The sequence below is a fragment of the Pungitius pungitius genome, chromosome 21, assembly GCF_949316345.1.
Source record: "Pungitius pungitius chromosome 21, fPunPun2.1, whole genome shotgun sequence".
Taxonomy (NCBI): domain Eukaryota; kingdom Metazoa; phylum Chordata; class Actinopteri; order Perciformes; family Gasterosteidae; genus Pungitius; species Pungitius pungitius.
Window position 1 is genome coordinate 11856743 of NC_084920.1, and position 72089 is coordinate 11928831.

At 43.6% G+C, this 72089-nt stretch overlaps 1 protein-coding gene and 2 long non-coding RNA genes across 5 annotated transcripts; 2 read left to right on the forward strand and 1 right to left on the reverse strand.

The window, feature by feature from the left end:
* The first annotated feature begins 20196 nt into the window (after nucleotides 1-20196).
* LOC134107898 (uncharacterized) lies at nucleotides 20197-20637 on the forward strand. Its single transcript, XR_009942879.1, has 2 exons — nucleotides 20197-20335; nucleotides 20534-20637. It is a non-coding gene; the product is annotated as an uncharacterized LOC134107898 (long non-coding RNA).
* A 5741-nt stretch (nucleotides 20638-26378) lies between these two features.
* Nucleotides 26379-26896, forward strand: LOC134107891 (uncharacterized). The gene is made up of 2 exons (XR_009942871.1): nucleotides 26379-26594; nucleotides 26793-26896. It is a non-coding gene; the product is annotated as an uncharacterized LOC134107891 (long non-coding RNA).
* A 674-nt stretch (nucleotides 26897-27570) lies between these two features.
* On the reverse strand, nucleotides 27571-38898 carry LOC119213362 (protein NLRC3-like). Of its 3 annotated transcripts, none has more exons than XM_062560156.1 (13): nucleotides 38775-38898; nucleotides 37913-38038; nucleotides 37711-37824; nucleotides 37294-37407; nucleotides 36877-36990; nucleotides 35842-35920; nucleotides 35529-35745; nucleotides 33601-35404; nucleotides 33330-33503; nucleotides 31420-31593; nucleotides 30925-31098; nucleotides 28515-28561; nucleotides 27571-28348 (listed from the first exon to the last, which is right to left on the reverse strand). In XM_062560156.1, the coding sequence occupies exons 2-13, from the start codon at nucleotides 37999-38001 to the stop codon at nucleotides 27750-27752; spliced, it is 3699 nt and encodes a 1232-aa protein (XP_062416140.1). In that variant the 5' UTR covers nucleotides 38002-38038; nucleotides 38775-38898; the 3' UTR covers nucleotides 27571-27749. The 3 variants fall into 3 exon arrangements, with proteins under 3 accessions (XP_062416140.1, XP_062416141.1, XP_062416142.1); XM_062560157.1 differs by having other exon boundaries at nucleotides 37913-38035; nucleotides 38775-38891; XM_062560158.1 differs by lacking the exons at nucleotides 36877-36990; nucleotides 37294-37407; nucleotides 37711-37824; nucleotides 37913-38038; nucleotides 38775-38898 and adding an exon at nucleotides 36460-36579.
* Between the last annotated feature and the right edge of the window lie 33191 nt (nucleotides 38899-72089).

Here is a 72089-nt window from a genome sequence, read left to right on the forward strand (position 1 = left end):
AAAAAAAAGAAGATTACTGGAAGCACTTTGTAAAAAATGGAAGCGAGAAGTGAGGGCTGGTCAGCAAGTACAGCAGTAAACTATGGCTCGTTGCAGCTTATGTTTGAATATGTTGAGGGAGGTGAGGGCTGTTAGTTTGAGTAAGTAAGTTTTGTAATGTGTTCCAGTCATTTTCAGCGGCAATATGAAAGGAGTTATGGCCAAACGCAGTACAGACTTAATCTCAAAATGGCGATTGCTGTTGGAAATCTGCAATGTAACCGTGCGTAATAAGATTACAGAGGTAGCGGGGAGATATCCCCAAAATGGATTTGTAGACCACGAATACCCAGTGGTGTAGCCACCTGGTGTGAAGGGAGGGGCAATCCACCAATCTGTAAAGATCACTTGTGGCAAATCGGATTGCTGAGTGGTGGAGTGTGTCCAGTTTTCTGAGGGTGGTTTTTGATGCCATTTTATAAATGATATCGCCATAGTCGAATAGAGGAAGGATGGTCATTTTCACAACGGTGAATTTGGCAGTGTGTGCGAAGGAGACCTTGTTTCGATACAGAATACCCAGCATTGTAGTAGGCTACATGTTCTGGTTTGACAGCATTCCCAGCTAGATCTAAATAACTAAGCTTCATGCCTTGAGCCTCTCCAACTTTCTCTTTTAACATCAATTTCAGGTCGGGGGTAAGTCTTACCGTAAACTCTCTTACTTGATATGTATTACTTAACTAAAGTTAATTCCCTTAGTTAAGATTTTTTTGTCAGGACAGTGTGTCAGCATGTAGAATACGCAGACCCTGTAAAAGTCAGCCGTCATCCATGTCATCTTTAAACATGACCTCTAAATAAAAAGCCTGTTCTTTTTCACATTCAACAATGATCCCGCCCACAGTAACGTCCACGCAATGATTAAAGCAGCCGGTCATTGCAGTGGACTTGATCCTAACGTATTAATGTCACCACATTTCGATTGAATTGATTCTGGTTTAAGGCAGAGCTCTCAGTTGAACTATAGATGGCAGCATTGACTAAGAAATAGTGTGCTGGATCACAAAAACACACTGCAGTCAACAACAGAATTAATTATGCCATGTGATTTTACAGCAATACTGACAATTTCTCCACATGAAGTTCTGTACTTTACTTTTATTTGAGTTGTTTTGATGAATTGGTGTCAGAACCCATGGTGTCTATATGATAGCATAGGGAAATTCTGAATGGAAAATTTACTCCTGATGGTAAAATATTTGTCTTCCAAATCCAAATGACCTGGTGTTCAGTCCCCAGCTGTTACACTGTGGAAAGTGTGTCATTTTATTATTTCCCTTATTAAATATTGGTAATTGTTGAACTTGCAGTTTTCCCCCGGAGAATTGTCACACTGCACGTTGTCGAGGCAGAGCCTTCGACTTCTTCATCAGCCACGGTGGATGTTGCGTTAGCATCAGACAAGTGTGTCTATGTGTTGATGACTTCACCTCGTGTTGAACACCTCTGCTGAGGCAATTAGAGACACATGGAAGGCATTTGCTTCAAGTGCTGGCCACTGCCGCGACCTGGCATGAATGAATAATGATGAGGAATACAATCACACCAAAAGTGGAAACATATGACCAGGGTGTCAATGTCCCCCACAATGCAACTTGATTTTTTTTAACGCATTTCTCTGACCACAAAAGTTTTTTTTTCAAATTAAATAAAAACATATATGATGTAATTTCTTTGTAATCATCCAAAATAATGTTAAGTGTATGACACCTGCTGCTGCCATCATCATTATTTTAAATATGGCAAACATGGCTCCAGTTGCATGCCCACATCTGACCTGTAGCAGACCCAGAATGGGAAGACACACATTACCTGGATGTGTTTCAATTCTTTTGGTTCCATTTTGAGCCGAATTAAACAATGTCAACACGACCCTAACTTCCCTGGTGACCTGGTGGTATATTATTCTGTGAAACTATTTTAACATGTCTTATTCAAAAGACCACTGCTCACAGCCCAAAACAGCTAAGAACAAAAGAAATCCTGTGAGTCTCGGGGTTGAGCAAAGTAGTATTCCTTCAGGTTGTAGCCTACTACATTACGTCCACTACATTGATTGCACAAACACCAACTTTCTTTGTCTGCCTTTCATCCAAAATAATAGAAGGAAAGGTGGAAGGAAATTAACTCCCATTAAAAGTCAATCTGGACATACCTTCTTGTAAATCTCTGCTTCATAAAAATGTCAAAATGCAGTCTAAGTACATTTTCCGCTAACGAGAGCTGAAATGAAAGTTTTTAGAGACCAGTGGGATGAATGACAGACATTGATTGGAGATGAAAGATAGAGAGAGCTGGAGGGAGAAAAAAGACAGAAAGGGACATAGAAAAGTAAAGGTTTTTTTAAGCCTTGATCGCCACACTTAAGACAAGAGCATTAGATTAATGCTCACGGAAGCCATTAGGAGGACTAAAGGATATCCTCCTCAGCTCAAATATAGCTGATGAGAGTAGGAATGTATGTGCCGGTTAGGTAGAAACGTCTTGCTTCATTTGTCCATAAGTTAAGAATTGGCTTGTCTTTAAACATCATTTTCAAGAAAGAAAGAAATTCCAAAAGTTTAACTGTGTGCAAATATGGATTTTTCTTATTTACGCCTGCCTCAACACTGAAAAGCCTGTGAAGGCATAACCCATATAGGCTTGAGATCATTTGATCAAGTAAGAAATTGACTATATATTTTTTGGTTTAAATGTTTACCAAAATAAATTTCCTTACCAAAGTCTGAACTATGCCTAGCGTAAATTATAGGTATAGTTACTGTTTATTAGCGAAAAGTACAGCCTGTTGTGCTGTCAATTCTAGGACTTATAAATGTGACTCGGAGAACGGATGAAGTGTAAAAGAATGGGTCGCTTTATTTCAAGCTTAACAAGAGTGAATATCCAACCTAGGGCATGAATATTCAGAAAAAGGCGCTTAGACAGAGTGCCCAGGGCCTTTTCATGGTTGGCTCGTATGGAGCCCCATTGGTTGAAGCAAAAGCTGCAGGCGGAGCGTTTTCTAGCTGTACGCGGCCTAGTTGGAGCACTGGGTATTCTCCACCCACACTGGCTCGTCCCTCCGATGGCGTTACTGTTGAGAAACTGGTTATTGAGAGTTTCTCTGTTCAGTTGGGAGTGTGTGTGTGTGACCTTGAGATTCCTCATCCCTGTGTGTACTGATATCAACATGTCACGCGTGAATGCACTTGCCTCCGTGAACCCTCTAACCCTCCCAGTAGTTTCTCACTTCTCTGGATCTCGGAGTGTATGTATATAAAAGTCAATGTTTATATCGTTAAGCATTAGCTGAGTACATAGTTATCTATTGCTAGGCTCGCAGAATGTTAATACATCAGATAAAAGCATAAAACACCCCACAAGCCTCAGATTTATTTTTTGTGATATAGGAATCGGGCATTGGCTTGAGGCTAATGTGGATATTATTAAAGTACATATTAAAGTACAACATTAATAACAAATAACAAAATAACTACTTTTTTTGGCTTCCTTAACCACAGAATTTAGTATGTTGTTCCAAACTACAGCTACAACTTGTGTTGTGTTTAGGTGTTTAAGATTATAATAGATTATTAAGGGAAAGCTGCATTTTATAGTTTTTATAGTGCTAAAAAAATTACATTAAAATATTTACCATAGCAACATATATGTTCATGGGCTTGTTGCCATCCTGATTCGGTCGCAGTTTTGTGTTTTTTTGTCTGCCTGGTTGCATGCCATTGCAATATTTTTATGATGAATATGATGAATAACTTCATTTTTAATGTGTTTCAGCTATTATCTACCTCCAATCTTTCTGTCATTTAATTTGGATATAAAAAGAGAACATTCTTTGGCTCCAGAAGCAGTGGTGTTGTACGCGGATGCAGACCGTGTTTTTTAGCTTTTTATTTCCAACCTTCCCACTCAGTATGGCGACCTCACCTCTCTGTCATTAAGTCAGCCAGACGCTACTTCATCTGGCAAATTGTTGCGGTTTACATGATATTCCCGATCGCTGAAACAATCTTGTTTCCCTCATTGCCCTGTGTTCCTTTGTCCAATATTTGCATTAGAAATGGCCTCATAGCAGTCACCTGTTCCCAATTATGCTGTTGTTATCATGCAAAGCCACCTGCATGGTCGGTGTGCGAGTGCGTGTAAGAGTTTGCTTGTCGGGATACATTCATATTTGATTGCATTTGATTGTTTACACTCCGTGGGTGTGCGTATGGCCATGTGTGCACGATTGTTCAGAAGGACAAAAACCGTGGTTGGTTTTCGTCTCCATCTTTTCCTCAGCTGTCATTGCGGGGAGTTGTTTTGCACTGCTGGTAGGTCTGTGTGAGCCACGTTATTCTGTTGGGTTTTGGTAGAAACAGCGAAATATCCAAAGAACAGTTCTGCCTCTCTGGTGCCAGTGATGGTAAAATGGAGGACATCAATGAGTGAAATGGAGGTTTAAACATGAGAAGAGGCCACAGCAGAATGGAGCAATCAAAGCCGTTCTTCTTATTAGGGCCTGAGCCGACTGAATGTCGGACGAAGCCCTATTGTGTTTCGAAGAATTCTTGTTCTTATTATTTTGCCACTTCAATCGCACTTTTGAGGACTTCATCATATTCAAAAACTCTTTGTTTTAGTTTATTTATCTCAATCAATCCACACATGCAGCCATTGACAATAAAACCACTGTTTAACTCGACTATACTATATCTAATCTGCTCCATATTTCTCATATAGCATGAACTTCTCACCCTTCAAACATCCATATGATCATTTCTAACCTGTTTTATGGTTTTAAGAAGATATTACGTTAATGAATTTTGCACGGGGTGTGGCTTAATCTGGCAAGATTTATAACTTCTAAATGGCCCTCACCAAAATTGCAGGATGTGTAAACATTGAACCCCTTAACACACCCTAATTTCTTCATAATTTTTGAAGATTAGGGGGCGCTGCATTTAATCATTAAAGATGTGCCTTTTTGGCATATTTTCATAATTTCTTACAGTTTTAAAAGACCGAACTCCTCCCAGGGATTAAACCCGATTCTTTCAAATCCACGCAGTGTGCTCTTGAGACGTTGGGCTCTTAAACTTGCATTTTGCCGGAAGAAATATTAAAACTGGGGGAAAACTTTTGAAGGAAGTTGCCATGTATGGTATTTTGCAGAGGTGTGGACTCGAGTCATGTGACTTGGACTCGAGTCAGACTCGAGTCATGAATTTGATGACTTGAGACTCGACTCGACAAAACTTACAAAGACTTGCAACTCGACTTGGACTTGAATACCGATGACTCGTGACTTGACTTGGACTCGAGCCCTTTGACTCGAGAAGACTTGCTACTTCCCATGAAAACTGGGGGAAAACATTTTCACACCACCGCGCCACTCTGTTTATCTGCATCAGTCAAAAAAATGTGCGCCACCTGTATGCAGAGAGCGCGCGCTGCCTGAACAACATCCAATCACTGCAGTCCATTTGACCGTATCAACGAGACAGCTCGTTCATGGTTACAAAAATCGGGATTTTTGCACCCGGATTCAGACTCCGATGGAAATCCTCGCCAACATTATGTCAACGTCCGTTTTAAAGTAGTGTAATGAGCTGAGTTAAAGTTATTAGTTAATCAGTTATGCAGATGTTGCATGTGTTCACGTTATGCTTTGTTACCAGCTGTAGTTACGCGAGACAACCCGAGTTTTGGGGGGCCGTGTATGCGGAAGTGTTCGTTCGGCGTGGTGACGGCCAACAGTGACCGAAGTTGAGTTGTTTTATTTAAATAAAGCCAGTCATCGCCTCCTTATTTACGCTGCAGCATTGGGGTGAGCGTTACAGTACTATAACACAGTCACAGTCGATCCACCATTACCCTTCCCTTCGTAGTCTAGGTCTGTGAGGCAGCGCACCATCACCCAGGGTTCCCCGTCCCCACTATAATAAAATGACTCAAAATGACTCGAAACTAAAATGGTACGACTTGTGACTCGACTTGAGACTTGTTGGCTGTGACTTGTGACTCGACTTGGGACTTGCTTCGTCTTTGACTCGACTTGACTCGGGACTCGAGGGCAATGACTTGAGACTTGCTTGTGACTTGCCTAACAGTGACTTGATCCCACCTCTGGTATTTTGAGAGGCTTTTAAGTGTCACTTATTGGATTATATGGCGCACCTTCAATGAATCGCCTATTTTAGAACTATTTTCCTATATACGGCGCACCGGATTATAAGGCGCATAGAATAGAAGATACTGCAGTAAAACGTGACTGGGGTTGCGCTGTCGGCCGTCAGATCGATGCCGACATCCAACTACGAGCTTTTTAACTACAGCAGCTTTAATATACGCTGTTGGAGCTGAAATTACTGCGGCTGCGGGCACCAGACTTTCCCTCCAATGGATCCTCGTTAACCAGTATGGGTCAACCAATTGATCCATATATATAGCGCTCCGGATTATAAGGCGCACTGTCGTTTTTTGAGAAAAAAAAAGGATTTTAAGTGCGCCTTATAGTCACGAAAATACGGTATATGGTATTTTGAGAGGCTTTTATTTTGGGATGGAACATCAGAATGTTGTGGTTATCACCTGAAGTGGAATGGTCTGGTGTTTGAGAAATTGAAGGAAAATTCGCTCTTATATAGTTATATAGAGAGGCTTTCATTTTTAATTGTACATCAGGAGCTCCTGGTTATATGTTGACATAAAAGGCCTAAGACCATGATAATGTCAAAGATAAAGTTTGCAAATCTGCATTCCTGGCATTGCTCCACACAGTTAACGACCACTGACTTGCGAACGCTTCGTCCGACGGCCGCAGGGTTCCTCGGCTGCATTTGTAACCGTCCGGCCAGTGCCCCGACATGCAAGGAGTAGCGAGGACCCGTCCAACGCTGCTCGTTCAGTATTGTAATCATAATGATTGTGCATCAACAATAGTGACCACTCCATGTCTGTTTCAGAGAGTCCTTGAGCTAGAGGTGCCTGCAGTGGAGCATTGACGAGGTTGGATTCAACTTCACAAAAAGACAAACGAGGGGAAGGAACATCATCGGCCAGCGTGCCATTGTTGAAGTCCCTGGCCAGCGCGGAGGGAACATCACAATGTGTGCAGTGATTATCCATCACCATGCTAACCTTGGCCCCTACAACACTGCCCATCTGATCAGATTCCTGGACACCCTACACAACACACTCATTCCACCAGATCAGATAGACGGCCCAGAGCAGCTCAGGTACGTTGTCATTTAGGACAACGGAAGTTTCCACCGGGCTGCTCTGGTTGGTAACTGGTTGACTGCCCACCCACGCTTTTTAGTTGTTTATCTCCCTCCATATTCTCCATTCCTAAATCCAATTGAGGAATTCTTTTCTGCCTGGAGATGGAAAGTGTATGACTGAAATCCACAAACAAACAAAATATCCCCCTTCTCCAAGCTATGGAATGTTAAGACGCATGTGGAGATATAGCAGTGGATGCTTTTCATGGCTGGATTTGACAGGCTGAATGTGCAACTTTTGTTTTTGTGGGGAAAATATATTTGTTACCATTTATTTGTGTGATAAGTAGTGTGTTGAGTATAAAAACAATATTCTAAAATATTAACACACACACGCACATATATATTTACACATACATATATGTATATGTACATACATAAAACATATTTACTTTGTAGAAGCGTTTCATGTGACTTACCTGGGCAAAGTTTTGTTTGGAAATTCTATCAGCTTGTGATCCGTCAATTTAGCTCACTGGTTGACAGACTGGATGTCTTTACCCTAGATAAGTTACTTGAATTACGTAAATATAGGAGAGGTACCACACTCGTCGACTGCCAAAAAAAAACAAGCCTGTGTGCAAACTAACAAAAGGGTGCACTTCTTTTTTTACAGATAAAAATGTAGGTTGTGAGTTTATAGTTTTGACGACAGTCATTCAAAGTATATCTCTGCAAAGAATGCCGTTAACTGATTTTTGATCAAATGAATCCTTGTATTTAGTTTTCATGTGACTTTACATAGTAAAGATTTTACATTCTGATCCTCAGATTGTGATCCGTTACTTTATTTTGAAAGTTTACCGACCCAATGTTCTCTGTGGCTGACTTTCAGGTATATAGGGTTCTCCTGATTCTACTTCAGTCAGAAACTGTCACGGTTTGGTCTCCCTTCCTGTTTTAGTTTGAAGTTTCATGTTTCTTGTGGTCCTGGGTTAACTTCACTTCCTGCCTTGTCTTGTGATTGCTTGAGTGTTTCCACCTGTGTCCAATCACCTGCACCTCCTTGTGTATTTAAGCCCTGTGTGCCAGTTGTCCTTTGTCGCGTCATTGTCAAATGTCTCCCGTGGTTGGAGCACGGCGGTTTTGGTTTTTGGTTTGTTTGGTGAATAAAGAGCACCTTCGGTAAACGTGAATCCTGCGTTTGAGTCCTGCTTCCTGCAATATTCCACTTGACTTTGTCCAAGAGATTTTTTTTTTGATTTTTAAAAAACCTTAATTTTTACGTAAAGCAATATACATTTTTGGACAATCTAACAGGTATATGAGAGACCGTGACTCTGACGAGAGGCAACACGGGAACGAGGGTGCCGCGCACCACCACGCCGCTCGCCACCACCTTGCGCGCCTTCTCCACGCTGTCCACGAAGATGACCACCTCGTGGTTTATCCGTGCAGCGGATTTAACGCTCCCGTGACCCACCAACCCCCCCACGGCCAGGCCACAGTCCTCCACGGAACACGCGAAGCACGGCGCGAGCTTCAAGCCGTGCTTCCGTGTTAGCCCCGTGAGGTCCATCTGTGCGTGCTGCCAGCCGATCGGTTACAAACACGCACAAATTAGGACAGACAGAAACCAAAATCACACACACACACATTCACACTAAAATATCCGAAATTAAACGAAATTACAATCAAACAATTCACCTCACGCCACGCTCCGTTCACTCCGCACTCCTTCCACTCAGAGAGATGGCTTTGGATGTGCGAAGAGCAGGAGGGTGAATTTCATAGTTTTTCGTGCAGGTCATGATGTATCTGGTGCTTCATTTGTAAATCACAAGGTGCCGGATCGCTAAGTACATGTGACAGCGCAGGTTCGACAAGCACAGGTCCCGGAACGCACACACATGCCACTTACAATGCAGTGGGACTTATTTAGGCTATACTGCAGTGACGGTATCAGTCTTGTGTCAGTGATTAATAAAGTGGCATCTTGAGCAAAGGCGACTTCTGTGTCCAGCAGAGAAGACCGGAAATACGTCGATCTTCACAGTAAGAATCAACGCAACCGTCTGTTTCGAGAGAAAAGAGAAAAACACAACCGGCCACGAAGAGAAGTTCATTAATGGATAGAAATAATTAATCCTGGTCCTACGGGATCTGTTAGCAACAGTAGTTGACTGCACGCACATTCGATGCTCTTGGATCTTATATTTATTATGCACGTATTGTTTTGCTTCGAGACAGTTTAATGAGTCGAGTAAACAGGTTAACATCTCCACCACCAGGTGGCAGAAAATTTGTTTTTAAACCATAGATTGAATAATATTAAACTGTTCATGTTATTTATCTAGGTTATTACAGATGTACTTAATGCTGTTAATTTCATGAAAACCATGGATGTATTCATCTTGTTATATTTATATAATGCAAGAGGAAACATGTGTTGTTTATTAAGCAATACATACTGTTACAGTTAGGGTCAGGGTTAGAATGGAGAAGTATGGTTTATTAATTGCTTACAGTTTTTTTTCCATTGGTTTGGCTCATTTTTTTTAAACAGAAATTACATTCTAAAAACAACATGGACAAACCTCCAAACCACTTGGCATTTTCTCAATACAGAATTGAATTTCTCAATAATTTGATTAAATTGCAAATGTCTAAGTACATGTCTCAGTACATCTTTGCAAATGATTAAGTACATGTAGCCTACGTTTATCACACTTTCCAAGTGAATAGATCTTGTTGATCTAAACTGATTCTCAGTCTAATTGTTTAATTGTAAAAACGTCTCAGCATAATTTCATTGTATAAGTCATCACATGCACAATAGTCTGTTGAATTGTGAAAATTACTCAAGAACATAATACCATGAATACCATTAGTGAATCCCTTGGAATATTTGATAAATTCACAGTATTACAACAATTGACAGTCAGGTGAAACTAGAACTTGACCTACAAAGGAGGAGTGTCACAAATCTCAGATGACTAATCAAACAGTGTTCAGTTACATGACAGGTGCTGTCCATGACTGTAAATGCTGCCCAACATATGTAAAGACCTTGACCATGCAAGAAGAAGAAGAAGAAGAGTGAGTGAGTATGCGTGGTGGTGGAATAGGGAAAAGAGGCCAGGGAGCACAAAGACACCATGCTGTCCCGGATGAAATTTGGGCCACAATTATAGACCATGTCATGTTGGGATTTAGAAGAGAAATAGATACATCGAGCAATTCCTCGCAAGTGCACCTGGAGACCCTACACAGTATCAAGCGATCCATCCAAGAGTCTGCCTGTTGTCTGACTCTGACCCTTTTTATAATCTCCTCACGTCCTTGAAGACTAGTTTGAGCTGGTTCTGGTCTCAGACAGCTATTGTCCAAAATGCCCAGGTGTCCACCCTCTCTCTCTACCATTCTGTGCTAGGAGCACTGTGTCAGATAGTTTTTTTATCTTCACGCTTCCTGTACTCCTTCATCCCTCAGTTCCCTTGTGTGCCTTATATGGTCGTAGCGTTATTTACTGCATTGTCACAACATTTTCTCTATTGAAAAAAACATGTAAAAAGCACACGAACAGGAACATACATCTCACAGTCACCAACCATGGCCTCACAATGGCGGAGGCTGGGTCGCCGAGTACAGACTAATGTGGCTCGCTCTACAGTCTCCTCCATCATCCAAACCTTTCGCAGGGAAAACAGGTATGTTGTCAGATAATGATGGAAATATATGTTGTATAGGACAGGACACTGCATAGAGCAAGAAATTACATGAAAAAACAGTAATGATTATACAGTATAGAGTAGTATTCCAGTCTGTGCAGTGATGCATTAGAACTGTGGTAAACGTATTGCAAGAAAAACAACAATACAACTACATAGGTAACTCATTCTGTAAGGAATACATATATATTACAAATGGAGTGTTGTCCGTTGAATTCTTTGTCTAGTATTGGACGACAACCTTGCACGGGTGGCAAAAGAAAACTTCTCAATGAACAATTAGAACAAGAGATCTGTAACATGGTGATGGCAAATAATGACATTACATTGAGAAAGATCCGCACTGCAATTCTACAAGGCATTGTCATATTCCATAATGTCAACTCTATAAGCATCTCCACAATAGACAAGATATTGAAGAAGCATGATATGACAAATTTACTCTCGATAGAGTGAAAGGAGTACCTCTGCAGGGGTACATCCACCCCACGTTTGGAACCACTAGAGTAAGTGGCCAGTAGTATAATGAAAGTCTCCGGTTACAAATGTAACTTTAGTTCCCTGAAGGGAACAAGATGCTTCGTGAAAATGCCTTTGCGTGACCCCGTCATTAAGCAGACAGAAGGCCTGCAGCACAATAGGCCCGACCGTAGTGGACGGGCCCTTAGGAACATAGCCGGGGGAAGGAACACCTTCACCATGCCGGGTGCAAATTCCAAGCAAGGAGCTACAGAGAGGGCTTGCATATCTCCAATTCTTTTGATGGAAGAAATAGCAAGCAGGAAGAGGGTCTTAAGAGCCACATACTTCACTGCGACCTCTGCGATGGGCTTGAAAGAAGCACCGGAGAGACCTTCTAGTACAGGGGTCGGGAATCTATGGCTCGCAAGCCAGATGTGGCTCTTTTGATGATTGCATATGGCTCGCAGATGAAACTAAATATTCTCACTTGTTTTAGTCCATCCATCGATTTTTCACTGCGCATGTCCTGTTCAAGGCTGCAGGAGCAATTGTCCATTATTTTAATTGGATGATACTGCCCTACGTTTGCCGTTGCTGGGTAAAAACAGGTAAACGCCCCCTTTTGAATCAGTCTGAGACTGCGTCTGCTCGGTCATTAGCTCAAAGCTAACCCTTCAACGAAGAAGATGGCGAAACGAAAAAAAGACGACGAGTATCGTACATTTCAGGACGAATGGACCGAAGAATTCACCTTTGTGGAGAGAGCGGGTTCTGCGGTCACATACCACACACTGCAGCATGTGAGTATTGCTGTATTGACCATGTTTGGATCTACCTATGCATGTAAGCATTCATTCTCACATCTTAAAAACATCAAGTCCAACCTACGATCACGTTTAACGGATGAAAGCCTCAACGCTTGCATGAAGCTTAACCTCACCAAGTACCAACCCGACTACAAAGACATCAGCAAACCCATGCAGCACCAGAAGTCGCATTAATGGTGAGTGTTGTAACAACATTATTTAAAAGAATAAATTCAGAGGCTTATTATATTGACATTTAGTTGAATTCACTTTTAAAATATATTATATGGCTCTCACTGAAATAAATTTCCAAATTTTTTGCTTTCATGGCTCTCTTAATCAAAAAGGTTCCCGACCCCTGTTCTAGTATGATGGCCAGGTCCCAGGACAGAACTCTAGTGCTGGCTGCTGGCCTCAGCCTCAGGGTGCCACGAAGGAGGCGGAATACCAGTGGTTGTCTCCCCAGAGAACGCCCATCTAGTGGGGCATGAGTTGTGGAGAAACGTTCCTGCAGGAACTCCTCTACTGAACCAACTGGGCAGTTAACTGGGTCTAGATGTCGTTCCCCACACCAAGTGGAAAAAAACCTCCACCTACCGGCATACGACTTCCTTGTAGCGGGGGCTCTGGAGTGGAGGACGGTCTCCACAACCTCGCTCAGGAGACCGGATTCTAAGAGACGGGCCCCCCCAAGGGCCACGCCCATAGTTTCCATAGCTCGGGCGGGGGTGAACGATGGACTCCGACGCCTGACATAAGGTCCGCAAACCATACTCGGGCCAGCCAGAACGGGGCTACCAACAGTAGGCTGACGGCGTCCTGACAGACCCTCCCCAGAACCCCTGGGAGCAGAGCAACCGGGGGAAAAGCGTACAGGTGCGCCCTTGGCCACGCCTGCACAATCGCATTCACCCCAAGTGGGGCGGGATGCATGAGGGAGAACCACAGAGGACAATGAGACGTCTCTCTGAAGGAAAATAGGTCCACCTCGGCGCGGCCGAAGTGTCTCCAAAGGAGCTCCACCACCTCGGGATGGAGTCTCCAGTCCCCGGACCTCGGCCGCTGTCTTGACAGGGCGTCTGCCCCCTGGTTGAAGTACCCAGGGATTTAAACCTCTCTCAGTGAGCGGAGTTTCACGAGGGACCACTGGAGGATCTGGCGGGCTAGCTTGTAAAGCGGCCGTGAGTGCAGGCCCCCCTGATGGTTGATGTACGGGACCACCGATGTGTTGTCTGATCGGACAAGAACATGCTAGTTCGTCAAGGCTGGGCGGAAGTGTTTCAGCGCCTGAAACACTGCCAACATCTCCAGCTGGTTTATGTGTCAGAACTGGATATGATGTTGCCACAGCCCCGAGGCTGAGTGACCACTTGTGATTGCACCCCAGCCCGTGAGGGAAGCGTCTGTCTTGAGAGTGACTCTGCGACAGATCGCTCCTAACGCAGGCCCTAGGAAAAAAAAACAAGGGTCCCTCCATATGGCCAGGGCCGGCAGGCAACGCCGAGTGACCTTGATCAGACGGCGCTGGTTTTCCCTTGGGGGGAACCCCTTGGCCCTGAGCCTCCACTGCAACGGTCTCAAGTGTAACAAGCCGCAAGGGATCACGTTGGATGCCGCTGCCAGGACACCTAACAGTCTCTGAAACTGCTTCACAGTGAGTGGCTGGCCTAGCTTGGTCTGCTTGACTACAGTGAGGATCGAAGCTACTTGAGTGGGAGACAGATGTGCCCGCATCGTCGTCGAGTCCCAAATCACGCCCAGGAAGGTGGTCCTCTGCACTGGGGGCAGCACAATTTTCCTGGCGTTGAGTCTCAGCCCCAGACGGTTGATGTGGGCGAGCACAACATCTCGATGTTGGGCCGCCAGCTGCTCGGATGGCGCTAAAATCAACCAGTCGTCTATGAAGTTCAAAATGCGGATGCCCTGGAGACGCAATGGTGCCAGAGCTGCATCCACGCACTTGGTAAACGTACGGGGTGAGAGGGCTAGGCCAAACGGAAGAACCCGCTATTGGTAAGCTTTGTCCCCAAAAGCAAAAGGCGTGGTAGTTGAAGCGTCAGGGCCGTTTGGACGAAGCCTTCTTCGCGGCGGCCGTCCTCAGTCCAGCCCTGCCGCGAGAAGGCCTCGCCTGAGCGTGCCATGCTACGGCCCAGCCTCGGCGAGGGCGTGCGCGCAGTGCGATGCTCTCCTGCTGCGCCAGGTGGTGCGCGCTTGACGACGGCCGGGGCCGCCCTCGAGTAGCCCCGCGGACGTGGCGTCGTCGGGGAAGGAAGGAGTCAGGCGCCTCAGCCTGCCGCCTCTCTGCGTGGAGCTTCTCCGCAACAGCCCGAATGGCGACGTCCTCAGCCTCCGCTGCCTCCACGCTCACCACGTCCAGCTCCTCGGAGCTGGAGGATCGTGAGGGTGGAGGAAGCCGCCTCCGACGCCAGGTACGAGAGCCTGGGTCCCGCGGTAAAGGGACGGGAAAGTGCCTCGGCTGTCCCGGAATCCTCTGCGAGATCCACCTGCGATCCCCACGAAGAAATCCGTATATGGCTGGTCCTCATCCTGAGGCTCTGAGACTATTCCAGCAGCAGAGTCATGTGAAGCAGGGAAGGTAGGTGGCTCATCCTGACCAGTAGCAGAGGATGCTCCAAAATATTTTAAAAGTGACCCTGAAATTGTAGTTGATTTTCAGTTGAAATTTAAATCAAAAGACTGTAGGATTACGTTTTATACAGCTAAAACAGCCTGGGGTCAAATTGACCCCAAACATAATATAGCAGGTGTCAGGATGGGTGCTGGTGCAGGCAGAAGGAGGAGGCAGGACCCAATCGCAGGCTTCTCAAAGTTTCCAAATGTGCTCTTTATTCACAAACCAAAGGACGTGCAACAACAACGACGACGACTGACTTAGACAATGACGCGACAAGGGACAACAGACACACAGGGCTTAAATACACTAGGGAGGTGCAGGTGATTGGACACAGGTGGAAACAATCAGGCAATCACAGGACAAGGCAGGAAGTGAAGTTACCCAGGGACACAATAGACATGAAAACTACAAAATAAGACATGAAGCAGAACCAAACCGTGACAGTAGGGTTAAATAAGCATGCCCTTACGCTTGGTAAGCTCGGTTACAGCCTTAAATTCTATGCATGGCACACTTTGTGTTTTTGTTTTTGACTGTTAAACTATACTTTGTCACAAAATATAGTTGTAGCAAATAGCAAATGTCCGTCTTTGACACTACCTACAGATTTGAAAATTCTGTTGGTCAATGACAGGACGTTAATGACAGAACGTTAAACCAAATGATGGAAATAAATAATAACTGAACTTGTAACAGTTTTGTTGCAAAGAACATATTATGGTGAAATTACAAACCATGCGTTGAGTTAAAACCGAATTATTGTTGTATAAGCATTAACCAACATAGCAGATGTGATAACCAACACAACAGACGAAAGAGTTACCCCACCAATTCATTTTAGCCCTTCATTCATGACACATATATCGTATAATCACACAGAGAGAGAACATACCTGCATACCTTCATCTTTTGCTCGTTTATCCTCCTTTTCTTTTCTTAGTGGGAACCTGATGGCTTTAACCTTTGTCCATCTGTTTTTATTTGCCACTAACTCGACAAGCAACAGATTTCCCATCCCCCCAACACTGTCAGTCACGACCAGAAGTCAAGACTAAACCAATTAACCTTGGTGACAGGTGACACATAATTGTTTTGTATTACCAATTTTTATTGGCCATTTCACACAATTTATAAAAAACAAAAATGTGCAGGAACTATTGGCCCGCATTTATCATTATTGCAATGTGCGTTATTTCGAAGAAAGTCGGGGTGTGACTGACTTTAGCCCACTAATTACATTGGCGTATTTAACAGTGAATCCCCCGACCCCTGCTCCCCCCCCTTATCCGACCGTTCCATTTGGGTGAACCAGAGGTGAACTTTCCCCCGCGCGCCCCTCCCTTTTCCCCTTCTCAAACACACAGCTTCTGTGCACAGCACCTCCAGCAAGCAGGGGTCGCCTGCAGCCGCAGGGGGCGACAATCTGAGAATTCCCCACGCAGTGAAACGATAGAGGATAGAAAACTGCCTCGCGAAGAAGAGGATGTGGTGTGGTGTGGGAGTATTTCGGAAGGTTGAAGACCAGTCGAGCTGCTGCATTCTGGATGAGCTGCGGTGGTCGTATGGCGGTACCTGGGAGACCTGCCAGCAGAGAGTTACAGTAGTCAAGGCGGGAGATGACAAGCGCCTGAATCAGTACCTGTGCCGCCTTCTGAGTGAGGAGGGGTTGTATTCTCCTGATGTTGTAGAGCGTGTATCAACAGGATCGTATTTAAGCCATGTGTATCTTTTGTCTCATTGTTGGTTCGTCTGCTACCTTGCGTGTGCAACGATTGTGCTAACATTTCTTGCATATGCCCTGTGACCCTTACTAGATGTTTTTCCTGGCCATGGTTCCTAATTGCTTCCGGGAAACTTGTTTTCCTTTGATTAAAGATAATTTGTGTTTTGAAGAGATGGTTTTGCCTGTGAGTCCTACTTCCACCTATCAAACCTCTCAAGATTGCCAATGATCAGAAACAAATAATCATCTTGAATAACCATATAAAGTCCACGCATTAATGTAATACATAAAAGCTTGGATAAAGACATTCTGGATGCTGATTTGTGGTCAGTTTTCTTGCTTTCTCACTGATGGTCTGGTAATGGGATTTGGGATGGGGAACTTGATCCAGGCCTGTTGCTCCTGTCTGAGAGCAGAGCGGCTCATGGAATGCATCCACCACATGCATCCATTTTTCATCATCACCCTCCTCTCCTTTCTTCGTGCTGTGCCGAGTTGGGACTCTGGTCTATTGCTGGGCCATTTATACGTCAAATACTCTGCTCTCTTTCATCCTCATGGCTCCTGGAATGGCTTTGGTCCTCTATAATGCCTATAAATGACACAAGGGCCTAATCATTAAGAGGTAACACGTCTCAATGCCCAAGAATTTTGTTTGAGTATGTCAGTTCTTAAAGTACTTTAGTTAACCATGAGTTTCAAAACAAACACACCTGTCGTTTTGATTTACTAACCATAAAAATCACAAATACATTGTTAAGCGTTTGTGTTCAAGTTTTTACTTTGAATCATCCTTCTAATTCCTTCGGATGACAAATCTCTGCTGGAAGAGTGTTGGCCAAAAGAAAATCCCAATAGCACAACTTCCCTATGAATGTTCAGAAACTATTTACAGTAATCGGGCCTTTCACAAAGAATTGTACTCCGGTGGTTGGGTTATATCATTGAGAGATGGCCCTGATTAAATATTTAGAAGAATCGATTTTGAGATTTGAGTATTATGTTTTTACAATTTTCCGTTGCTTGTTGAACAGCTTTGCGGTTGTGGGAGGTAACAATAGCAACATAAACAACTGGGTATGGAACAACAACAACAACAACTAAAATGTGAAAGCTCAAAGGGAGGGGGGGATTTGTACAAATCAATCGTTAATATAAAATCTTACTATATACAACTCATTTGCCCTTAGTATCACATTTATTTTACAGAGATACACTTTCATAGGTAATATAAGGATTGTCTGTAGTTTTTGAAGCTCATTGGCGAAATTTCGAAGACCAGACCTCCAACACCCCTCTTCCGGTATTCCCGTGAATACCTCCCTAACCCTATTCCCGTCCCATTGGCGCATTCCAAAATAGAGCAGAGGTCAGGTGACACATGATTGAACGTAAGCACATTATTGACGACCAGCTTACTTACGATACGTTAACGCCAATCTCTCCAGAAGAGCCGGGCTGAACTCTTGATTTACTTATGTGTTACGTGTCTTGTTTTGTTTTGCTGTGTTGTCTACTTGTGTGTGTGTGTGTGTAATTCTCTTCAGGTGTGCTGGTCATGTCACTCCTGCAGCTGATCAACTCATCAGGAAGGGGCTGTGCCAAGCTAGAGTGAGGTGGTTGCTTCAGTATAAGCCAGAGAATGAACAGAGATATGTTGGGTGCTGCTGTGAGGAGTTCTGAGACCAGAATTGAGCTAGTGATAAAAGAGCCATAATTGTCTTCCTTTTTAAAGATTTTTGTCATTTTTACAACCCGGACTCCATTAAGCATATCCAACTTCAAAACCGTAAAGAATCGGCATTAGAAGTTGGATACCTAAAGTATTTTTTTTTAAACTGCTGTATCTTCATCTAGGAGATGAAATAAATACATCATTCAGTATCCGTGTTAAATATCACAATGAAAGACTAACGCGTGAAACTAAATACTCCTTTTTTTTAGCTACGCTTTTGCTTCTTCAGAAAAGGAAGATCCTGGCTTGGCTTTACCTCTTTAGTTTTTGTGGTTTTGTTGCACATGAACAATCTGAGACTGGCCTCATTTATAACTAAGTATCTTGATTGCTTGGAACCAGGAGATACTTTGTATATGTGCAAACTTGTATTTAGAAGGATTCAGCCCCTGCTGTTCCACTCGCACGTTGCAAAGGGCCAAAACGTGTGTTTGAGAAGAAGCCAATAACAGTCCGGTTTGACTGCAATTACATCTAATTAATGACCAGTATTTTTCAATTGCGATGTTCCATGTATTTATTGTCAACAATAAGTAATATTTTCTTTTGCAGTTGCATCACAGCGAAGTTTGAAGTTAACCAGAGATAAGATGAGAAAGCTAAAAGGCAGACAAAGATTGTTTGATTGTTTTTATTATTAATGAATGATGTGTTGACATTGAGTCTTCCAAATTTTTTGACTTAGACTCTAGCGGGAGATTTGTAATCGACTGACATCGGCCTGGTGCATCATCAAAATAAATTGGGATTTGGCTGATGAGGCTCAAAGCCGACGTCCTCAATAATGAGTCGATGACGACGATTAAATCTGATGAAGACTGGGCGGAGACGGAAAGGTGGAGGCATGGGTAACAGCGGTGTGAACATACTGAAGGTGGCGAAACCAACAGCAATAGGTGTAAATGTTGTGCTTTTTGGATCAAAGAGTCCAGCTTGATAGCTCCAAAAAATGACCTTGAGGAAGTAAGCATGTAACGCATAATGATTGGCAGATGTATGAGGAAAAAGCTCCGGACCTAGGCATGCAACTTAAGCATAATTTCTTTCATCATGTCCTTGCTACTCAATACTTCGATCACGACTGCTTTTTATGACAATGAATCCTGGGGCTAGAATAGGTATTATATTGCATTTTTGGATCAATTCTAAGACGTTAGAGCACACACCCACACCACATCGTTAACTGTATAGGTCACTGGGTCACCTACGTGTTGCTGTAGCCGGTCCAAGACAAACAGTGTAGTCTGGGGCCCTGTGGCGTGGATGTCACGTAGCCCGACGGCAGGATTGTTATTTTAACATCTACTTCACTCGTGTTTATGGCTGTCCTTCTGTATTTATGACATGGAGCTCTGCTTGTGTTGGCTCCTCAGAGAACGACTCACAACGGTTGCAGCTTCTGCAATTTGTTCCTAAAGCTCCGCATGAAGCTGTTTTTTGTCAAGGATCCTGGGTGTTCTTGCAAAATATTCTGTGCTAGCACGGCCCGGTCAACTTAGCGGAGCTCTGGGGGCTGGAGTCCAAGGTTCTGCATCAGCCGCACCAGTAACTTATGCTCGGCAGCCTTAATCAGACACATGGTTTAAAACACATGAACGGGAACATTTGCACAGGATCCCATATCTTAAATCTTCCATGGTGCCATGTCTGATTTTAAATTGCTGTTGAGGTTTCTTCATTCTCTGTGATAGAGAGATGGATTTGTCGGTTCACTTCTACAATATAGCTCATACTAATTCCACCCTGATTCCAGTTCTTTTATTGTGTGGTCTTTCTTTGCTGGTAATCATTCCTTAAAGTTCTGTCGTTATACGTACAGTAGAAGCATCTGATACTAGCCCAGAGGGAAGTGTTGTGAATTCTTCACGGGAGAATGTCGATGCTTTTATTTTGAAGTTTTATTTTGACAGCGCATGTTGTTTCCGCTTCCGGTACCGCGAATACACGCTACGCGACACGGACAGTAGATCCGTTAGATCGAGTCATTGATGATGTAAGTTATGTTGCCTCAATTTGTACTCATCTGCTCACACTGTTAAGCCTGTTAGCTTATGTGTGTTTACTGTGTTCACTGTCAGTGTTATTTCTGTAATGTAGTCGTTCCATAATCGCTCAATGTTGAGCTAAGTGGCTAATCTGGCTAGCGAGCCTGCATTATTCAGTTTGTAATTTGTTTCTGTGTTTATTTCAGAAACTCCATCCATCTTTACGGTCATCTTACTGTCCACTATGTAACTCCTTCTGTCAACTAATCTGTAAGCCTACAACGGGTAAATACAGAAGGGTATAAAACAACCAGATGTCCGCGTGTTCTCTGACCGGAACCCTGTAGTGGTCAATGTCCTACAACAAACAGCATCTCCGGGGGGCGAATCCCCAACAAATGGTCCTTCGAGCCGGATTTATTGACTACTACAGAAGATGGCATCTGGGGAAAGTTTTACTCATCAGCCTCATTACGAAGAGCAACAGAGTCATGTGAGACATCATCGCGTCCCTAAACATCTTGAGGACTACGTCCTTGCCTATAATCCACAGCGACCTGCCCTTTCCTCCCACACGACAGAGGAGCAGAGAGGAGCAGAGAGGAGCAGCGGCCGCAGCGGACGGTAGCCGAGCGGATGCAGCCTCTTTTTCGGACAAATGCGCAGTCTCACACTATACCAACTCTGATGACATGCTGAACACCACTTCACTAAAACGACTCGTCAAATCCATCTCTAGGAATGAGAAGGAGGAAGATGCTGAAGTGGTTAAGCTAACACATAAACTCCAGCAGTATGAACTCCGCCGTCGCCGTCGTCAGGAGCTGCTGGAGCACATCGCTTCCTTCATGAGAGAAGAAGAGATCGAGGAGGATAATGACAGCAGGAAAAGCGCCTCACCACCATCAACACCCTCGTCTCCCGTGCTTCAACCTCATCGACTCCTCATCTCCCCCAGCTACTTGGTTTCACCGCCAGAAGAGCGGACCAGGGACGTTGAACCTCAGGCTGGCAGCACCATACCAGGACATATGTTTGGGAGACCAGAGGCAGAGACTGAGGTTAGAACCTACACCCCTATAGCAGGTGAACTGAGACAAAATTCTGTGTTTACCCCAGTGCTTCCAGCCCAATCAGATCGTTGGGGTTCCTCGTATTCTGTAATTTCATCAGGTATGATGACACCTACTCGGGTCCAGCAGAGCTCTACCAGGCCAGAACCACTGCAGTCTCACGCTTCAGAGCTACCTCCCCCCTGTGGTGATGCAAGACGAGTATGTGGACAGTTGAGTGCTACGGCTCCGATACATGAGCCTGCAGCAGTCTCCTACAGCCATCCAGAAGCACAACGTCACCACTCACCACAAGTGATACCTCACGCCCTTTACAGCCATGGCCCACCTCAGTATGCTACATTGCCTTCATTAATTCCACCACCTCAGCAGACTCTATCTGTCCCGAGGGATAACTCATATTCAGCTCATCAGATGCATCTGCCATCAGGTCAGACAGGGATCCCATACAGCCCGGGGTTGCCACACCGCTCCGCATATGGTGTACCAACACCCAAAATCCCAGACTTCTCCATTGACAGCGAAAAGGAGTTTGCTAACCTGAAGCTGGCTATAGATAACCTGCTTGAGCCCCATTCAGAACTGTCTGAAAAGTACAAATACCATGTACTACTTGAACATCTTAAACTGCCCGAAGCGCAGATGATTGGTCAGTCCTGTCGTCACCATCCAAATCCATACTCAGCAACTATGCAAGCCCTGCAGTTACAGTATGGTCAGCCACACCAGCTGGCACAAAGCGAGATAGCAGCCATTCTGACCACCCCAGATGTGAAGCCTGGTGATGCCCACACTTTCCAGAGTTTCGCCCTACGAGTTCACCTTCTGGTGAGTATGCTGCTCTCCCTAGAAGGACCCAAAGGCATGGAGCTAAACTGCTGCTCTCATGTTGACCGCTTACTCAGTAAGCTACCCAAGTACCACAGGGACGGGTTTATTGAGTATCTACAGATGCAGGGAAAGCTGAATAGCACGAGTATCAACCCCTACAACCTGCAAGATCTAAATGGATGGCTTCAAGGCAAAGCTCAACAGCAGCGCTTGTCCAACAGATTAGTGCAGCGCTACCAAACCGGACAACCCCAAGTTACAGGAAGGGAGAAGATCATCCCAAAGAACAGAGGTCAAGGTGCCGCTGTATATCACAGTACAGGGCCCCCTCCGCAGAGACCTTCTAATAACTTCACACAATCCAAGAAACCATTCAAGATACAATGTCTCTTCTGTGACAGCAAAGAGCATTATATCAGTCGCTGTCGCAGTATCACTGAGCAGTCTACAGTTGATCTGGACAAGTGGATAGCAGACGGCGGGCGCTGCTGGAAATGTGCACGATCTCATGCGCCTGAGTCGTGCAACCTCAAGAAACCCTGTAGTGACTGCAATGGTATTCATCTCCAAGTTCTCCACGGTGTAGCACAGCATCGATCCAACATCCCACAGTCAGGAGCCACAGAAAGCAGAATCTACCTGACACCCAGCATCACATCGAGCAGAGTATTGCTGAAAGTTGTTCCCGTCCTGCTGCACAACAAGCACAAGTCTATGGAGACCTTTGCTATCCTAGATGATGGTGCACAGAGGACTATCATCCTACCAGAAGCAGTCCAGCAGCTCCAGCTGACCGGTGAGTCTGAGACGCTTACCTTACGCACAGTGCGGACAGACATTACACAGCTACAAGGGTCAACGGTCAACTTCGAAATTTCCCCCAAAGATAACCCACAAAGGTGCTACAAAGTACAGGGAGCATTTACAGCTGCAGGCCTAGACCTAGTAGAGCAGACTTACCCCACACAAACACTCCAAAGACGACATGCTCACCTGCGAGGAATCCCACTGAAGCCTTTCTTTAATGCCAGTCCAATGGTGCTGCTTGGATCAGATCATGTACATCTGATTACTGCCACAAAGCCGGTACGTAGAGGAGCTAACAGCGGACCTGTTGCCATCCATACCGCCCTTGGATGGGCTTTGCAAGGCGCCGAACGGTGTGGATCTCAGGAAACTAAAGTGGAGCAATGTCTTTTCACCACAGTTGTTCCTCCCAATGACCTCCTGTGCCGAAATGTGGAGAAGTTATGGCAACTCGACGTCCTGCCGTTTCGCAACGAGAAATTGGTAGTTCGTTCCCGTGAGGACCAAGAAGCCATGAATCTCTTAGAAACAAAGACGCAGAGAGTCAACATTGAAGGAGTTCAGCGCTATGCAACCCCTCTCCTGAGAAGAAGAGGAGCCCCTAAACTGAACAGTACAACTCATTCTGTCATAGCTCAATTGCGAGCCACAGAGAAACGACTCAAGAAGGATCAGGAGAAGGCAGATACCTATTCAGAGGAGATTGGCAAGCTCATCCGGGCCGGTTACGTCAAAAGGCTTCTGCCTAACGAAGTGAACCAATCTGAGGAGGCATGGTACCTCCCCCATCACCTTGTGTGTCATAACCAAAAGTCAAGGCTGGTCTTCAACTGCTCTTACAGTCATCAGGGTTCCTCAATGAATGACCAGCTGCTGCCTGGACCCACTCTGGGACCTTCGCTACTAGGTGTCCTTCTACGATTCAGACAGCATTCGGTTGCTGTGAGTGGAGACATCCGGGCAATGTTTCATCAGGTTCGTCTTCTGCCTGAGGACCGATCACTCCTCCGGTTCATCTGGAGAGACATGCACAGCGAGAACCCACCAGATGTGTACGAATGGCAGGTGCTGCCATTTGGCACAACGAGCAGCCCGTGCTGTGCCATTTTCGCTTTACAGCAACACGTCCGGAATCAACAAGCGAGTTATCCTGATGCTCTGCAGTCAGTGCAACAGAGTTTTTATGTGGACAACTGCCTTGAAAGCCTCCCTAACGTGCCTGCCACCACACACAGAATCAACCAATTGCGTTCTTTACTCGCAGACGGAGGGTTCGACCTCAGACAGTGGGCCAGTAATCAACCTTCAGTGGTAGCTCATCTTCCGACTGAGGCTAGGTCCTCTGCTACAGAGCAATGGCTGAGCCAAAACAGGACAGACCCGCTAGAGCCGGCCTTGGGTCTTAAGTGGAACTGTGCTGCTGACACCCTTGGCTATCAATATCGTCCCATTCAACATGCAGCGTTGACCATGAGGACAGCATATCAGGTACTGGCCAGCCAATATGATCCTTTGGGGTTCATTGTGCCTTTCACTACACGTGCCAAGGTACTCATTCAGCAGCTGTGGTCCAAACAGAGAGGCTGGGATGACCCGGACCTGCCCACAGGCCTCCAACAAGCCTGGGAAACATGGGAAAAAGAGCTACAGCACCTCAGCACGGTATCCATTCCCCGATGTTACTCGCCAGTCTCTGTGGAAGAGGCGGACGCAGAGTACGAACTCCATGTCTTCTGCGACGCGTCCGAGAGAGCATATGGAGCGGTGGCCTACCTCACAGTACAGGTAGCAGGCGACATTCACACATCCTTTGTGATGGCTAGGTCACGAGTAGCCCCCAAGAGGCAACAGACCATACCACGCTTGGAGCTCTGCGCTGCGCTAGCAGGAGCTCAATTGGCCAAGCTGGTAGAGACCGAGATCACGCTCACTATCCGTCAGACAATCCTCTGGACTGACTCCACCACGGTACTGGAATGGCTCCAATCAGACTCTTGTAGATATAAGGTGTTCGTCGGAACCCGCATATCTGAGATTCAGGAACTTACTGATCGACAAGCCTGGAGGTACGTGGACACCCGGAGCAACCCAGCCGACGATATAAGCCGGGGTAAGACTCTCTTGGAGCTGATGGAGCCAGGTCGTTGGAGTCAAGGGCCGCCGTTCCTAAAGCAGAGCACTGAACACTGGCCAAAGAAGCCTGAGCAGACTACAGCAGTGACTTCAACCGAACTAAAGGGCATCACATTCTGCGGCCTCACAACAGTGGAACCTAATGACAATCTTCCTGATGCTGCTCAGTTCAGTATGTGGACCGACCTGGTGGAAGCCACTCGCCAAGCAAGCCAGAAGGCTCAAGGGGCGGCCCAGGGTTTGAGAAATCACCAAGCTGCAAACCCTCAGGAAGCGGAGACCCTTCTGCTGAGGAGGTCTCAAGCCCATAGCTTCCCAGAGGAGGTCACCGCTCTCAAAGCACAGAAACCTGTGCCAAACCACAGTCGCCTGGTGAGCCTGGCCCCAGAATGGGACCCTTTAACCTGTTTGGTTCGAGTAGGAGGGAGGCTGCGAAGGTTGCAGAACACAAGCCTGGGAGAGATCCATCCGATTGTTCTCGATCCAAAGCACCCAGCAACAAAACTCCTTATCAAACACATGGATGAACGTCTGCTACATCCAGGTACGGAGCGGGTGTATGCAGAATTACGAAGGCAGTATTGGATCTTGCGAGGACGACAAGCTGTTAGACAACATCAACTCAAGTGTCCATCCTGTCAACGCTGGCGAGCTCAACCTAAGGTCCCGCAGATGGCGGACCTGCCACCACAGCGCCTGCGGCTTCTCTGCCCACCTTTCTATTCAACAGGCGTCGACTGTTTTGGCCCTTACCTGGTCAAAATAGGCAGGAGGACGGAGAAGCGCTGGGGCGCCATCTTTAAGTGTCTCACAACCCGCGGCATCCACATAGAACTTCTCAACTCTCTGGATGTAGACGCCTTCCTTCTTGCTCTTCGGCGGTTCATCGCGAGGCGAGGCAGACCGAAAGAGTTACTCTCCGACTGCGGTACTAATTTCCGTGGTGCTGAACGGGAACTTCGTGAGGCTTTCGCAGCCATGGAACCACGGCTGAAGGAACACCTGACGGAGTACCAGATCGACTTCAAGTTCAACCCACCTAGTGCCCCCCACTTTGGTGGAGTATGGGAAAGAGAGGTCCGTTCCATAAAGGCCGGCCTTCAAGTGGCAGTTGGGAGCCAGTCAGTCTCTGAAGATGTCCTCCACACAACCTTAGTAGAGGTCGAAGGGATCGGTAGCCGGTAGCTCGTCTAATCCAGCTCCCTGAGTTCAAGGATGATGCTAATGCTGCATGAAGAATTCCCGTTATTACACATTTGCTGTTCAAATGTGGGGGCGGCTGTTGTGAATTCTTCACGGGAGAATGTCGATGCTTTTATTTTGAAGTTTTATTTTGACAGCGCATGTTGTTTCCGCTTCCGGTACCGCGAATACACGCTACGCGACACGGACAGTAGATCCGTTAGATCGAGTCATTGATGATGTAAGTTATGTTGCCTCAATTTGTACTCATCTGCTCACACTGTTAAGCCTGTTAGCTTATGTGTGTTTACTGTGTTCACTGTCAGTGTTATTTCTGTAATGTAGTCGTTCCATAATCGCTCAATGTTGAGCTAAGTGGCTAATCTGGCTAGCGAGCCTGCATTATTCAGTTTGTAATTTGTTTCTGTGTTTATTTCAGAAACTCCATCCATCTTTACGGTCATCTTACTGTCCACTATGTAACTCCTTCTGTCAACTAATCTGTAAGCCTACAACGGGTAAATACAGAAGGGTATAAAACAACCAGATGTCCGCGTGTTCTCTGACCGGAACCCTGTAGTGGTCAATGTCCTACAACAAACAGCATCTCCGGGGGGCGAATCCCCAACAGGAAGCATATTAATTTAGCATACTTTACCTTGGAGTGTTACAATAACCAGTATCATTTTATTCCATGTGTCCATCCAAAGACATTAGTGACCAAAAGTTGAATTATTTGAGAATTATTATTGCAAGAAGGAGCCGAGTTGAATCACAACGAGCCTTTACAGCTTCAGACACAAACTAAAAATATATTTGTACCCACTTAACATGGCACATTTAAGTTTAGCCTTCTTAAAGAAATTGTACTACTTGATTTCTCTGTTCTGGGTCTGTTCCAACTTTTTTCACTTATTGTAAGACAATGAAAAAAATGTAAACTACAGTTTTTGAATCCAGGTTCTGCTGAGAACTCTGCGTCTGAGTATTTATTCACTGTGCTAAACTAGCTTCATAAAAAGGAAACAATAAACTTTTGAACATAGATTATTATGGTCATATAAAGTGTGCTTATTTGGGAAAAGTCTTAATCCATTATCAGTCTTGTAAAAAAAAAAAAAAACATTTCAGATTTGTTCCGTACAATGAAATACAGCAGAGATGTTCAGATTAGGTCATTTATTTCTTCATCCGTGCTAATTTTTTTTTAGATTTGTTTTTGTCTATACACAATTTGAAATACATTTTTTTAAATTGAGCATTAAAAACACCTCGCTGAGCTCTTTAAAACTTCCTTCTGCAACAACAACAACATCAAGTCCAAGAGAGCTCTGTACCCCTCACCTGCTCCAGCTGCATCTACATTTACATGAACTGGCATCCTGTACAGACTTAATTATCTGGTGAGCAGAGAGGAAGGTTCTCTACCAGGAGGAGACTCTCCCTCCTGCATCAAGCACAGAGACACTGAGGAGCCCGAACTGGGCAGGAACCAGAAACCAAACCCGGGATAAAGAGGTTTAGTGAATGTGGTGTTGAAGGTGTGGAGGTGGGTCAGTGTTCCAGAAGAGACTCTGTAGAAAGACAGAGATCCAGCAGTATAGTCCACATACACTGCTACTCTCCCAAAGGGGGAGGAGGGGGTGGTGGTGGTGATGGGTGTTTCTTTCGTATTGTGACGGACATAGTAGCCATCTTCCGAGCATATCAGACTCCAGGACTGATTATTCCATCCAAACAAACAGTCGGAGCTGTTTCCTTTCCTCCTAATTCCTCTGTAACTCACTGATATATTAACCCTTCCTCTCCACTCAACCTCCCAGTAACTGTGATCAGTCAAACCAGTTCTACACAGCAGCTGAGGCCTGAGGTCAAATCTCTCTGGATGATCAGGATATGACTGATCCTCCTTGACATGTGTCACCTTCTTGTTGTTGTCAGACAGTTTGAGTTCGCTGTATACTGTGTTTGTGTCGATCGTGAGTTCACAGGAATCTGATGAAGAGAACAAGACACCATACAGCTGCAGTGATTGATCATGTGTTAGTCTATTGACACTTTTATTACATTGAATGAGTGATATCACTCTGTCAAGATGGTTGCATGTGTGCTGCTTTTTTTTCATGGATAAAATTAAAATAATAAATAAAGCCACACTTACACTTCCTCAGACCTGGTCTGAACCATTGCACTCCAGCAGGCTCCACCCTGAAAGGAAAAAGGGGGTTAGAGCATCATGGAGACATGGACATGATTCATCACATTCATTCACACGGACCACTTTTTAATCGGCTTGTATTCTTTTTTTACTTCCGTGGAGCTTCTTCTGATAGGCCGATCACCAGAGCTCATTATATTGACTTATTTATGATCTAATGTTATCAGTGTTATAATAACATGATCAACCAGCTGCTTCCACATCCAGCAGTGATATATTTCAACATGATGGTTCTTCAAGAGTCTTTGTCACCCGACACATGGAAGTCCACTATTCTATCTCTTTTAGCTCTGTTTTTGGTCTCCACTACCTCCTGAGGGGAACATTTGTGTCTTTAGCTGCAAAATGCTGCTCTGTCAATACAGAAGTATTGCATTGTTGTGTGTTAGGTCGTGAAAAGCAACCTATTTTTTTGTGAGACTGCTGTCTCTCAAAAGTAAAGGAGGCTAAAATCAGAACCACAAACCCTCTGATGAAGGAAGTGTGCGTGTGTGTGTGTGTTTGGGGGGGGGGGGTTGTAGGTACAAAGGGTTTAACTGCAACACTGCCTTTTTTCACCCCAAAGAACTGAGGACATGAAATATTTAAACTTTCGCTTCTCTTTCGTTTTTTCGCGTCAAACATGCAGCATCTTTTGGATCTTTCGCGCCACCCTTTTAAACTTCTCCTCATTCACGACCAGATGTGGCTGTGCATGGAATCTACACGCGGATCTAATTTTGGTCCAGTGCTAAACAAACCTCTTTAGGCTCTGACAGACAAGGTTAGCTGTTAGTTCTTCTCTGTGCGTCTGTGACCTAGAACTGCCACTTGTAGTTTCAACAAGTCCACTCTTAGCTTCTAGGAAACTGGTTCACAAGCAACTAAAACCAGATAAAGCTGAACATTCCTACTGTGATGATCCATCAAGACGTTTTGAACAGAGGTTACTTTGACTGTTTTTAATAATAATGTCTGGACATAAATACAAACAGGAGGCAGATGACAAGCATCTAAACATCCAACTTGTTAAGAGGACACAAACCTGCAGTGTTATGGGTGGGTTGTTATGAGACGTTGACTCATAACAACCCACCAGGATGTCTGTTAATGTGTCAGGATGCATCATTGTCCTCTTATATTGCCCAAACAAGGCTCCAGAGAAACTAGCATTTTATTACCTATCCCTCATTCTGGCCACTATTGTCTAACTACTAGAAATGATCGAGTACAGCATTATCTGTATCTGTTGAACCATGTGAATTATCTGTATCCGTATCAGTACTCGGATTGGGCGGGGCCTAACCCGAAAGTATGAAGGATTTAACCCGTAAGTTGTCGGGATGTCTTGAAATGAGCTGGGCTTTAACCGTTATGCTTTTTTTTTTTAAGCATGCAATTGACCCTTCGTAGGGAGCTTGATTAACAGGTTATATGACCAATCATACATGATCTTGAAAAACAGTGTACTGTACTGACGCATTTCTGCGGTTAAAACAGTATTCTTTCATTTATGTTCATCACTCATTATTCTGTATCACTAATGATAATGAGAGAGAGAGGGGAAGTGTGTGTGTGGCTTAAATAACTAAATATTAATATTACAAATTAACACAACTAGTCAACGTCAGACACTGAGTGCGTGAAGAGATCCAGCAGACGGTAAAAAAAACTCTGATGAGAGGTAGAGGGAGGGAGCGAGAGAGAGGTCAGTGCGTGAAATAAAAAAATAAAAAACTGGTTAGAGCCGACTGAAAAAAAAAATCTCCGACAGGCGGAGACGCAACGGAAGTCGCATTCTTAAGCACCACGTCTTAACAAGCCCCACGTTTACCTCTACTCTACTAGTTAAGAACAACAAACCGAAGTAAAAAAAAATAAACCTGAAGCCGAAGAAATCCTACCTAAATTTATCGGGAAAGACCCGCGAACCTGATGACTGAGGGAGGGAGAGAGGAGTTCTGTGTATGAGTGAGCCGAGCGGGACACAGCAACACAATAAACAGTTTGTGTAGGGGAGGGGCACTGTGACTAGCCTATCACAGAACGCAGACACAGACAGCTACCCAATGAGGACTTTTATTCAATCCGAGCACAGATATTAACTCAAATTACTCGTATAATACTCGTACTCGGCAAAAGTGCTTTATCCGTACCGGATACTCGTTTCAGCCGAGTATCCGGCTCAACTCTACTAACTACCTCTGTCTGTATTGATGGTCTGATGTGGGACACTGTTTGATGAGTATCTGGTAGTTAAAGGTCTGCTTGGTGTGTAAGGGTCATATTAACTAGGCTGACAGTGGGACAGATAAAAGGTTTGTAGCTCTACCTCCTTCATCTGACTCATTGACTGCAGCAGGCCTCTTCATACCTGAGATTTTTCAGTTTAGTGTGTGGATTCGCCAGTCCATCAGACAGCAGCCCTATTCTTGAGTCTCCTGGATGATTGTAGCTCAGGTCCAGATCCCTCAAATGGGAGGGGTTGGAGCTCAGAGCTGAGGCAAGATAATCAAAGCCCTTTTCTGTGATCAGACAGCCTGAGAGCCTGTAAACAAACAAAACAACACACATGTCACATGATCCGAGGGAGCTGTTAGGGCTGGAAGGTCACTGAAGTACTGACATAAAGTTGGCTAATGAGGGGTCACATTACCATTATTACCAACCTGTCAAAACCCGCTAATGTACATCAACAATCTGACAACATGCAAATCTCCAATATATATATTTGTAACATAATAAAAATAAACTCTACAGCACATGTTTATGAACATATTTACAAAATTTGAGAAATATTCTCATAAGGTTGAGAAATGTACCATTGATGTAAATAGAGACACCAAGTGGCCATTGATTAAATCCTGACCTGAGAGTCTCCAGTCCACAGTGTGGACTCCCCAGTCCAATAGACAGCAGCTTCACTCCTGAATCCTGCACACTGTTGGTACTCAGATCCAACTCTTTCAGACTAGAAGACTGGGAGCTGAGAACTGAGGACAGAGCTTCACAGCTTCTCTCTGAGAGGTTACAGTCCGTCAGTCTGAAGAAACAACAATCAACAAGAAAGTCAGTTTAGATTGGCGCTGAATCTGCATCTGTTTATGTTCTGAATCGGAAATAAACTTTCAGCAAATTGTCACTTCAGTCTCTTTCCCACCTCTTCTTTTCATTCATTGATTATATATACATAACATCACAAAGTCTAAATAAGCGGAACAACAGGATGGTTTTTGAAGTGAAGCACGAAGTGATTTTTTTTTTTTCTTCCCATTGAAGAGCAACCAGAGGCTTAAAAAAACTGGTGTGACCTTCCGGGATTTGTTAAAAACCAGGAGCTCGAGTTGAAGTTGTTGAGGTAACAAAAAACTGCAACTCCCAGAATGCACCACCAGCAGGCCAGTGCAGGATGCTCATTTTTTTTTAAATCTGCACACCTGTGAATAGTGGGTCTAAGCAAACATCTTAGCAGAGAGAGGGCCAACCAGACAATGACTTAGGAAAAGTAGACTTCAAATCTAAGTTGGAAAGAGTTTTTTGATTCGTTCTTTGGGCTTCCAGGTCAATCCAAGTTGGGCTGGAGTTAAAATAAATCCAAGAACTGGACAGTTGAAAACCCCGCAATGCAGCCTTGACTTCAGATATCCAGAGAAAGGCAGTGTATGTAGAGCAATTTAAGATGGCAGAAGACGCACTGGGCAAGCAGCTCAAAAGAGAGGACCACTGCAGAAAGCAGCACCCCAGAAGGCCAACTTCATTTCTAGAGGGATAAGCGGTACGTGTAAGAGCTAAAGGAGAAGTTCACTTTTTTAAACTTCTTTAGACAACTGCTTGATTCCAATGGTGACTACAGTATTGGACCGTTGGCTGACATTAAATCCCTAGACGAAGAAGACGATGTGTGGCTTGAAAAGCAACAAATGGGTGACATTAAGATCAGAAAAATGAAGATGAAGCTAAATTTATAGAATTAAAATTCTCTAAATTTAAGATTTTGCACACAAACCTGTAGTCAAGGTACCGATGCAATTTTAGAAGTAGAACATTTCTGTGATCAGGCAAATTATGTTGTTGTAGAGGGTAATTGGAGTGATTCAGTGCACATTAACCTCTTAGAAAAGCAAAAAAAGAGGTCACTCCAGTGCTTGAAAGGAATGGATTCCTGCGCTTGAGCATAGAGAAGATGAATTTGTAACTGCACAGAGAATTGCAGAACAAACGCTGGCCACAGGAAGTGGGAGGCTGGGAACACTGCTCACACCAGCAACACCAATTGTGAAGATCAAGCCAACCATCTTCAATGGCTGCAAAAGAGAATATCACAGATGGAAGATAGTTTTGGGAGCGCCTACTAAGGCAATGAGAGCCAACTGGATGATTTGAACAGGCCTCAACCTACAAGAATTGTGAAGGTATATTAATACGTTTTGGAGAAAGGGTATGGCAACAAGTCAACCATCGCCATAGAAATTCTTAAGCTGGAAGAGATTCCTCATGTGAGGGATACCAGCCAAGTCATTTACCTCATCGTCTCTGGAGAGGGTCATAGAAGACTGTAATAAAATGTCAATGTGTCATAGAAACAAACATTAATTCCCAAAAAGGGCTTTTAGTCCCAAGTTTTGTGCCTTAATTTCCATAATTCTGGTTTATTTCCTGGTGAAATAGATTTTTCTGAATCTGATCTTGAAATCTTGATGAGCAGGGTTTTTTTCTTTTTACAATTTATGGAGCTGATAGTTTAGAGACACATTTAAAAAGTATGACTTTTTTTCTGACCTGAGAGTTTCCAGTAAACATTGTGGAGTCTCTAGTCCAGCAGAAAGATGCTTCACTCCTGAGTCCTGCAGGTTGTTGTTACTCAGATCCAGCTCTCTCAGACTTGAGGACTGTGAGCTGAGAACTGAGGACAGAGCTTCACAGCTTCTCTCTGAGAGGTTGCAATCCCTCAGTCTGCAGAAACAATAAAGAAAAATCTGAACAATAAGTATAAAAGGGAAACATATTTACATATGTTCTGATGTATTAATCTAACACTCATTGTACTTACACAGCTTTGTTGGAGGCTTTGACCACTGGCAGCAGCCTCAAAAGAGCCTCCTCTGAAGCAGAGTACTTCTTCAGGTCAAACACCTCCAGATCTTCTTCTGATGACAGTAAGATGAAGACCAGAGCTGACCACTGAGCAGGAGACAGTTTATCTGTGGAGAGATATCCTGAAGTAAGGGCCTGTTGGATCTCCTCCACTAGAGAACCATCATCCAGTTCATTCAGACAGTGGAACAGATTGATGCTTTTCTCTGAAGATTCACTCTCACTGATCTTCTGCTTGATGTACTGGACTGTTCTCTGATTGGTCTCTGCGCTACTCTCTGTCGGTGTCAGCAGACCTTGTAGGAGAGTCTGATTGGTCTCTATTGAAAGACCCAAGAGGAAACGGAGGAACAGGTCCAGGTGTCCATTAGGACTCTGTGTGGCCTTGTCCACAGCACTCTGGTAGAAATGTTTTGGTTTAGCTTTGTCTTTAGAGACTGTAGACACCAAGCAGGTTGTTTGTTTTTCTGACAGTAGATTGACACCGGAATTGATGAAGGTCAGATGGGTATGAAGCGCAGCCAGAAACTCCTGAACAGTCAGATGGACAAAGCAGAACACCTTGTCTTGGTAGAGGCCTTTTTCCTCTCTAAAAATCTGAGTGAACACTCCTGAGTACATTGAGGCTACTCTGATATCGATGCCACACTTTGTCAGGTCGGATTCATAGAAGATCAGGTTGCCTTCCTGCAGCTGATCAAATGCCAGTTTTCCCAGAGACTTGATCATCTTCCTGCTCTCTGGACTCCAGTGTGGATCCGTCTCAGCTCCTCCATCATACTTGACCTTCTTCACTTTGGACTGAACCACCAGAAAGTGGACATACATCTCAGTCAGGGTTTTGGGCAGGTCTCCTCCCTCTCTGGTCTTTAACTCCTCCTCCAGAACTGTAGCAGTGATCCAGCAGAAGACAGGGATGTGGCACATGATGTGGAGGCTTCGTGAGGTCTTTATGTGAGAGATGATCCTGCTGGCCTGCTCCTCATCTCTGAATCTCTTCCTGAAGTACTCCTCCTTCTGGAGGTCCGTGAACCCTCTGACCTCTGTCACCCTGCCAACCCACTCAGGAGGGATCTGATTGGCTGCTGCAGGTCGTGTGGTTATCCAGAGGCGAGCAGATGGAAGCAGTTTGCCCCTAATGAGGTTTGTGAGGAGCACATCCACTGAGGCGGACTCTGTGAGATCAGTCAGGATCTCATTGTTGTGGAAGTCCAGAGGAAGTCGACACTCATCCAGACCGTCAAAGATGAACACAACCTGGAACTCTTCAAACCTGCAGATTCCTGCAGCTTTTGTTTCTCTGAAGAAGTGATGAACAAGTTCCACCAAGCTGTACTTCTTCTCTCTCAGCACATTCAGCTCTCTGAAGGTGAATGGAAATGTGAACTGTATATCCTTGTTGTCTTTGTCTTCAGCCCAGTCCAGAGTGAACTTCTGTGTTAAAACGGTTTTCCCAATGCCTGCGACTCCCTTAGTCATCACTGTTCTGATTCGTTTGTCTCTTCCAGCTGAGGTTTTAAGGAGGTCTTCTTGTCTGATGGTTGTTTCTGGTCTGGCTGGTTTTCTGTATGCGGTTTCAATCTGTCTGACCTCATGTTCTTTATTGACCTCTGCAGTCCCCCCCTCTGTGATGTAAAGGCCTGTGTAGATCTGATTCAGAAGGGTTGGATTTCCTGCTTTAGCGATTCCCTCAAACACACACTGGAACCTCTTCCTTAGGTTAGATTTGAGTTCCCGCTGACAAACTGCAGCAAGAAGGCCTGAATGGAGACAACAAAGAAGATCAATGAGTAAAAGAATAGGTTTCAACTTCGTTGTCCTTTCGTCAAAGTCTAGACTCTATGAATATTTTCTAGTCCATCTCTTGAGACATTAGTCTCTTACTGCTCTGCAGACGGTCAGCCAGCTCCTGCTGCTTCATTCTCTGCAGGAAGTGCACTGAGATCTTCCAAAAGGCCTCTCTGCTGCTCCTCTTCTGCTCTTCATCCTCACCATCCAGCACCTCCTCACCTACCCTCCATTCTGGGTAATCTGAAGTTACAACCTTCTGGATCTTCTTCAGCTCATTCTTCACAAAAGTGAGGATGTTCTCCTCCAGCAGCTGGAACATAATATTCTATGAATGACACAAACTTAAACCATGGAGCATTGAAATGATTGTAAACTAAGATGTAATTGTAGTTGTAGATGTACACACCTTAAAGATGGAGTCCAGGTGTGTTTGATGCTGTTGGGCGGACAGACCTGTTGGAACCTCTGAGCTCTCCTGGTCCTCTCTGTGGAGGAATCATGAACCTTCAGCTCACATGGTGATTGTACCATCAACACCAATAAAACAATTGGTTAAAATAAATGTGCTTCTGTCATGATTGATCATTGTAAAAACGCAAGATGCTGTTTAGCCAGTCTCAGGCATCTGTCTCCAGAAATGGGCATCGAGCTCAAGATGTTACTCCTCCTGATCAACTCAGTGGAGGAAATAGCTCACATTGTGTTTATGTCTGAAAATGTTAGCAGTTAATCATACTCAAACACATACAGACTAGTTAGACATTGATGATTTCTGTTATGATTGTCATGAAACAGCACTTTACAAAATGCATCACAAAGGATCGATCCGATGTGTCCTCCATTCGGCTCCTGGGGGGCTGCGTGCCTCGACGGCATATGCAGGAGCCAACAAAATGGGACAGGCAAGTCGCAGCAGGAGTGGCGTATGCGGTCGACGAATGCGTCCTTAATCATGCAGCCTAGCGACTTTGAGACACAACTACAGTCTGAAAGAAACCCCTCATCATTAGCAGGAGACCCTCACCTTCCATCAACATCAGGACAACCATCTTTGTAGTTTATAGGCCGGTCCATAGACCAGTTACTCTTCACGGAAACACAGCTGGGTTCAGAGGACTTTCTTCTCTGCTGATATGAACTGAAAGAGTGAGATTACATCATGATTAACCATCAGCTCACATGGTGTTCGTCCTCACAGAGACCAAAACAAGGTAAAGGTCCATGAAGTGATGTCTGGATATGGACCACATGACTGGACCTTTAGTGGTTTAGGTCTTCTAGTCCTGCTGATTCCATTGCGAATCAATCAACAGCTCTCACCAAGCCCTCCATGGAGCTCTCCCTGTTTCCCTGTACACTGCAGAAGGGCCCTGGTGCCAGCCACCCAGAACCCCCAACACCGTCTAAGAGAAACACCTCATCATTAGCGTGAGATCCTCACCTTCCATCAACATCAGGACAACCATCTTTGTAGTTTATAGGCCGGTCCATAGACCAGTTACTCTTCATGGAAACACAGCTGGGTTCAGAAGACTTTCTTCTCTGCTGATATGAACTGAAAGAGTGAGATTACATCATGATTAACCATCAGCTCACATGGTGTTTGTCCTCACAGAGACCAAAACAAGGTAAAGGTCCATGAAGTGATGTCTGGATATGGACCACATGACTGGACCTTTAGTGGTTTAGGTCTTCTGGTCCTGCTGATTCCATTGCGAATCAATCAACAGCTCTCACCAAGCCCTCAATGTAGCTCTCCCTGTTTCCCTGTACACTGCAGAAGGGCCCTGGTGCCAGCCACCCAGAACCCCCAACACCGTCTAAGAGAAACACCTCATCATTAGCGTGAGATCCTCACCTTCCATCAACATCAGGACAACCATCTTTGTAGTTTATAGGCCGGTCCATAGACCAGTTACTCTTCATGGAAACACAGCTGGGTTCAGAAGACTTTCTTCTCTGCTGATATGAACTGAAAGAGTGAGATTACATCATGATTAACCATCAGCTCACATGGTGTTTGTCCTCACAGAGACCAAAACAAGGTAAAGGTCCATGAAGTGATGTCTGGATATGGACCACATGACTGGACCTTTAGTGGTTTAGGTCTTCTGGTCCTGCTGATTCCATTGCGAATCAATCAACAGCTCTCACCAAGCCCTCAATGTAGCTCTCCCTGTTTCCCTGTACACTGCAGAAGGGCCCTGGTGCCAGCCACCCAGAACCCCCAACACCGTCTAAGAGAAACACCTCATCATTAGCGTGAGATCCTCACCTTCCATCAACATCAGGACAACCATCTTTGTAGTTTATAGGCCGGTCCATAGACCAGTTACTCTTCATGGAAACACAGCTGGGTTCAGCTCCAGCTTGTGGTCTCGGATGGATCCTGGTCACACATGTAGAATCAGAGTCAGTGAATCAAAGACGTTGGGACATGGAGAAGTGTGGAGGACAGTTGGAGATGGTTTTCTCACCTTTGAGCTTTGGTCTGGCTGTCATGTTCCCCACACAGAGTTTCTTGAGAGGGAGGGCCTCCCTCGTCTTGGTCCTCACCCTGATTCATACCAGAGTCCACACCGTCACACAAACACCACAACCTGCTGGGAGAGCTTACACATTATTTTTCTGCATACGACAAACACCCAAAGCTCATTCACCTACATTATTTCTCATTAATACTAAAACTGTTACCATCGTGTTACCATTTCAAAAGACGTAATTTTGAATGCTCTTAAATGCCTATAAATAAATAGTTTTAGATAGTTATTAATCAACTTTCACCACATGGAGATGTGATGTTTCCCATCTTGGTCTCCCTTCAAAGTGCAGTATAACACAGCCCTTGTTACTAAGATATGAAAACACGGGATCAGTTCATAAAAGGTGGACTCCAACCTGGTGATCGATGAGCGAAAAAAAACAACACTAAAGAAAACAAACACAATCAAACACTATAAAAATGTACTAAATGTGTTTAAAGCAGATACAGAAATGATCATGAAGCCTTGTGGTCTTAAGAGTTTAAATCAGCAGGTGAAATCAAATGGCGTGTGTCTCAGTACAGATACAAAGGGCCAGGTGAGCTCTCTGGTGCCTGCTGGATCCTACTGCTCCTTCGTCTGCCACCTTCCCTTCCTCATCAGTAACAGTCCTCACAGACCACATCTCAGGCTGAGCTCATCTTCTTCATCACATTCAAACTAACAGCAGCTTCTCTCTGCCTGCTCACACAGGTGGCCATCTCGTTGCCCAGATACGATTTTTGAAAGCAGCTTTGAATAATCACACGTTCACAGCCTTCAATGATGTCATTCAACCAATCACAGAACTACTTACTGAGCTTGTAGCCATGAACAGAGTGCAGCTCTTTCCTGTTCTCAGCAGGTCTGTATAGAAAAATAGCTTCGTGCTTCACTTCAACTTCCAGACGACGTGAAGTGAGGCAGCTTATTATCCTTTAACCCAGTCCTGTACCATAAAAAGTCCAAAGTCTGACTGATTGGGATGAGTTTCTTGTAGAGGCCGGACAACTTTGCCACGTATCAGTGTTAAGGTGCATGACAAATCATTTTACCTCAATGATAAACTACATGTTGTTACATGCAGTATTCAACTGGGGCCTACTACTTTATAACATGGCACATTGAACCCTCTGGCTCATATCTACTGTGAAAAGGATTGTGGGTATGAATAGTGAACTAATAAAGCATGCCTAGTTGCATACTGTAAAATGTGACAATGTAGTACACAAACTAATTCCTCCAGCAACCCCCGACACCCCCAAAGTGGATTAAACACTCTGGTCAAAAACAAGCAGCAGGAAAGTCTAGGAAAATAGGACTTCCTTTTTCTTGTTCTTAAGATTATGATTCTTTGTATGTATTACTGACTTACATTGTCTTTTATTATTTTATTGTGACAACATATTTTCCCACTGGTTTGCTTCCCGTGGATTATTGCAGGAATTAAGAACCACGTTTTTGCGGTTCCACCTTCTTATTTTATTACAATTTTCATTTTTTTGGAATTATGATTTAATTTGGATTTTCTTCTGAATATTTTTAGAATATATTTACTTTTTGTTACCAAATAATATCCCCCAGGTTCCCTCCACAATTCACATTGCCACAACGTTTTAAATAATAATAAAAACATTAACTAATGATGCAGAGTACACAATTTTGTGAGAATGATATTAACACAGAGGAGCTCAATATAAATATATAATATATATCCAAATATGTCACATACACTTTGTAAGACTTGACAGAGGTAGAGAAATATTGGTTTATAGTTTATAATTATTTCCAAAGCAGCAGCAGTTGTCATGTTGGGATACCAAGTTAAAATAAGTGACAAACTATCTACTGACCATTTTAAATGTAAAGTCTCAATACTAGTAGTCATGAAAAAAGACATACATCATAGTCTCATAAGGTCTCGACATGCAAAATATTACTGTAGAATCTATCCGCAGATATGTTTGAATCCTCCTGACGAAGGTCCTCCAAGACCAAGGTACACAGTGAAGATCCTGACACATGTGACAGTTGAGCTGTGCTGGTCTGGCTCTGATATAGAAGTAGTAATGATTTCCAAATGTGTCAGGATCTCACAAAGGATTGCTATAAAATACACAAACCAATATTTTTTAGATAAAACAGAGCCTATATTTTATTTTAACTTACATTTTCCTCCTTTCTTAAATGTACGATTTTTACCTTTTTAGTTGCCCTTATTCAAATGGCTAAGCTTTCTCATGAAACACCAGGGGGGGGGGGGGGGGTTTGCTTTCACCACAGCCTTGTCCCAGCTCTGTCTCTCTTTAAACGAATGCCAAACCACTCTCCCATTTTCTACCTGCTGAAAACTCCAAATCCCAAAAAACGTTCATTTAAAGTGGTGCATTCCCATGAGTCTCCATATTCTATTTCTGCCAATCACAGTCAGTTTTGCCTTTGGAAGGTCTCTATTCATTGTTTATATATACTGTGTGTATATATATATATATCTCCCTGGAATTTTTTTTTTTTTAATTTAATGGAAGGGATGTAGCTCAGTGGTAGAGCACATGCTCTGCATGTATGATTACCTGAACCAGAAAAGTTCTGACAGCAAGGAAATAATTAAATTAAATAACAATTAAACCAGACAGCTGAATCTCACAAAGCAATCTGAATAAAAGTACCATTTTATAGTCTTCATGTAGCCGTTGAGTGTTTAGCGCGCCGTACTATGGTGCTGCGTTATCATGTTTGGTTTATTGGATCAAATCCAATGACACAGCAATAAGAAAGTTATGTATTTTCATCTCGTTCAAGACCACTTTCCGGGGAAGAGAAGGAGGGCAGCTCCAGGTTTCAGACCCAGTTGTTGTTGTTGTTGTTGTTGACGCGTTGGACCCAGCTCCAGCCCGCCATGTAGCTAGTTGCTACGGCTTTCCTCCTGGCAACACCTTACACTGTGCACAATCTACAGTGAAGGTTGTAACTATAGTTGATGCTATTGAAAATGTCTACCTCAGCGTGGCATGTTTCTAATGTCTTACATGACAGTCCAGGATCAAAAAACTAAAATTAAAAACGTTCTCTGTTAGACATGACACATGTTTCTAGTTTATTTTGGAAAAGAGATGAAGAAATGAACATAAACTGTTGAGCTTTTAACAGAAGAGATTATCCTTTTACATCATTAAAGGATATTTTGAGTGTGTTACAAACTACTTAACCCGGGGCGCATCACGACAATATGAATTGCATCATGACTGAGCTGAAATTCAATTTGATCATAACAGGCCCTTGTAGCGACGCGGTTGCCAAATTCCTTTGCCACTACAGGGAGACGCGGAGCCTCAGACTGTGCTCAATCAGGAGCCGTGATTGCCACAAGCTTGGCTAAAACTCGCCCATCAGCCCAGCCACGAACACTGATACTCCCCCTGCAACGATTTATCCTAATGAGTCGTGACTGGTGGTGTGTGTGTGTATGTCTGCAGACAGCACGGTATCTGATGTCAGTGCTTCGTACTGAGATTTCACAAAGTGTGTGTGTGTGTATCTCCCACATGTATATCTATGGAGACCATTCGTCAGAGCATAATGATTTCAGTTGCAGACTTTTTCAACTTTTAATAGGTAATCCATCACAGTTGAGATGCATTTTACATTTCTAAGGGTTCTCTTGATGTCTCGTAGCTACTGTAGGCAAACATTCATTTGCAAAGCATGACCGCGGACTGTGGGGTGGTGCGTTCAAGAGCCGACGAAAAGCAAAGGCAGCTGAGTTGTGTGTGAGCCAGGCAGCTATCGCTTAAAGGGCTACAAGGAGCGACCTAAGTCACACGATCCTTTTCATGAAGTCTGCTGGGTTATTATGTACGTTTTATTGAATCCTCGCTATCTGCCGCTCTGCTCTGAGGTGGATGAGCCTAGAAGAGAGGGGGCCTGTGATGGTTGCTAACAAGTACGGAGTGTTATGTGCCTTTAGGCATCTGGAATCTGTTAAACTGTCCAGCTGCCGCTTACAGAGAGATTGCATTTTCCTTCAGTTCCTTCTGTGATTTAAATTGGCTCTTTTTTAAGATATATTTTGGCGGGGAATTTTTTGATAGTGATAGTGCAGAGCGACAGTATTTGTGGGGAAAGAGCATGAGAATTGCATGCAGCAAAGTAGCTCAGGATACACAGTATGTGCATATGTGGCCGAACTGCTTGTCTATCTGGGTCTGATGGCAGTTATCCATGTGGTTCATTTGTATATTGGTAGCTGATGCTGCGCAAAATGCTGTCCAACATACAGGAGACATTTTGTTTAAGAAACATACAAACATGCACATTGTGTAAATAATGAATGTTTTTCATCTGTTTCATTTTTATATACAGTACAATTTGTTTTGCTGTTGTAACGCCTGACTGGCGCCTGGTGACTACTCCTGAGTACTACTGCCTCTAGCAGCTACTGCACACTGACTCCTACATACAAGCAGAGGAAGAGTTTTTCCAGACGTGTATTCTTGGATTGGATTTATTACGGATTTTTATTTTTCATTAAATATGCTTTTAAGTAAGTTGATAAAATGGATGATTTATTTTTAGTATTTCCTCCAATTGTTGTAAATGATTAGACATCTTATCTTATAATTACTTTATAAACTAAAAGTAATAAACTGATCTATAGCAGCTGACCTGTTGCGATGCTTCTTGTCGGGTGCTGAATGAATGTCTCTGTTGTAACTCCTGACAGAAGACTGCCACAAAGTCCTGACAACTGATTGGCGACTGTCACAGACTTTCCATTGCGTGCCAGTGCCACAAAGAAGATCTCTTGACCGTGCTCCCTTTTTAGTCCACCAGAACCCAGCAAATTACAGCACACCGTGTTTACTGTTCAGGGTTGAGAGCGAGTGATGTTTCTGGTCAGGTGAGGCTTTTGACCCTTTAAATTGATACTGTGTGATGATTACCGGCTGTAATTGTTGAGGGCTTTGGGGATGACACCTTATTCATCTGTCTTAGTTTTATTAATTACTGGAAACAGAACTTCCAAATGTTTTTTTTCTTTTCTTTTTAGCTGCAGTTCCTAACCTGGCCTGATGGGGGTAGTAAAGGACCACGTAAAAGCCAGGTTCACTTCCCTGCAGTAGCAGATGTGTGCCCCGGCACGTCTGTTACAGGAAAGAGATAATTGAGGCAATGAATGAAAAAATATGAAGCATTGACACCATATGCTCTCTATTTATCTCCTCTTTTTCTCACCTACACATTTGGGAAGTTGCCAGAAGGATCCAACAGCGAGAGGTGTTCACTTTTACAGGAATACACAAGGTGCGAGGGCACTGACCGATAGCACTTCTAAAAAGGGCTACTCTTTCCCGGCTTTCTCTCACAACCTTCCCATCCATGGCTGGATTGGTTGCTGTTGTTTTTACCGGCACATTGTGTAGCCCCGAGGAAGTGATGAGCACGGGAAGGTTAGCCAACAGCTTCCAGTACAACTATGATATCGCACTCGCCGCACACACACACACACACAACATGTGCCATTTGAGTTGGAAGCATGCTTTGAAACCAACGCCAAGGCCCGCAGTGTTCTGAGGAGGAACTCAGGCTGCGCTGCCATATGTTCAGACACTATAGACTTAGTGGAATCAGAAGTTGTGAATTGTTCACTATGTAGAGAACAGATGTGAGTAACTTCATCAGATTTTTTTTTTTTTGCCATGATGCCCAAATGGTGGAAAAAAGGGAATTAACTTCAGAAAGTTTTTTTATTTTTTAATGATTATTTTTATTTAATCTGTATTGAGTGAAGGGTATTTGCAACCATTGAACGTATTGCAATAACATTCGGCATAGCATCTAATCATGTTAAGGTTCCTTAAGGTTCCCAAAAAAATAATTGTCTATCTATTAATTTGACAAAACTCTTTAAAAGCTGATGACATTGCCCTGGGATCCAGTGAAATTGAATTAAAAAAACAGGGGTAGAAAATAATTGGCACACAACAGAGCAAGAGTTTTTTGGAAATGTTGAAGTGCCCGATTTCACCCTGCTACCTGTTTGATTGTTTTTACCTTCCACTGCATCTGACTGCCTAGAATTTTATAACTTTATTGGTCTGATAGGGTTCATGACTTCAACTTCGATATGAATGATTATTTAAGGGTTGCATACCTTTTGCATGGTGCTGTCACATGTTATTGCAATGTTCCCCTGATTTCTGAAAAAAATAGATTCATCTGTGGCTTGTGCAACATTCATGTTGACATGTTACATTGATTAACAAGAACATCTAAAAAAGGTTCTTCGTATAATTGACTCTAAACTCAGGTGGTTAACGTGGACACATATTGTACCAGCATGTGAGGATTAAGGCTAACATTCATTTAGCTAAAGTAGACAAAGAGAGCTAGATGATGTAGACGTTTTTTTCTTGTTAGATCAAGGTCGGTAAGTGGATAACTGTTTTATTGAATGCATTTGTCAGTTTCCTGGCATGAAGAAATGATCAGATCAGTTTGATTTAGAAAAGCAGCAATCAGTTGTTTGGGCTTGACAGTTGGTGTATTGACTTTCTTTATCGGGAATATGTGCAATAGAAAGTATTTAGTGACAAAAACCAGCGATGCAAACAATATTCCTGGAAACCTCAAACACATATATCTTGGATGCATATGAACCTATTTGCATGTCAGGATGCCAACAGATGGATTGTGTTGCTTTTCTGTAGCAAAGGTGAACAAAACCTTTTCAAGCCTCTCACTTTTGGTAGCCGTCTCCTCCATCTGTTTAGTTTCCTCCATCTCATTCCTTCTCTCACCCTTTCGGATTTGGCGCTAGTCACTTAGTACATGAGCTCAGGGATTATCAGCCAGTATGCTTGGTGCTTGTTACTGTAATGATGTCAACATAAGGTCCCGGCAGGGCTGTTGAGGTCTGCTGGGGAATGATAAAAGGCCTTATAGTTAAACACCAGAATGGTGTTGTTAAGCCATAAACTGGCAGCACAAACAAGATGACTGTGTTTTTTGGAGGAAGTTAGTCTTTGGAGACTTGGCTGTGGTGGCGCGTACACTGCTCCAAGAGTCTCGGTTTCTGTGGGTGGGAACACAAAGATGTGCACATTGTGGGAGGCTGACGCAAACACTTGTCTGAGGAGAAGTGAGACTGTGGGATCTTCTTTCTGTCTTTTTTTCTGTGGGCCTCTCTCTTGGCAGTTTATTCCACACTTTATTCCACCTTTTTTGGTTGCAACTTTGTGGCATTCCAGTTCAGCTCTTTCTCTGTAAAACATCTGAGTTAAACCACTTCAGCTGCCTTGATCTGTTGTCCTTTTCAATTGAAGTTATCCCTTACAGGAAGATGATGAAGTTAAAGAAGTAGTGCAACATTTTGTCTAAGATTATCTTGTATAGATTTGGACGACACGATTGATACCACACCCATGAATGTGTGCTGTGGGAAAACAGCAAGGCTAACTGGCTCTAACGAAAATGCGTATGTGCCTTTGTGGAGAATTTTTGAGAAAAATGGTACCAGATCAAAACATATAAAGTCATAGTAAAGGTAAGTGTTAGCTTCTTTCCTAGCCTGCCTCTAAACACAGTGTACAGGTGCATTGCTGTCCTCGTATCTAAGCAGCCAGCTGATGGGAAGCCCCGGTTTGAGCTAATGACTGCTGTCGATCAGCTGTTTGCCTGAGTCAGCGCGTAATCTCCCTCCACTACAGTCGATGACTGACGCTTCACTGCCCTCCCTCGACCCCCGCACACCTCACACCCTTCCCCAGGTGTGTAACTTAGGTGGGTTAATACTGTATGTGTGTGTGTGTGTGGAGACGAAGTAGATGAGCCTCGCAGCTGCAGTGTTTCTGACATCAGCGCTTCAGCCTTTGGAAGACCTCTTTAATTAGAACGGGTTGCCCTGTCATCAGCTGCTGCAGCTGTCTCACACCCCCACCCAGGTGCCCGAGGCTGAGCCAAATATCATAGCAACCTTTCGGGAAGGCTGGACGACACATAACACACGACAACCATTTGTAACAGGAGGAAAGAGGCAGTATTTGCAGATGGAGTATCACATGCACCCTCCTTTGACACCTCTGTTATCAGGGCATCCCAGTGCGTTTCATTGGACAGTCTCCATCGAGACACTTGACTCACACAATGGGTGCATTAGCAGGTAGAGACCAGACTAGAGCTGAAATGAGAGTGAATGTTGAGAGAAATGGTTCTGTTTCTCTGTGTCTTATGGGCATAGTGTACAAATACACCATGGATATGCACCATCCACATTAAGACTCAACTGGCTTCCTCCCCTTTATTCTGTTTTCTTGATCCATACTTGATGCCATTATCGCCACTGTTTGCAATTATATTGTTTTTATTTATTTGTCCAATATGTGATTCTTAATATCATGATTTTCCTATAATTTTGGCATCTTTTCCAAACAAGCCCCTGTGCAGAGGCAGCCTGGATCACAGCCAGCTGCTTGCACATCAGTCGGTGACTAACCTGGCAGGAAGCTGACCGTGGCAGCTGGTAGTGATTCAGCAACAAGGAGCATTTCAAAAATGGTTTGAGCTTTGGAAACCACAAGGACCAAAAGTGTTTTGTGCAATGGGACTCTCATGGGCCAAATGGCTTCAAGATAACAAGCGTCACAGCACAAGTTCTTTATCTGCATTTAGATTTGGATTTCTTGGTTTTGTGCTAAAAATGATAAATGAAAAAGGTTCTACGTTACGTTATTCGGTAGGAAGCAATAAAAGAAAGGGATGCGGGGAGGGCATTGCAAAATTAATTCCGTCCTTGCTTTCTCCGCCAACATTTTCATCTAATAAATTAGCCCAGTTACCAGGAACAAATGTTGGTAACGTAAGAGCAAGTGCCGTTTTAGATCAAGCAATTGGTATGAAAGTTATCAGCAATGAAGAGTAAAAATGGCAAGAAAGTCAACTAAAGGATGGTGGGAATGGGAGACGAAGGGGGTCGGAGCAATGCAAAAAAAGATGTATGCTGAATTTCTGCTTGTGTAACCTTGATTAATTACGTTGTTGTGTATTTTATGTAAGAACAGTTCCTATGTATACGTATTTGTCATGGAACATTGCGGTGATAGGTTTTAACATTATATTTAGAAAAAACATTTTTTTTCTTCATGGTCAATAAGTCGTATTGTCTAGGCTTAACCAGAAGGACTAATATATCTGCCCGCTGATATGTTGTTTTAGCATTTAACATATCCTGTAGTTTGCAGAATAGTGTAAAACTGGGTTGCAAAAAATCCCACAATATAAACTTTAGAGGTCCAAATAGCGTTATCTTCCTAGTATTAAGAAGGGGGCCAAATGGTGTCGATTTACATGCAGTCAAAAAGCGGACAAATTAAGCAGGAGGTATATAATTAAAAAACGAGTGAGTTTTCTCCTGCGTCCTTTGACACTTTGGCCCTTTCTCTCACTCCAGTGTTATCTCAGAGGCGAGTTGAGAAGTTGAGAGGTGTCCTTTGACATCCATCTGGAGCTGCTTGCCCCGACATGCAACCACCTGTGACCTGTGTGAGCCTGCAGTAGCCAGAGACCCAGGGCCAGCTCCCACTGAGGAAATGCCTTTTCACCTATTCTTTTTTTCCACTAAGTCTTAATATCATGTTAATATACAATATGAAGTTTCAGAGACTTTTATCATCCCTGCTACATTAGGGGACGTTGCCCCTGACAAACAGACCAAATATTCAAGTTAATGATTTTAATGTGTCTTTTGATATTTTATTCCTATTATTTTTTAGAATGGATCCATGAGAAATATGATATCCAAATGTTGAACCTTGCATAACACCGTATTCCATGACACACTGAAAAACTAAGCCCCGTGCTGGTTTCCATTTAATCTGACACGACACTTGCATTTGTCCAAAAATGCACGACAATATTATTGTGGTACCTCCCATGAAACCTAATCGCGTTGTGGCATCGTGCGTGTTTGTGTGCCGTGTTGTGGCATATCAATCACTTGCAAATCTTGCAATTACATCTAAACCCACAAAGAGACCGAAAATTTAATCTGGGCTTTTTTTTTCCTCTCTCGCTTGACCATTTCTGCAGAAATCAGTCTAATTACGCATAAATAGAAAATAGCTTTGGTGAATTTACCTCATTTTGTTTGTCCTAATGGGCCTTGTTAGGGCTTTACGTAAGCAGCACAGACCGGGGCCTGATCCCTAACTCCATTGATGTTATCGAATCCAGCCGGGCTTCACCGTGACTGCAAGGTGAGACAGAGGAAAGAGAAGAAGAAAGCTGAGAAGCAGGGAAAGAGCGACACGAAGGAGATAGTTGGACGCACAGGTCCATCGAGGTTATTACACCTTGAGTCGATATCTCTGGATCAGGCATAGTTAGCTGCACTTCGTAAGGAATAATCACCGCGGCTAGACCGCACCATTGTCCAATCAGATTGCTAGGCTGAAACTACCCACTGTATGATTACATTTACAGTATGACCTTTTGCGGGTCAGCCCGGGCAGCGCATTCCACCTCCACGCCTTCTCTCGTCATGCTCGGTGGGCAGACATGAAGATAGCCTAGATGGGAGGCTATGACTTTGCTGCAGCCCCTCAATCTCAAGCCATTATAAATAGAATTATGTCACGGTCAGCTGTGTGCTATCTGATCCTGAGTAATGGTAAAAAAAATCCCCTCCCACGTATGCTAATGCTGTTTTTGCAGTCCCCGTTGGGAGGGACACCGAAGAAATGCCAAGAAGTTCAGAGCTTAAGAAAAGAAATTGAGTTAGGCAAGTGGTAGATGTTTTTCCGGTAATATAATAGAAACTTATAGATGTGAGGCTACTTAAAATACATATGAACGATATATTCTAATTTTTTGATTTTGGTATTGTGCTCTACATTCATTCAAAATGGAATCTATTCTGACCAAGCATGCACAATTCAATGTGAGAGGTTGTGGTTTATGAATTTCGTTCACTCTATGCCTGTTTGTTGTTACCTAATGAGTTTTATGCCAGTTTTATGTCTGTATGTATTTTGTGGGTGTGCTCACACGTCTGCTTTGTGTATGGACAAAAGTATTAGAAGTGTCACATCAGCCACTGGTTAGTGGATTGCCCTGAGTAAGCCTCCCTGGGAGTTTGACCATTCTGCCGTCACCATTTTGAATCATGCTGAATCACGGAAGAAGAGAAATTAACATATTTGGAATGCAGAGGGATGGCAAAGATGCCAAAAAGTTTTTTTCCAACCAGAGTTTCCCCAAGTTGGCCAGCAGAGAGAATGCAACGTTTTAAGACACTTCTACATCATGTGACCGCAGCCAGATGGCTGCCTGGCTTAGTTGAACAGAGTTCAACGTGGTGGTGGTGGCGCATGGAAGTAGTACGATGCACTGCGAGCCGCAGGGTTAGAGGTTCGAATCCCTGCTTCTCCATGTGCCGTGTTGAAGTGTCCCTGAGCAAGACATCCAACCCCTACTTGCTCCCCAGGCAAAATGTAACGCATGGGTTATGATGCAAAAGCGTCAGCTAAATGACATGTAATGTAACCTGTAGCCACCCCCAACAGCCATGTCACAGGGTACAAAGGTACATCACTGAAGTTAACCCTCTGAAGGTTGACACAAAAAAAAGATTTACTAAAGTTACTAGTTTATTTTTTTCACACAGCCTATAATTGTCTTTAACAAAAGAGTGCAACAGAAAGGTTAAGGATGAACGATAAACATCAGGTTTGTCTTCAAGCTAAGACAAAAAAAGCGAACATCACCATAAAAACATGACCATTGACCACGCTAGCTCGAATCAAGCTCACAAGGCTTATGTGGCATTCCCTACAGTTGTACATGGCGTCTTTGTGTTCCTTCAACTATCACTATCCCTTTTTTTATTATCTGCTGCATGTTTAAGCTCCTACTTCTAGGGGGTTTTAAAGAGTCATTTCAATAGCTGTAGGAAATTTAGATGACATAGACGAGTCAAAAACAAGACAATTACCACTCTTTGTGAAACATAATCTTGCCTTAGCCTTGTGAAAGTAACCTGAGGGGGAGTTTTCCTTTGAGAGCTGGATTCAAGCTAAAAGATCTTGAGAGAGGTAGACCGAGGGCTGAGCTCAATGACGCAACCACGTCTTCGCTTTCATCCGTTTGAAGTCAGACAGTTGGCCTTGGACTCTCTCCGCTAACATTGGAAAGGAACCGCAACGAGATGCAGACGTTCTCTTACCAAGTCTGAGCAAATAGGTCTGCAAGATACCAATATTTGTCTTCCAGATATCAATAAAATAATAGTCTACATCCCTGCGGCTTCGGTGCTGGCCAAAGGATGGCTAATCCATATAAACACTCAAGTGCAGACAGGGAGAGACGGACACTCCAGAGAGGCAAGTTGTCTTTTCTAAATGGAGACAGAGACAGATGTTCGAGGATTTTGAAGTTGCTGCCGAGAGGTGATGAAGTATAATTAAGTTAACAGTCAGGAACTATAAATCCAAAATACTTCTCAACTTCTACTTTGGGACAGCAAACTAACCCTAACCTAACCACCGGAGATATTTCTTTTAGCGTCGCCCAGATCCTGAGATTGTGGGGGGGGGGGGGGGGGGGCTGCTATCCCAGGATTCAGCTGCAGCGTTTAATGTTTTAGATTTTTTTTTCTTTCATTCATTCATTCATATGAATCCGAATAAATAAGCAATAATCAGATTTGAATTATTAAGAGTAATAACATGCTTATATTGGTTTGTCCACTGCCATCACAACCAATACAGCGTTGCTCAATAGACCTTTTCAGCTCTTTTTGTAATATCACTTATACATCTCATGACTGCCTGCAAGATTTCTGTCTTTCTGTCTTGATAAACTGATTTTTAAACTCCTGCGCTCTTATATGTAATTGTAACATCCCATCCAAGCACTAAGCGTACCCACCCGAGACAAGCCAGTAACAAGAAAACAGGATATCTGCTTTATGTTTGACACCATTGGTAAGTACATGTGGGTTTTACTGAAGAAAAAAAATCACGATTGGCCATAAACCCATGCTCACTTGAGACCCAGATTTCATTATGAAATGTTGCAATCAAGATGTCTACCTCAACTATTTAGAAGAAGATGAATCAAATAATTGATGTTTAATCAATGACAATTAGGATGCAAGCAATCACCCTCTAGGATTGTTTCAATATTGAGTTACTAAATGTGTATATTATGCGTGTTGTTTAACGAATACCTGCTTTTTTTGGAGGCTGAAACACCTTTAAGAGCATAAGTCTTATCTATCAGTTGCTCTTGTGAAACATGTTGTTGTTCCAGCAAACGCAAATCAAATGTCTCTGAATTCTCAAAATCAGTAATTGAGTTACTAACAACTCTGCTTTTTTTTTATTTGGGGGGAATTTAACGTTTTACTGTGATGATATACAAAAGTCTTCAGGCAGAAGAATATGGCCCACTGGCACGCTGCCATCTTGGATTGGACCATCAGATCCGGCAATGACTCTCCCGTGACTGGGTTGCTTGTGATTGATGGGGCTGATGGGGCAGGCACGGCACACGTACCTCATTATTTCTGAACGGTGGAGCTGACCTAATGCCCAAGCCGCAGCAGGGGAACAAGTAAAGGTCTGCGAAGGCTATAGAGTGGAGGTTAAAATGTACTTTGGGCAGGACTTCAACCACTGCATGGAGAAGAGTTCGGTTGTAGATGTAATCTTTTGAGCAAGGAAAACATAGTGTCCATTTATTTTTGTTTGTGGTTTGTATTTCTTTTTAGAATTTGACATGGTTTTGATAGCAAGAAAACGTGGATTGAAGTAGAATTAGATTCAATAAATCAACTACTTGGATGAAGTCAGCTTTTTTTTAAATTTTCCTTCTACTGTACATGTTTTAGACAGACGTCCAAAAACAATATATTGTCTGCATGAAAAAAAAAATCTGATTACAAGGGCGGGATAAGGCATCTGTGCAGGATGTCCTACACATGCCTAATTGAGTCTTCCAAACTGTTGTTTAACATTCTCCTCACACGGACAGCACGACAAAATCCTCTGTCAGTGTTGCGTCTTTCAAAACTGTAACAAATACCCTGGCTAAAATATACAACCTTTTTCCCATATGGCACCACTATAGATAAAGTTGAAATAGAATAGGCGAGATGGAGCAGGGACCTCCTACTATATAAATTGCATAAAATTGTGTTTATGTTATACTGGGCCTAGTGCCATGTGTAAACATAGCTACCTTGTTATTGTGCATTCAATACCAAGCTATTCAAATAATGCACAGGTTCATATATTGAGTGGACCGGTGCCCAGCTTGAGAGAGCTCCTGTGGGGAGCTGAATGTGTGCATTGCGGACTGAAAGATAGCGTCTTCCCCATCAATTTATCTATTTGCTAAAATATTTTGGATTCATATTAAAGTGTATTTAAAGACAATGAATACAATTCTGATTCCGAAGACATTTAAATTTGTGGGAAAAAAATGAAACAATTAAAGAAATATAAATCAAAAATTGCAGTACCTCTTTGGTAGAGAAAACAAACATCTGGGGGCATTGTAGCTCTGTTATATTATAGTCATTGTGACGATGGGGAGAAGCTACATATGCCATTTTCATCCAAAATCCACAGACCCATATCACCTGCCGAATGGGTAAACTAGCTGGTTCTGGTGCTGTGCGAATCTCTTTTACTGACACAGTAGAGAAAGTAGTTTGAGAGGTCGACAGTTCGGTGGGAGGTTAGAGTGCGTCAGTGTGACTTCCTCACAAAGGCACTGCAGCCCGGCCCACAAAGCAGGAGGGACAGACGACTCGCTGCCATCGTGAGCAGCGGATGAGGAATACAAGTGGAGGAAAGATGCTATGGAAAAGGAAACTTCTTAGAATTGCTTCTCCTTGTTTTTGTGCCCTCTGACATTGAAACTCAAGATCTCCAGAGATTCAAGCCCCTGAATCTGTAAATCACCCCATGAGTTTTAACGATGGTGTAAATTAGAGTTCAAAGTGAAAAAAAGAGAAGCAACCAGCCACCGGCACTAAGGCTGGTTGGCTCTAATTAAATCCACATGCAGGAGGAGAATTTACATACCCCTGAAGCGGAATCTAAATTTGAGTTTGTAAATGTTTTGAGCTACCAAAAAGACAAATGTAACACCAGAATATGGGCGTATGTGTGTGTGTCCTACTGAGTGCCCTGTTAAATGAAGGGCCGGTGTTGGAGAGGAACCATGACGGGACCCTCGGAGTTGCACAAGTCCCAGAAGAACAGTCTTGGCTGAGATTCAACGCTCTTATAAAACACCACAGAGGCCTTTTGGCTGAGCGAGCAGGAACACTGAGTCTGTGTTATGGTGCGTAGCGGTGGTACTCAACTTGATGGAAAGTGAGAAAAATAAATCCTTTTTGGTGTTTTGGTCATTTGGGGAAAATCACCAAGGCTGCAAGGAGTATTTTTTGTCTTTTTAACTAAACCTGCATTGGGGGCCGCAACAGTAATGAGTCTCCAGGAGTTTTTTTTTTTTTTTTTTTCAAATAACATTCAAAAATAAGATTTGGTCATTAGAAATGGTGGTTTCAAGGGACAAACTGGTCAGACTAGTAATCTGCGCATACATTTCAATTGAAAATGACAGAATTCTTTATAGCTTTCTCTTATTGTTTTCATCAGCTGCAGATCTTTCGCATCCACCTTACTGCTCCTTGTGTGGTCATGGTAAATAGGTGGATGAATGTGGTTATCTTTTTATAATTTTCATTTACAGCTTTTTTTTCAGTGAAAAGGCTATCCTACAGAGTATATAACACTTAGGTATTCCCAGGAGATTTCTGAGCTATCATTGTACAATAAGACGTTTGCTCTGGTCTGGCTGAGTATGAGCTTGTCAGTGCTTGGGAAGAGATGGCCTGGACAAAGTGAAAGTGCTTATAGGGTAACTGGCTAGCCCTGACAACACTGATGTATGCATGTGGCCGTGCATTCATTTAGGAAACAGATCTAACCTGTTGCACCCGAGAGTCCCAGTCTTAGGTAAAAAACTGGTGCTGAACCAGAACCAACTTCCAACAGGAGTATTGCGTCATGAACAAATATCCAAAACATTAGTCTTGGCTTCAATCTGCACTAATTGTTTGAGTTTTATATATAAGGCAAGGAAGTCAACATTTGTTTTTCCGCAAAAGTAATGTTTTGTGCTACTGCAATTTGGATCTACTTCACATAATGCATCTCTGTACCTTCTATAATGGCCACCCATACATGCGCGCACACACTAGAAGCACAAATTGTTATCCACAATCTAAACTAAGTTCTATAAAAAGGTCAGGCAAAAGAAGTGGAGATCATTAACATTCATATCAGGGCTTTAGATTCATTTGTAGATTCACGTAGTGCATGGTTGAGTCAGAAAACCACACGCAAACACTGAAACACATTAAAACTTAAAGAGATTAGCCAGTTAAACTGCAGCGACAGTCACAGCCCAACAGGCCCTATTTGGGCTCATTTGTCACTGTAGTTGCTCCCTAAAGGCCGCCCCATTGTTCTCAAGCGTTTTGGGGCCATCTAAAGTTTGAATTAGACCAGGCGCCCGGCTAAAACCACTGGGGTAAAATTAGGCATGAGGGCCGGCTTTTTCTCACAGCTTCTTTTTGGGGATTAGATGACGTTTTAAGTTATTTGAGGACTGATACGCATGAGTAAAACGTCTGATTATTGAGCAAAATTTAGATGTATTTTATTAGCCTCACCTAAGGGCCTGGTTCAGGGGGAAGGGTCGTCAGAGGGTTTTAGTGCAGTTTAAGAGGCTCACTAGGGGTCCAGAGGTAGATTAAAATGCCTTATTTAACGCGTGATCTTTGGATAGCAGGCGCTGAACTGCTAGTGAACCTCCACGGCCGACATTAGAACAATGTGTGTCAGCCGTGGCTGGCCATTTGCTCACTTTTTGTAGTGTTGGTGCAGTGTTTTCTTAGAGTATCCTCCAGGGCGGTAAAAGGGTGGGTCTATTTAAAAGTTAAGTCGGCCCAGGTATCAAATAACACCCATGGGTGTCCAAATTAAATGGGGACACTTCCAGACTGTAAAGCAGACTCGTATCAGGGGTCAGTGGGGATACGGCTGCAAACATGACGGCACTGACCTTTTATTTTCCTTTTTGTTCGATATTCGCAAAGTAGGTTTTTCACGTCAGCGTGACGAAAAGCAGTGTCATTGAGAGGAACTCAGCCGTCTAAAAACATCTGCTGAGTAAAAATACAACACCAGAAAAGCGGGTCTTGTTGGTGGCCTGCAGTAAAAAAACAACAGGCTGGGAAAACACTTCTGTTTCCTAATTGGACCAGTAGCTGTGGTAACACGGTGACATCACGTCATCATTAACAGGTGCCTCATCCGGCTGGCTGTTCATGGGAAAGTTTTAATTAAAGCTCCGGCACAGGCCAGCGATTAGTTGTTAGTAAAGGGCTGTTGTCAATGTTTACGAGGTGACTGGGGGACGGGAGGCAGGCCTGTTGTAACTCTGAAAGGGTCAACGTCAGAGGTCAAGGAGAGGGAGAGCTGGGGCTGACTCTTCCATAAAGAAGAGGAAGTGATGCTGTGATGCTGCGGTGAACGTTAGCCTTTTGGCTTTCAGCCCTGTTTGTCGGATAGTTATCGAGGTATCTTAAACACTGTCTGACTGATTTAGTTTTATCCCTATGTCCTAAGGGACCTCAAGTCCGCTAAGGCATATTTTAGCAGCTCAAATTAGAAGTAGAAGCCATTTTTATTGCCATTATAGCACACATAAAGGCGAATTTTTCTCTGCATTTAAGCAATCCCACACATCTGGAGCACTTAGAGGTTGGGTGTCTTGCTCAGGGACACTTTGACATGGGACATGAAGCAGCTGGGGTTTGAACTGCCAACCCTGCGGTTCCCGGGCCTACCCACTCTACTCCATGCACCACAGTTGCCCAAGTGGAGATAGTTGCAAAAGATTGAGGGAAAGATGGATGTTTCATATGGAATAAAAAGGTACTAGTCAGTGTGGAAACATCAAAAGTAAACCATCTCCCAGAAAAAACTGAGGGCTTAGGTAATTTTAACACATCAACCCTGGGAAACATAGCTTAAATGTTTTCTTTTAGGTAGAAAGTAATCTTATATTCCATCTTTGTATACGGTTGCTACACCTACTACAAAAGGGCACTTTCAACCATGCAATATTCAATTAATAATAATAGTGAATCATTTACATTTTGAATAAAACTGGGCCTTGCCGTGAAACTCAAGTAATTAACATGTGACATTAATTGGGGACATTTTTCTTTGTAGTTGACCATAAAAATGAAATCAATAAATTAACTCAGGTCCTAGATAAGAATGAAAAGAAATGAAAATAAAGTACTGTTAATGTATTACAGTATGTAGTCAGTTAACCCTGGTTGTTGACCCATTCATTAGATTTGTGGATCCGAGGTTTAAAACCTTGAGTTCGGGCATTTTGAAAAAAATGGCTTAAAACTAGCAATTGAAAACAAACTGAGACCCAGAGGTTGTCCTTTAGTTACACTATCTGCTAGAAAGTAGATGTGTCAGACCTTAACAGGATTGTTAAAGCGGGCTAACGATATGTCAACTTATGGCCTTGGTAACACATCCACGCATTACTCGCCATCAAGGACGGACAAGACAGAACAGTTTATGCAATGAGGCATTCAAACTTACAGACTATTAACAGATACAGGCAGATGGATGGCTGTTGGCTTGCTCAAAGACACTTCAGCAGGATTTAGCCCTGTTGGTGGAAACGGCAGCTTGAGAGGCCCTGCGCCATGCAAAATCCGCAAAACCTAATATGCCGCATGGCTTTTAAGAGCCTCAGTGAGCCGCACACCAGTTTAAACCATCTATAGAGAATGGGGCATCCACTGGGATCTATTTGGCAATATTTCTGGCCGAGCTGAATGCATATTTTCACTCTGTCTTTCATTCTGCATCTCGGCTTACCTCTTGCTCTCTTTGCTAAAGTCTAGACACTGAAAGGAACAGGGGAGGAAGAGATGTCGATGCCAAGTCATGTGCTTTCGAGAGTGTAGGGGACACACAGGAGTGCACACACACACACACACACAAATGCACGCACACACTCAGTTGGTGAGGTCTGGTCGGGCAGAAGAAACAAACAGAGGTGGATTATGACAATTAGTGGCCTGGTCAAAACTCTGGTGTTTCCAGAGCTTAGTCGATAGGACTAATTAATCAGTGCTCTGTCTAGCACACACACACACACACACACACTTACACACAGAGCTAATGAGTCATATTCAAACATGTGGGAACCATTTATACACCCACCTAGTCTCTCTATGACAACAGAGAGGAACACGGCAGCATTTGGAAGAAGAAAACATGCCACTAAACCAGACTGTCATTAGCAAGTGACTTGTGGTTGAAATCATCCAGGGGCATTATGGATAACATGAATAATTAAAGTCCAGAGGTACAAAGTCACCATGTGTGTGCGTCGGACAGCTACAGAGCTCTAATCGGCGGCCTTCAGCTTGAATTGAACTGAATCAGTAACATGGTAACTCCAATTCTTTGGCTTTAATAGGCAGATCAAAAGTGGCGGTGATTTCAACCCGGCTGGGCACTGCTGCTCCTTTGCAGGCTTAAACTAGCTATTTCTGCTCCACCTGACCACCATTCGTAGTTTAGCGTACTAATACATTTATCCATAATTCAAAAGCTGGAGGGACGTGACTGCTACAGATGGAGTTCACACACATGAATCCAGGATATCCACAGGATTGATTTGTTCTACTGCGGATAAAGTCTGCCAGGGAGGTTTGCGGACCCCGTGATTGCACATACATGAACAGAAGAGTGTGTTGGTTATGTAAACATGGTAGCCAGGGAAACGACTGGGGGGGGGAAGGGGGTCAGCTGGTTTTGCTAACCTTTCCTTCTGCATGCTACAAAATAGCCCAACCCTCGTTTTTATTCGAGAATAAGTGAATAGGCTATTCATATGCACACCCATGTGTTCGCAAAGTTCCGAGGATGTGGCCTTGAAATTTGCCAGTTGTTGCAATAAGTCACCCAAAACAACCCCTGTCCTCATACGACCTGTGGATGGCAGAGTGCAGATGTGGCAAATTTGGAGGTAAATAGTGAGAGTATTGTTCATTTTGCACAAACTTTGATTCCTCATGCGTATTAAAGGTTTACATTCATTGGTATTAATCTTACAACTTCCCCCCTTATTACTTATTTCATCCTTTCTTTCAAATCAGTAGCTCAAGTCCCTACCATCATTCCACCCGTCACTCTCCTCATGTATCTCCGGCTGCACCGCTCACTTCCTCAGCATCACCAATCATTTTCATAATATCCGAATGCATGACTTAACCTCCTCTCTTTGAGCCCACGTCTTGTACATGCATAAAGTCACCAGCACGTTGAAAAGGTTGAAATGGCATGATGTGATGATGGAAACAGGCAGAAGATTAATAGTACGAGGGAGTGAGTTAAAACAGGCTAGACAACCTCTCCGTCCCTCTGGTTTCTGTCTTATCTCCAAATGGTTTGGCCCCTCTTAATCGGCCCGTTACACAAGTACACAGGTAGGTGGAGCTGAAAAACCTGCATGCACGAGTCCTATATCTCCAGTGACAGTTTCAGTAATAAATGAGAAAACATGATGAGGAATAATAAGTAAAACATTTTTGAAAATAATAACCATGGAGTAATGCAGGTAACTTAATATAATCCAATTCCTAGTGGGAGTTTTAATTGATTGTGAAACTGCTAATAATACCAATGAATCTATTGGCTAATGAGACCAGCAGCGAGATGATAAGCTATTTAATCTTGATGTCATCATCTCACCGGGTCAGATTCCATGCAAAGTCGCAAAATCATACATATTTAACCTGCGATAGAGCAAGTGTCTGTCACATTTGTATCATCTCATAGAAGATTGTCCAATCAAAAATGTGCATTTTCACATTAACAGTAGGTCAAAAGAAAGTTAGAAGGCTCCAAGTAATGCAAGAGTGCACCCGCCCACCCAAACCACCCCGTCTCTCCCCTTTCTTCCATCCCCCTGCTGTGTTTTTTTTCAAAACCTCCCCTTTCCTTCGCACACATGTTCGTTGTCAGCGTACTTGCAGTTACACAATTACACACCTGGTAACAACTACGTTGTTTTAGTGCAAAACAAAAGTCCTCCTTGCACACAAAAAGACCTCCTGTTGATTGAGGAACAGGCTTTGCTCATCAAGTGTCCTTCTTTAAACTTAAGTCAGCTGTTCCAGGGACCAGAAACCAAAGAGCTTACGGTTACAAGTTGGCTTTGTTACAATTGAACAATTAGGGCCAAACATAAGTATCTTTTATAATGTCATTCAATGAGGTCCTCCATCATTTCTTGCAGTATTCCGAATGCCATTATTAATATCCATTGGAAGATGGATTGTGTGTAAATGATAGTTAAATGCATAGCAACTGCAAAGAACTGATAACAATGGACATGTGGAACTGGTGCAAATAAATTTGAATTTAGGAGGAGATTATATTGCCTTAAAATGAGCATTGAATTGTGTTTTTCCTTCAAGGAAAAAGTGATGTCTGAGGTAGAGATATGGGATTTTTGACTCCATGCAGTTTTTTTCCTCTTCAAAAGCCATTTGCTTACATTACCCAAAATGCACCTCGACGGCAGACATGTTTGCGCGGTGTGTTATATGCTGCCAGCTGCTAATGTAGCCTCAAACCACTCCCCACAAGCACAGATAAGGAGCAGGCCATACATCCTGTAAACTCTCTTTAACTAACCCCCCAGCCCAACCTTTTCTCCTTCTTCAGCCCCGATCGACCCAAAAGACATCTATCAGACTTCACGCAGCTTCTTTTCTCACTTAATTCATGAAATCAGAGTGTTCCCCTTTATAAACAGCAACACTCCGTTCCTATGAGATATGAACCCCATGAGCAGCTCAGCTGTCCCTCCGTCAGTGCATCGGATCAGCCACACTGACGCTGTGCCCCCACCGAAACGTCTGACAGTGCTCGCCGCACAGCCCAACAATCGGTCTAGTTGAGCACGCTACGCTAGAGGGACAGCAGACCACATGTGTGTGAAGGCGGGGCTTGGGTGAAGGGTCGGCAGTTGAGCGTAGAGCTCCTGTGTTGAGGGGAATCTGCCGAGTCACACTCGCGCCAAAGGACCTCCGCGGGCTTCGCCATGTCCCTCCGACGGCCATAGTGCTTGTCTTGGTGACGTCAGTGCGGTGCTGCGCCATACCGAAGTCGACGGAGCGGTGGTGCTCCACACGGAGGCTGAGTTGAGGCTTTATTGGACAATTTTTCAAGGGCCAAGGGCTTGGGCCAGTAAGCGAAACAGATGTTCTCATAAAGCAAATAATAACTGTGAGATGTCTAGCGTCTGTGTCATCGAGTAGGTGGGGATAGATTGATGGATTGTAGTAGGGAAGGGAAAGATTGGAGGGGCGTAGTGTTTGAGAATTGGTTTCGATGGACAGATGGATGATGGGAATGGAGAGTTCTGAAGAACCTCTGCGGATTATGACGGAGGAGGAGAACAACGGGGGAGAAGTCAGTCAGTTTACAGAGACGGCAGATAACAGGCGAAGCAGACACGGTCCAATACACCTACACTCTCTTTTTCCCTGCTTTTTCTGTGGGATCTCTGTGTCCCATGGTTCTCGTCTCCCACCCACACACACACACTCACAGAGAGCTACAGGCCCTGTTGAACTTTCTCCCCCAGGTCAAGCTGTGAAGGAGGACAAAGTGGTATCTATGTTCTGCCGTTCATATTTGTGTTGGAGGCGCCACGCGGCCTGAGCTCCATGTTAGCTCGAGGTAATTACACCTATACACCACCAATATCCCCTCCCATTACTGCACACTAATGGGCCTTACTGCTCGCACACACACACACACACCAATATAAATACAATCACAGTCACACACAGCACTTTGTCCGGGCAGTAGAGGCCAGTGACAACATCAGTTAACTTCGATGTGTCACGTCAACGATGCCAGTGTTTTTCTATGGTCAGGCTCAAATCCCCCACTGGATTTCTTCAAGTGTGTGTGTGTGTGTGTAACAGTAAAATGAGGGAATCCTACCTGTCACTGTGTTCAAAAATGTTAATTATTACGGTTTTGACATGTTTTTAAAATTATTTTACCTAGAAAGCCGCAAAGAGGACTGGAAAAAAACACACCAAACTCTATTCTAGTGTCGTCCTGTTTATTTCATAATAACTCATGAATAATTACAGAAAGTCAAACTAGGATTAGTGCACAGTGCTATCTTCACTGAATTCTGAACAAAAAGCAATTTTAGTTCAAACACAGAAGAGCAGAAAAGCGTCGGTCCGAACTTTGCTGAGAGTGCACGTTGACGTCCCTTATCCAAGCACAAGACAGTTCATGAATCACTATAAAAAGTCATCTGGAGACAAACTGGAACACGGAACAAGCAGCACCATTGGCTGCCAATGTGGATTCCTCCAAAATGAACCCATTTGATGGCTTCAAGAGCTTTTGTCTCTGTGCTTTATGGCCCGGAGAGTAAAGGCAGTAAATAACTGATGATTAATGCAGCTGCGGTGCGCTGCTGCTCCTCTGCGTCCCGTCTGAGAGCGAGGATCAAAGGCAGGTAGGAGCGAAGGTTAGCCGCCCTCCGAAAACCGGTTTTAGCTAAATGTATTGTTTCAGCCTCCGGGATTCACTGCGATTTGTCCTCAAGCCGCGGCAATAACTCATGACTATATGATCCCCAGCACGGGCTGCGTGTGCAACAGCTCTCATTAAATTCAATTTAGCATGTTTGAGGCACAGTGAAGCTACTCTGATCATTCTACTCATGTAACAGTAGAAAAAAAAAACATGCTCTAACAAGTTCTACATTTAAGTAAATGTATTGAATATACGGCTTGGCTCTTTTTGAATACTGAATATCATGTTGTTATTTTGTATCAAGGGGATTTTGATGTTCATTTAGTATGCATTTTAGTTTTGTCAAGAACTGTACAATCTCAAATAAAAAGCTCACACAAACACATTCACCACTGACAGACTCCCACAAAAGGGATTCGGACCTCTGAGGCTTTTATTATGAAAACAGATTGCAGACACTGGGGTCAGATTTTACCTGCTGTCTGATGACAAATCCAGCCGACTGATCCGCTCCGTGTAAACAGTCAAAAACACGTGCACGTTATTGGGCGTGCATGCACAACACAAATGTACAACACAAACAATGTGAGCGGCTACTCAACAGCAGCATTATGACGCGTACATTGTCTCCGTGCGGCAGAACTATTGGGGGGGCACACACACACACACACACGCGGCAGCTTCTGTAGCCAAACAGCGGGGTGTAAATGTGTCCGGGCTGCAGCCAGCTCCACACACACTAAATGTAACAAAGTGGTTGACCAGCATTGAAAGATCGGTGCCAGGAAGCAACTTAGCGCCTCCTTTGATTCCTAAATGCACTCCCATGTAAATAAATCACACAAATTAGTAACACGTTGGCAAGGTTTACTCTCTCCTCTGTTTAGTTGCGCAGCCAGAGCTTTGGGCTTCTGGTTAAAGTCAAGCGAGAGATGGCGAGGGACGTTCAGATTGTAAGAATAACAATGCCGTGATCACGGAAAACGTGTCAATAAACTGCACAGTAACAGCACATCTAAGAGGGCTCTTGCTACAAGGTAAGGAAGGCACTGAGATAGTAGGATGTCCTCCCAAAGCAGTGCACTGCTCTGCTCTGTCTGTGTGTCCGTTTGTCCTCTGCTCTCCAGGACCGTTGGACCTACTTCATCAGCTGGCCTTTATATGGCCCGAATGCTGGTTGTACAAACGTTGCAACCTCCGATGAGGCCCTCAGTAAGGTTGAGAAAAAGAGAACTACTTGTAGGTACGCTGTGAATCATTTTATTTAAAAGGAAGTACCCATGTGGTCAATAGCCGTGGGGCTTTGGCCTTGCCATCCAAAACGAGTAAGCAACCTTTAACGATTAAATTAAATTTGTTGGCAGCATCAAAAGGTCTATTCGTTGCATATTCAGTTTTTTAAGACGTCAGAAGCTAATAAGGAATACAAAAAAACCATTACGCAACCACTACAGTATATATTTGACGTCACATACGACACTCAAAGTTTAATGTCGGCCTCCACCCGGGAGGGAAGTACTGGTAGTCGGTCCCCTCACAGCCAGGAAGTCCTTGGTTCAAAGCCTACTGGCTCCTCTGCGTGGAGTCTGAATGATGGGAACGACTGCCAATCACGTACGTTGGAACACAGCGCCGAGCCAAAGGCACTTTTGGGATAAGGTCACACCACAGCCAGAAATAGCACTTAATAAGCTAAGACGTCTGACGGACATCACCACAAGTAGCGTTTTTTCTTCCCTCCCTCGGTCTGTTACATTTCCTTCAATATCAACTTTTCTCACACTTCTTCTCCATTTAGAAATAGAATGAGAGGATACCCTCTTATGTTATTCTGTTATTCTACAGTACATCTCCTGATTTATTATTTTAATCTCTTGCTTGCAAAAGATAGCACAGCTAATATTTCATGAGGAGGTTAATAAATGGAATCCCAAGAGGTGGTAAAATTCACTCAATGCGTTTATCTCAATCACAGAAAGGGTACAAAAGCACAATAAAACGCACAGAACTGGTGTTTGATCCTACACCCCTGATGCAAGATTAAACCATCCGCATATGCCATATTAAGTCCTTTTATTAAAGTATTCTGGGTTGAGGAAAATCTTTATTATGGTACTATACATTTAGGAGCATTCTGCTCCAGTACAGAAAACCAACCACTTTCTATTCATGCAATGAACGGCTGAGTAGTTGTTAAGGAAATCTATTTCGAGCCATAATCCCTTTTTATACTATAGATATTCGACATGATTGCGTACTCATGCTGATAAATGATGATTTATTCATTTAATCTGTTGTTACAAAGATCTAAGCAGCAGTAGGTTTTTTAAAAATGAATGTTATGTCCTCACTTAGAAAATGTGTTTATAATAAAAAGATCCATTGATAACGTATATGTAGACACAACAAAGTGTGGGTTTATACACTGAACAGGTTCAACGGATTGTAATGGGAATTACTTGACTGATATGTTGTATGTTGTATAGCCACATGTTAAAGCACTAAAATAAGTTTTTGTTGGAGGGCTGCGAAGCGTAATCTAAGCATTTGACAGGAGATGAGATTTCAATTGAACTTTAAACAATTTAAAATGTTAACCATTGGTTTAAAAATGTTCTAAATTGCAACCATAATCAAAGGTTAAAACGTTTACATTGAAACCTCATCGAGAACGCAGTTTAGTTGCTTAGGACAATTGTTTTTTTTAGAAATAAGAGTTGCTTCAAAAGTATGATTTAAAATGGGCAGTTTTTGGATACAAAGACACTCAATATGGACCAACTTTTACCGACAAAGCAACCAATCCGCCAGCGAAGTTGAGCTTCTAACTGCTGTATTTCTAGCAGGGACGTCATTACCAATTCTGAAATGTATTGAAACTCTTACAATGATTTCCGTCCTTGTCTTTGCAGCCCTGGCCTCATTTTGCCTCATTATTTTCTAAAGGCAATAGTGTTTCGTTACATCTGTTTCCTACCAAGTGCAGGAAGTTAAAAACACCTTTAATGTTAAAAAAAATGGGATGCGAAAAACACACTTTAAGTACGTTTTCAATAGTTGGTTGGCAGCAGCTGCGGCAGAAGGGACCGCCAGGGCTTTAAACTTTCTTTTTTTAAGCCAAGAGAAAGAAGTGGCCAGTAGAGAATGAAGCTAAAACTTCCTGTTAGTGAAGTACGTTATATGAGGTGGAAAGCCAGGTCTTGAGGGTTTGAGAATGAAATGGAAGTGGAATGTAGGACACTTGCATTAACGTACAGTACGAGTGAAAAAATGAAATGGGAGTCCAAGCGGCATTAAAAGAGAAGTAATTGGAGAAGCAATCTTCCCTATTTTTGTATTTCCTGTCGGCATTTACTAAAACTCATCCAAATGTGTTCTCTCAACGCAGGGGTTAAACGACGCGTGCCGTCCACCTGCCCTCCTCCTCACAATATAATCCCGGCATTCCCTTTCCTCTTCCTATACGGCATGCTGGGAGTTGTGTTTCATGCCGCTGTGGGCTTATATATTCGTTTCGAGGCAGACGTCGAGAATTCCCGCATTGATTCTTTTCTGTGATAACTGCCTCACAAGGTGACTAAAGCAGGGGGATTAGGTGCGCATATGTGTTTTATACTCCAGTTTATTCGCTGGAGTGTGCACGCACATATGGAACACAATCTGCCAGGATAACACACTGTAATACAGCAGATCCGCGCAAAGGACCACCCGCTGTGTAGGTAGAAACCTGAGCAGGTCATATAAGATCCACAGTGGAACACACTTTTTCCAACAATGAATGTTCACACTGCAGCTGAAAATGTCTTAATACTGATTCATTTATCTGTAACACATTCGTTTTGATCAGCAGGAATCCAATTAGTCCATTATTGACTGATCTTTGGAGTGGAAGGATGGTAGAACGCTGGAGACCAAGTTGTTCACTTGAAGCCCTTATATCCCTTGTTAATGACTTTTTACCAGAGTAACTAACAGAAGTGGATTTAAAAAACAAGAATAATTGATGGTTGGACATTTGATGCAATCGTTAACAAACAATTGTTTATATATATTTTTAGCTTAGTCATAGAGCTATATGTTTTGATCCTTTGTCAGTATGGACAGTTTTTTGCAGCATTAAGGTCTGCGGTGTAAATATATTCTCCATGGTTCCCTTGGATGATGATTGGACGAAAGGAAAGCCAATTAACCTGGATACTGACTCAGTGTCAACTTAAAATCCTCATGAATACAAAGAGATAGAAATAGGCTGATTAATCACACAAGGACATACAGTACAAGCATATTCACAAACCTAGTTGTTCGACACAAGTCACCCTTTAAAATATTACCTCAAACCTTTCAAATCACTGGAAAGAATTGGGTCATATCACTTTCACTCTCTGCCTCTGCTAGAAGTTAATCATACTTTCAGTTCTTGGAGAAAAAAAAAAGAAGATGTTTATTTATTTCCATGCCAGACATGCTGACACCCAGTAAACACCCAGATCTGAGGCTGGAATTGAATAGTGTCACTGAAACCGGACCTCCCATGTGTGAAAGGTAATCACTGAGCTAACATAGATTACATGTTTCAGAGAGGCCAGTATAAGACGACGACACGCACACACACTGAAAATAAACGCAAATTGCATGCAAGCCCAAATGCATGTTCAACCATCCCATACGTCCACAGTAATGGATGGAACAAATGCGTAGGGTTTGTTTGACCTTCAACCTTTCCACTGATCCAACACGATGCATTCAGTAATGGGCCTCCTCTTCCAGTAAGTTCTCTCCTTTTCCTTCCCGTAACTTTGTGTATACAAGGCCTTCAAACCACAGAACGGCACGGGACGGAAACTGATGTAAAATTCTTTTCTTTTCGTTCTTTTAGATGGAGTGACTAGTCATGTATTAGTTGGAAAAGCAGTGACATGTGAAACATTTTGTGCAGGTCTTAGAATACAATGGTTAGAAAATGATGAACATGCTGAATCGATTATCAACCAACTGCACTTGTGCCATAGAAGGAAACTGTGCCATACTCCTGAATCCACTTTGTATTTGTGCTGGGAAAGCAATTGAAACTTGCCAGGATTTGTCTCACCGGCCTACCTGAAGACTGTCTGAAAAACCACCACAAATCCCATAATTTTCTAATCGAGCGGCGTATAAATGCTCACGAGCGGGCTGTGGTGTGGCCCCGGCGGCCGGGTCATTCGTAAGCAACGTGGCTATTGGCTGCCTGTTGCGGCGGTGAAGGGCTATGGCTCTTGCTAAATCTCCAAGGAGGGCTTTAACAGTGCAGAACAACAATAGGGCCGATGCTGTGTTTAGTCTGCGTCTGCCGGGGCTTACAGCAGATTTTGCACTTTGAAACGAGACCCCGGCTTTCTACCAAAGACTTTAAGACTCTCTTTGCAGCTAGCTTATTACATCTAAGTTTACTTTTCGTCTGTGTCCAAAGCACACGCAAACACACATATCATCACGCCTACAACCGAAACCAGCAGTATCAGTTGATTCTCACTAGTTCCTAATCTGCTCTGGCCATCTCTTGGTGCTGCTTTGTCCTTCTAAGGGGCTGTATGAATATGAATGGGTGGTAACGGTTCATTTAATGTAAGTCGATATTGTAAATGACACCTTAGTCATTTTCACATTGAAAATAACACTATATTAGCAAAGTCAACGCTAGTTGGGGCTAAAGACTACCAGTTGGAAAATGAAAGAAACAACAAGCACGCCAGTGAGTAAATTTAATTATTCAAAACTTTTCAATTTCTTCAACCTACATCTGTTTCTCAAACCATCATCTCTCATCCTTTCAGCTTTAATCTCCTGATTTTCCGGTTTTTAAATTTCTTCATAGGTTAAATAGGTTAAAACCCTCCGGTCAGCTATGTAGATCTTTTCCATCCCCCTTTCCCTGCCCTCCTCCTCTAACATAGAAGGTGCTACGTAGCGAATCAGGTATGTAGGTTGGTTTAGAACAACCGGCTTTAAACAATTGGTGGTCAGACACAATACACACACAGACACACACACAGCATGTAATACTTGTCTCCGTCAGACATCTTCTGGTATCTGTGGCTTCTCAGCTTCCCAGAAGGAGCCTTGTCTAAATAAATGTCAACTTTCGACCAGGGTTTTATAAAAGCCGCAGCAATATACTGAGGGAGAATCGGCCTTGTCAATCACGTCACACATCCGCCTGCCCCGGGGTTACGAGCGACGACGCTGGTGGGCTTCCCGGGCCTCCCTCTGCCTTCTGCGTCCCTCCCTCAGTCCGTCCTCCTGCCATAAACAATGGGGATGGAAATGGAAGTCCAAAACACACAAATGATCAGGTGCTGATCGTTTACAAGGCCTGTGTCTAACAGCCCGGCCCAGGAGGTCTGAACGGGTCAAATCCAAGCCGCTCCTCTTTTCTTGTAGTTTTATTTTTGTAAGACAGCGCACAGTCCTTGGCTGATTATTTTTAAGGCTGGGGGAGTTCAGGCTTCTGTCTGGCTTGTGGTGGAAAGCTGTCATAAAGCCTACTTTCTCCTTGAATCAGAGCGAGAAGGGATGGTGCGTGTTTGTTATCAGTTTAAAACACGGACCACTTTAGGCATTGCTAGGCAAAGCTAGCTGCTATGCTAATATAGCTGCTAAGCTACTCTAAGCTACATTTACCCCTTATAGTTTTTTTGTAAGAAAAAAAACCAAACTTTAATTGCGATTAATACCGATTAATCACATTGAATGATTTTCAAAATGTGTGATTAATCAGTTATTTGTTTTAAATCATTATGTGGCGTGCTGCTCTCAATGGTTTAATCATATCTCATAGGTATTGAACGTAGTGTACATCTGTTACGTTGTTCATTCCGGGAGAGGGATATTACCAGGCTTTTCTCACTGAGGTATCTTCCTGTGAAGATGAGGTTTTTGGGACAGAGGATGTGTACAGGCTAATTTGTAATTTGATCTTGGGCTATACGAAATAAATCCCATTATTTCTTTCACCATCCAATGGAAAAATGTGTTTAGTTGATTTCCAATGCCTAGTCAACATCCTACGCTGACCCGAATACTTCAGCCGTAATCATGTTCGAGCTTGAAATATTAACTTTCAAAAAATAAGAGAACCCCTAAAAGGTAATTCTATTAGCAACTCACATTCATGCGTGAAAACGAATGTGAGGGAAATGAATACCATGTTCACCAAACATTCTGTTTGTCATCAGTATGTTTGTAGGGTCCATCCTTTCAAAACGCTCTGGCCAGCCGGAGCTTTTCACTACTCCTTACAGCCACACTACGTCCCAGGTACCAGATGCCTTGAGGTTAAAAATCTAAAAGCATTTAATAACTAACAGATGCAGATACGATTACAAAATGAATAGCGCTGTGAATAGTCTTATAGTCCACGGAGTAGAGAATCTTCCTCCCCTAGTTTAATTGTCATAGTTAGTAAAGGTAGTAGGACCAACAACAATGGATATCCGAAAGCTTTTGCCTCTTCTTTAGACAGAGCTTTTCACATTGCGCGGGGTGTGTTCATTATTTTACAGCCGTATGTGACACTCAAACGTAACTGCCCAGGTTGGTCACCATGCCGACCTCTCTGCCTCCAATTTGGGGCCAAACCTGAAATCCCTCTCTCGCCTGTCCGGTCTCTGATTAATGATTATCATCATGATCATACTAAACCATTTAACTCATTTTATATAGTCAATTAAGTGAATACAAAGCCTTTCAATTTGCACTCATGTGACATCCCTAGTCCCACATACTGGAATTTCTACCGCTAGGCGTGCTTTTTCGGCTTAAACGCACCACATCACATCCAGGACACACCACGTTTTGAGTACAGCCATGCCCAGGTTGAACCCTGATTAAGTGTCACTCTAAATCACGAGGTCGATTCAGCGCTAAACCGCACCTGAGGCTGGAGGCACGAGAAAACGGACGGAAACGAGAAGGACGTGACCAAGGGGAATACAGGAAGCCAAGGGAGCGCACACAGAGCAGCAGCCACCTAAAGCGGGATGAGGCATCGGTAAAGAGAAGAGCTGAGAGGACAACAAATGAGATCTGTTACATAGATAGAAAGGGGAATAAAAACACAAAGGGATTTCCTTCAAATACTCATTTTGCTGTCGGCGAAAAGCAGTTAAACCAAAAACACATTTCTCTGTGAAATACTCAGAAAGCGACAAACATGCACTGCGCAGTTAAACCCTCTGGACAATAATTAAACCTGACGTTTTTGCATTTAATTAGTTGGTGTGAGTTTGTAGCAACGGTAGCACTGAGCGCGGGGAAGTGTTTGTCCGTACACATGTTCCTACTTTATTGTGAACTCTGCTGACCGCACTTTAAAAAAAACAAAAAAAACAGGCAGCAGTTAGGCCGAAACCAGGAGGCCAATGAAAGTGCTTCAGAGAAGAAGAGCTAATTGCTTTGGTGGATCAGGACGTCATTCCCCAAAGGCAGCAGTGGATGTTGTAGTATCGATATGATCATCGAGGTTTATCTTTCAGAGCAATTATAAATGACAAACAAATGCATACATGAGCAGCAGGATCCTTTTTAGTTTACCGATATATACAATCGTTCAAACAGGAAATGCATAGTCATTGTAGAGTCACATGTGCGAGTGTGTTAATTGCCTCCCATCACTCAGCAGTACACACTGAGCACTGAAAAGCTGGCAATGAGCAGCACAGCAGGAACACTGAGCAGACACAATGCCGACGTCTGTATCCTCACTCGTTTCAATAAACCAAGAACTCGGCCTTTTCTGGTGCAATGCTGGTGAAATGTGGTTTCTTCTCCTGCCATCTACATAAAAAAAGTAACACAATAAAAAGAGGTCGATAAAGTGGTGAGTTGAGATAATAACAAGAGGAAAGAATAAAAGTGAAAGAGCAAGTGAGGTTGGAGAGACCAGAAAGGAGGAAACCTCCCGTAAATGTCAGGAGAGCAAAGGTGTGACGTCAGTCTGGAGGGTGACACCAATGCAGCAGCGCAAGTTTCCACTACAAAGACGCACACACACACACACACTAGTGTTTGGGTTGCTAGGTGTTTGTGCGACAGTTTGTAGGTGTGCGTGTGCGTTGTGTGGAAGGAGGGGTGGAATTCTGGAGTAGACCTGGTGACTGTGTTTGTGGCTCTGGGTGGGTATGTAGGTGATGGCACGGGTGTGTGTGGGGTGGAGCTACTGAGTGCGTGTGTGTGTGTGTGAGTGGTGAGTGGGGTGGGGAGGGGGTGTGTATTAGGGCTTGTGTAAGGGTGTGGCACATAAAAGTGTGTGTTTATGTCCCGGTGGCACGCAGCAGCCATTCGTGCATAAATATAGCCACGTCAATGGAAGGTAATGTGACGCTGATGTCATGGCTATTTTTTCCAAGAAGTGTGCTTGTATGTTTATCTGTGTGGGTGTGTGATTGACCTGCACGGATTAGCAGTGTCACTTTAACACTCTGGGTCCCCCCCCCCCCCCTGTGTGTGTTATGAGCCTGGACAAACAGTACCAGAGGCAGGTCACTACTGACGGGAAGACCCTTTTAATCCAAGGCACAGTGAGTAGTGTCGGTCAGTTGCAAACAATATTCATTCTTCAGCAGGACAGGGCAAAGATTTCCTAACTCAGGACTAAGAAAAAAGCTTTTGATTATCAGTCCCTCGGCCTCAACGAGGGGTCAACGGTGATCAACGCTGCTTTTTCTGCACGGGGCCATATTTGCTGTGGCTGCAATTTGTGTTGCTTCCTCTCGGATGCATGCTTATGTTCTTCAAATAAAAACAATACAGGCAGAGCGCCTATAAAAGATACTGGCCACATCACTTTCTTGGTTCATTGAAAACTGTATTTTTGCTTGCAATGCAAGACATTTTTTTGTTTGCTTAATCAAGAAACAAATCTACCTTCATATATATCCACATGTCGATAGTTATCGAGGCAACTTCATTCATATGCATGTTGCTGTAACCTGTTGGACCACAACGTATGAATTAAAGAGTTCTAGTTCACAAATCACATGTTGACTGATGCTTGTCTTTGAAATCCCATCTAAACCACTCAATAGCCAAAAAACATTTCTGCTTGCAGACACACATCAAGTTGTGTAAGAGTATTTTAATGTGATTACATTTTCAAATCGTATCGCGGCTTCAAGATAATTTGCTCCAGCTGTGTTCAGGGACAAATTGTGACATGATGCCACTTCTGGGGTAGCGATGTGACCCTTCACGGGCTGCGGGAGTGGCTGCAGGCCCCTGTTGCGGCGCTTGCCCCGGCACGTCCAATCAGCCGCCTCCAAGGCTGTCAGTGGCGTCCGCCGGCACCGGGCCCTGTTCAAAATCAACAGATCGCCGCGCTGGTTCCGCTCCAGAAACACACAGCGCTCACATGTTTCCGAGGCGAGGGGTCGGAGTAAAAGTGGTCAAAGTTAAAGGCG

Coding starts and splice junctions, on each gene's coding strand:
- LOC119213362 (XM_062560156.1), bottom strand. CDS start 38,001: ATGAATCAGGGTGAGGACCAAGACGAGGGAGGCCCTCCCTCTCAAGAA. Junction 37,408..37,710: donor TGTCCTGATGTTGATGGAAG/GTGAGGATCTCA, acceptor TCACTCTTTCAG/TTCATATCAGCAGAGAAGAA. Junction 35,746..35,841: donor ACCTGGACTCCATCTTTAAG/GTGTGTACATCT, acceptor ATTATGTTCCAG/CTGCTGGAGGAGAACATCCT.